Raw genomic sequence first — 72,089 nt, 5'->3', positions numbered from 1 at the left:
TGGCTCTTCTGCCACAAATGTTTTGTGCTTAGTATCTACAACATTTACTCTTTTTATTCCAGCACCCACACCATTTTACTTTTGAAAACCTGCAAAGGATGTCCTGCTGTTAATTTTGGTGGGATATTGAGTTTCTTGCCTTAAAGTTCTGCGTATAACAACTTCTCAACCTACTGTGGCACTTTTCACACCTCTGAGCAAATACAAGAGCAAAAAACCTTTCAAAATGTTCCAAGATTTTTACTGCAAACTGCGAACTTTTTGGTTAAATTAATCTTAACGTGTTTCCACAGTAATGTACATATTTTATCAATGAGGTTTCTAGAATTGAAACATGCAATTCTGCATGTTTTTTAATGTAGCCGCATTAAGCTTTTAGTTACAGCTACAGTATAAACAATCATAACAGATAATTATGCAATCATTTATAAGAAGCCAAAGATAATAAGAAATCCACACGATCTCAGCAGCAAATGCTCATCTACTCCAGAAATGTATGCTCAGAAGATTTTAAGAAAGGATTAACCTGCTAATGCATCCTAGATATAATTAGCGCTGCCGAGATAATGCTCTATGTTCAGGTCTGAGATGATAGACCACCTTTATACCAGCGATGTCTCAGAACACCTGAAGAAGGGTCTCGACCAGAAACGTCACCTATTTCCTTCGCTCCATAGATGCTGCCTCACCCGCTGAGTTTCTCCAGCATTTTTGTCTACTCTCAGTATATTTAATTTGAAATTTGAAATAATTTAATTGCCACACAACCAAGGTCGGTGGTATTTGGGTTGCCAGCAGCGGTACAATAATAAAGAACACAACCACAATTTTACACAAACATCCACCACAGCATTCATCACTGTGGTGGAAGGCACAGAGCTTGGCCAGTCCTCCTCCATTTCCCCCGTGGTCGGGACCACCACCCTCCACAGCCGTTGCTGCGGGTGTCCAGATGGTAAGGGACAAAGTCAAAGTCAAGGTGAGTCCAGGATCGGCTCTTCCCAACCAGAGACCGCGGCTTCAGGCTGGTGTAGGCCGCAGGCCGGCGGTCAAAGTTTTAAAGTACCTGCCGTGCCGCAGCCGGAAGCACCGCAGTCTGCAGGGCCGGCGGTCGAAGCTCCCCTCCAGGGGAGATGGTAAGTCCATGCCGCACCCGCGGTAGAAAATGGCCGCGGGCCGGCGGTGGAAGCTTCTTCCCCCGGGTCCTCCACGAGGGATCCCGGGCTGTAGACGCCGCACCAGCTGGAGTTCTGCAGACCGCTGCTTCAGGCTGCCGGCTGCCGCGGGCCAGCGTAACAGAGCGCTCCCCTCCAGCGAGGTCTCACCCGCTCCGCGCCGAGAGTCCACGCTGCGCCCGCCGCTGAAGCTCCGGGCGCGTCTCCGGGAAAGTCGGCGCCGATCCTTGCTGTTAGGCCACGGGGGAGGCGACCTGAAAAAGTCGCCTCTCCATGGAAGAGGCGGCCGAAACGGTTTCCCCCTTACCCCCCCACACCACCCCCCACACATAACACACAAAGAAACATTAAAAACAGACTTTTAAACATACTAAAAAAATTAAAAAAGTTGAAAAAAGACGGACACGCTGCCGACAGGCTGCTGCCAGTGCAGCGCCCCCTACCGAACTCGTCAAGGCACTCGGTATTTGATTGTCTTTAGTAAAATAGGCCCAGTAGTTGAAAGAAGAAAATCTTTTCTCAAAGCATAAAAGCAGGTATGGAAAAGGCTCTGCCATGGGGATTAGGACAGCAAGGAATGATTTATTGTCGAATGCCCAGCAATGACCATCCCACTGTCAATGGTTGGAGCCAGACTTTGCCTTAGGCATGGGCTGGAAATAATTACCAACACAAACGCTTGTGTCATTTTAAACTCTCCATATCCATCTCCGATTGGCCTGTCATGTATTATCTTTTCCAGACTGAATGGGCTTTGGCACCAACTCTCCCAGTTGCAGCAGCAGGTGGGATTTTTATATAGTTGTGCTTGAAAACACACATGTGGTGGAGGGATTCTGCAATGGAAACACATGGCAAAATATTTCCAACAAATGGCAAAGTATTCATATCTATCTTGGAAAAAGCATTTAAAAATACTCACTTTCTCAGTAAACTAAATGAAATGTCATTAACAATGTTTGAAAAAAAATAGCATCGGATTTCATCAGCTTCACAGATTGGGAATACTCTCAGTAACACAATTAATTTTCAGCTTTCTTGTCTCAAATAGCGATAAAATTCACCGTAGCTTTGCACCAGATGCTGTACACTCAATGTTTCAACTTTGCAGCAATACTGCTGTCATTTATCTCATTTGTTGTTTACATAATCCATGATGTGCACAAATTGGCTGTAAAATAACAGCAAGTACACTTTAAAAATAATTAGTTGGATGTGAAATACCATGAAACATCCCAAGAACATGAAACATACTACATGAGTCTTCCCTAAGTTCTTTATTAATAGTTTTACTCCACTAACCACATAATCCGTAGTATTTTTGCAGTATTAATCCAAATGAATGACATCTAATTTAATTTACATGGGAAATTGGTGGTTCGTGAGAAGTTCATGTTCACTAGGAGCAGAATTAGGCCATTTGGCTCATCAACTCTACTCCGACATGGCTGATCTATCTTTCCCTCTCAATCCCATTCTCCTGCCATTGCCCCATAACACCTGACACCCTTTACTTATCGAGAATTAGTCAATCTTGCCTTATAAATATCCATTGACATTGTTTCCACAGACTTCTGTGGCAATGAATTCCACAAAATCACCACCATGAGTTCAAGTCAAGAGTGCAAGAGTAGGCCAAGGGTTCATGTCCCAAACTCTATACATGTAGTAGCTTAAATATCGACTGAGATGGAAAGTAATAGACAATAGATGCAGGAGTAGGCCATTCAGCCCTTCGAGCCAGCACCGCCATTCAAAGTGATCATGGCTGATCATCCACAATCAGTACCCCGTTCCTGCCTTCTCCCCATATCCCTTGACTTGGATAAAGAAACTGCAGATGCTGGTTTATACCAAATTAGACACAAAATACTGGAGTAACTTTGTTTAAGAAAGAACTGCAGATGCTGGAAAAATCTAATGTTGACAAAAATGCTGGAGAAACTCAGCGGGTGAGGCAGCATCTATGGAGCGAAGAAATAGGCAACGTTTCGGGTTGAGACCCTTCTTCAGAACTCACTCTGGAGAAACTGGATAGGTGCCAGGGTAGATTTGGGTCGGGACCCTTCGTTAGATCTTCTTCAGTCTGAAGAAGGGTCCTGACACAAAATGTCTGCTATCCATTTTCTCCAGAGACGCAGTCATACCTGCTGAGTTACTCCAGCATTTTGTGTCTATCTTTGACTGAATCAAAAAGGTGCATTGTCCATTTAATGTACATACACTAAGCAAGAAAATGCTATTGTGTAAAATACTAATAGGGTTGGCTAAAGATTGTCAACCTGCTCTTTGGATCAGGGGTTGGACTATTATGTAACGGGGGAAAGGGCAAATATAGGATGAATCAGTTAAATGCAGAATGTTTACAGCACAGAAGAAGACTATCTGGTCCATTATGAATGTATTGGTTCATTACCAATGCAATTCTCTAATTCCACCCACCCCTACACCTTTCTCTTGCATATTTTTCCTCCCTATATATTTCTCCAGTTCCCTCTCGATTCCACAGTGGAATCTATGTTCACCACATCTGCCGGCAGCGCGGTGCAGGTTCCAACCACATGCTGATTAAAAAAGAAGAAAAATAGCTGCTAAATATAGGGCAGCAGAAGTAGTTGCAGGAGTTTACAGCATGTGCCCAGTAATGTCTTTGGAACCTTGTCTGTTCCACTCCGACACACAGTACTAACAATAAATATATTACATCTGTGATTTTCACAACAGATATTTTTTCCCCAAGTAATTAGTAACATAAACATTATTTTTATCATTCTTGAATTTAGCTTGGAGCCTGAAAGATTGATTTTCATTCAGAATAAATGAAATAATTATATGTAATCTAATATCTGTTTAGCAGCCACACTCTGCACTTTTACTGACGGTTTAATAATCAGTCCCAGTAGCTTTAGTTATCGTGTAACTCTCTGGCTTGCTCTGTCCCCATTAGGTCTCTATTTCTGCAATTCACTCCCCCTTATCATCTTTCCGCTGAGAGGGCACCAGGGTATTGGTTACATAATTATAGGCAACTACTTCAGAGTCGGTTAACAAGGTACACTCTAGCGGTCTCCAAAGTTGCTGCCTGTGTCAGTCATGAAGTACTCTTAAAGCTAACACAGTGGAATGATGTAGGAACAAAGAACTGCAGATACTGGTTTGCACAAAAGGAGACAAAGTGCTGGAGTAACTCAGCAGGTCAAACAGGATCTCTGGAGAACATGGATAGGTGGCATTTTAAGTTGAGACCCTTTTTCAGACTGATGTGATTCATCAGTCTGACCTGAAATATCACCTATCTACAGTATGTTCTCTAGAGATGTTGTCTAATCCGCTGCTTTTCAAAGAGTAAGATGTTGATTACCAATGAAAGCACACCAAGGCCTCTACTTCCTCAGATGACTAAAGAATTTGGTTGACACCGTGGCACAGCAGTAGAGTTGCTGCCTTACCGCGCCTGAGGCCCAGATTCGATCATGACTACGGGAGCTGTCTGTATCGAGTTTGTATGTTCCCCCTGTGACTGTGTGGGTTTTCTCCAGGTACTCCGGCTTCCTCCCACATTCCAAAGGGTGCAGGTTTGTAGGTTAATTGCCTTCTGTAAATTGTCCCTCGTGTGTAGGATAAAGCTAGTGTATGGGTGATGGTGGGCGACGCGGACTCGGTGGGCTGAAGGGCCTGTTTTCATGCTGTATATCTAAACGAAACTAAATTCAACTTCAGCAGGTCTCTAACGACACTTGTAAACTTCTACAAATGTACTGTAGAAATCAAAGCTTAGTTTGGCCACGGCTCTGCCCAAAACACCAAGAAATTGTGGAGACTTGTGGATGTAGCCTCGTCCAGTACATAAACCAGCCTTCCCTCATCGGCTTTATCTACATGTCACGCTGTCTTGGGAAAGCAACAAACATAATCTGGTGGCGGCGCGACTCGTTGCAGCGGCTCCTACAGCCTGTCTGTCTTTTTTTTAATTTTTGTCTAGTTAAATGTAGTGTTTGTGTTTTTTTAAGCTTGGTTTTAAATGTGTATATGTGGGGGGCGGGGGGGGAGGGGGAAACCGTTTTAAATCTCTTCCCTGTTCGGGAGACCCGACCTTTTCCCTGTCGGGTCTCCGTTGTCGTTGGGGCCTAGCACCGTGGAGCGGCCTCCAACCTGAACGACCCGGGGGCTCGGGAGACTTCGGAGCTGCGGACTACTCACCATCGTGGGGCTGGCCGGCCTCGGTGCGTGGGGAGCGGTGGTGGCTCGCTGCTGCGACTCGACTCCTGGGGCTCGGAGGCTCCAGCAACGCAGCCGCAGGTCCGGTGGACTGGGACATCGGGAGCTCGCGGGTCCGGGGGGAGAGAGAGACCGCTTCCCGGAGCTCCCGCAACGCGACTTCTCCAGCCCGTGTCGCGGGGTTGGAACGACCCGGAGCGGGGACGTACATCACCTGGCACGGCTTCATGGCCGTGGGACATTCCAGCGCCCGCCGGGGGCTCCAACTTCGAGACTTCTAGACCGGGAGCGGGGCCGTAAATCGCCCCGCGCGGCCTAAAATGGCCGTGGGACTTAGCATCACCCGCCTGGGGCTTGGACATCGGGAGAGAAATTGAGAGCAGGGGAGAGAAAAGACTTTGCCTTCCAACACAGTGGGTTCACTGTGATGGATGTTTGTGTGAACTTAATTGTGTGTATGTCTGTAGGACATTGTTTTTGTTTGTATGGCTGTGGAAACAAAATTTCGTTTGAGTCTCACTGGGGCTCAAATGACAATAAATTTGTATTGTATTGTAATCGAAGACCATTTACACCCTCCACATTCCCCATTCTCCCCTCTCCTGTTGGGTGGAAAATACAAAAGCTTGATTGGATTGGATTGGATTCAATTTTATTGTCATTGCACTTTTCAGTGCAACGAAATGGTTTAGCCTGCAGTCATAACATAGAATAATAACAAAACAAACACTCAACACAGTTGAAAGTCCCAAAGTCATTGTCTCTTCCCTCCTTGCTCTCCCTCTGCGCCAAGGCAATCCAAGCCTCCGATATTGTGACCCCGCCGGATGATGGTGTGCAAGTCCCGCGGCTGAATCCGAGCTCCACAAACGGGCCGGTTGAAGCTGCCGAAGATGCCGCCCTCCAATCCAGCGGACGCAGCTGTAGTTGCGGGAGCTCCGGAAAAACAGGTCACCAACCTGTGAGCTCCCGACGATGTCATCCACTGGCCCGCGGCCGAGCCTCCGAGGCTCCAAAGTCGGGTCGGAAGTTGGGTCGCACCGCAACCACAGCCCCGAAGTCGGCCAGCCTCGCGTTGGTAAGTCCTGGCTCTGCCTCCGCAGCCTCGAGGTCGGTCGCAGTTGGAGGCCGCCAGCTCCGCGATAGGCCTCAGCGCAGACGGAGACGGAGACGGGGGATACGGCAAGAAAGATCGCATCCCCCCCCGAAGGAAGAGTCAAAAAATGTTACACCCACCCCCCCACACATACACAACTAAATAAACCGAAATAAACTGTAAAAACGGGACAAAAGAAAACAAAAAAAGAAAAGACAAACGGACTGCAGGCGAGCCGCAGCTGCAAGGCAGCGCCGCCACTTCCGGAAAGGAGGCATCACTAGATTCAGGAACAGTTTGTTATCAGATTACTGAATGATCCTCTCATAAGCTAAGAGTGTAGTCCCGATCTTCCAACCTTCCTCACTGCGGCCTTATTTCTCTGTGCTTTCCCTGTAGCTGTAACGTTATGATACTGTATAGTCTGCACTTCAGTATTTTTCTCTACGAAAGAAACCTGTTGTACCTTTGTATGGCTTGATGGTATCGTATGATGACTGTCTAGCATGCAAATAAAGCTTTTCACTGTAACTCGGTATACATGACAGAAATAAACTAATACCAAAACCAATCGAAAAAACATGCTCCAGTGCAAAACTCCACATTCTGCACAGCTGAATTAGCATTGCAGTTGAAGACTTGAAATAAAAATAGAAAATGCTGGAAATACACAGTGGGTCCAGTTTCATTAGCAGAGAGAGAAGGAGAGGCACCATTTCAGGTTTATGACCTGTCATGACATTTGAGAAAACATGTATCAAATTAGATACTATGATGTTATTTAAATTACTTTTGGATAGGCACATGGATATGGAGGGATAGGGATTATTTATGTGCAGATAGGTAAGAATTGGTCGTGGGAGCATGTTCAGCAGAGACATTGTGGGCCGAAGGGCCTGTTCTTGTGCTGTATTGTTCTATGTTCTAATTTCTGAACGTCTACACTGGCGAATCCTGCAACTATTTTATTTTTACCTGTCTAGTTAACGAGGCAACCATACCATGTAATTTATTTTACTTATTGTCGTTAAAATAAAATTTAAATCATAGGAAATTCCAGTCTCCAATTCTATTTAGATTCTAGTTTAGATTCAAATTCCTACCATATGAAATTCCTGGCATTTTTCTCATGCTTTATTAAAGACTGCAGATTAAGGACAAAAATCTATCTGCTGATTCCCTTGGCAAACATATATTTGCGTTTGGGTTTTATTCCACTTTTCTTCCTTGCCATTTCCTTTCTGGAATCAGAGGCAATACTAATATATAATGTAGGAAGATACTGCAGATGCTGGTTTATACTGAGGATAAATACAAAATGCTGGAGTAACTCAGGCAGTATCTCTGGAGAAAAGGAATAGGTGATGTTTCGGGTCAAGACCTTTCTTCAGACCGAGAGTCGGGAGAGGGAGTCTAGAGATAAGAAAAGGTACAAAGAACAAATGAATGAAAGGTACAACAATAATATGCCTACTGTGAGTGGGACTGGAGTACATCTAAGACACAGCCACATAGTTTCATCAAGAGTGGGTAATGTACTGTACATTAGGCTTGAATAGTCTTCTTTACAGGTTTAATTTGAAAGAAACATTACTGTGGCCCTGTCTTGAATTAAGAAAGCTTCCCCATGCATCTTGTTCAAATCCTGTCTAGAAATATTTGTATTTTATTTTAAATATTTTAAATATTTACCTTAAAGCAGTAGAGATTAAAGTCTGTGTAGTTACGTGTACGTACAGCTGATTTCAGGCAAAAACTGATTGAAGTACAGAATTCTGATTCACCAGAGCTGTTCATCATATAAAATTCCTGATGCAGGCATAACATTTTAATGTATAATCCTGATCCAAGCATAAAATGTTCCCCAATTATTCATGTTTTCATAGCTCAGCATAGTGAATATTGTCAGTCTAACATATGTCAGTCATCTTCTGTACGCTTAACAACTTCCTGTGATAGATCATACTTTGTAAAATAATATGTTTAATAATTTGGAACCAGTTTCGATATACATTGGCCAAAATACACTGATGGCATTACAAACGGGACATTCTATTTTCTAAGCAGTTGATAGAACTTCTGATCCATGTAAAACACTGCACACTGGAGGAACTCCAGGCAGCATCTGTGGAAGGAATGGATGGATTCCTTCAACAAGATGTAGAAGTAGTCCAAGTGTGGAGATAATTTCACATGGAATGAATGGTCATCATCCTTTGTAAGTGTGTCGTGATCTCAGTCAGTATAGGCATCTGGTTAAATGTGCATTTTTTTGTTCAATTGCCATATGTTTTGAATCGTGGACACATGCTCCATGTTTCTCCGCATTCTTCCAATTTTCCACTCCTCCTGGCCCATTAGGAACAGAGTAAATCTCCACTTAAAACAAAATGGTGGCAAGAGCTGTGAATACAGTAACAGGATAATAATCAGATGGGCGTATTTGCAAAATGCATATCTTAAATAAAAGTTTTGTAGGGTTTTCCCCGGGTGCTCCGGATTCCTTCCACACTCAAAAGACGTACAGGTTTGATGGTTAATTGGCTTTGGTAAAATTATAAATTGTCTCGAGTGTGTGTAAGATAGTGCCAGAGTATGGGGTGATTGCTATTCGGTGCAGACTCGGTGGCCCGAAGGGCTTGTTTCCATACTGTATCTCTAAAGTCTAAAACAAAGTAACATATATGCCACAGTTTTGCTGCAACTGATTCCTTGACAGCATTCTTGCTGAATGTACGAATATATGGTGCAACCTCGATGCACTATTAGTGGCAGAACGATGGCACAGCGGAAGAGTTGCTGCCTTGCTGTGCCAGAAACCTGGGTTCGATCCTGACGATGGATGGTGTCTGTATGGAGTTTGTACGTTCTACCCGTGACCGGGTGGGTCTACTCCGGGTGCTCCGGTTTCCTCTTACACTCAAAAGACGTGCAGGTTTGTAGGTTAATTGGCTTAGGAAAAAATTGTGAAGATAGAATTGTGCTAGTGTAAGGGGCTGACTGGTGAACGGTGAACAGAAGGGCCTGTTTCCATGCTGTATCCCTAAACTAAACTAAAACTAAAACTAAAAGGCAATATACCCTAAGGAATAAAAATGCATAACCATGTGCCCCAAGATGGTGTGCATTTTACTTCAGGGTCACTGGGAGGCTTATTCCCAACATCTTTGTTTGTGAAAGTCCACTTAACAATGACTATACTGAGGAGAGAGCAGTGAATTCTGAGAGAGAATTGGCAAGTTAGCACTGGGTATGTGTTCTATTTATTATAGCCATGATACATAGGAATAATAAAACATGAATGTGCAATGTGCTCTAATAAAAAGAGTGGGCTTCCAAAATTATCATGTAGAAAGGAACTGCAGATGCTAGTTTATATTGATGATAGACACAAAGTGCTGGAGTAACTCAGTGGGTCAGGCAGCATCTCTGGAGAAAAAGGATCGATGACGTTTCTGGTTGGGAAAATTAGTTTTGTTTATTTATTATTGTCACATGTACAGAGGTACAGTGTAAAGCTTTTACTTGTGTGCTATCCAGTCAAAGAAAAGACTATACATGAATAAAAGCAAGTTGTCCACAGTGTACAGATAATGGATAAAGGGTACAACATTTAGTGCAAAGATATAACGTTGAAGTTCAATACAGTCCGATTAAAGCAAATTCAAAGGTCTTCAATGTGAAGATAAATGTTAATTTTATTTCTAATGTGGGCAGCTTATAATGCAGGTATTAATGTTGTTCTGCAACACCAGTGTTTCTACGGTTCTTGTTAGCCAAAAATATATTAGAAATATGATATAATTCAATGGAAAGTATATGAGGAGAAGAGAGAAGCACTCATCACAAACTCCAGCAAAATTGGCTTTGAGCCTTTACTAATCAGTAAACTGATGCTCATTGATTTTTGTCTCAAGCTTCATCAAAACAAACCCTTGAAATGAAATCGCTGTTTATTGCCAAAGGTGCGGTATTGGTAAATTAATAAATTCTGACATAAACTCTTCAGCCCACAGCACACAGAATACAGATCTTGTGTTGCTGACAAAGGAAGAAGTTTAGTTTGTGGTGGTGGAGGGATGGAATTTTAAATTCACGATGAAAGAAGCAGCCCAGAGATTGGCAGACGTAGGTCCAGCATACCATTTGTACATTCTACCCGTGACCGCATGGGTTTTCTCCGGGTGTTCCGGTTTCCTCCCACTCTCCAAAGAGGTCCAGTTTTGTGGGTTAATTTGCTTCTTCTTCGTGTTGCTGATAAAATCTGTATCTTCACACCACTTTTCCAACATCAACTATATATCAGGTATTTGGGTGGAAATAAAACGTACTCGTTGAGTATATTTAATTTGTTTTCTCACCATAATTCATTTTTATTGTAACTTTCTGCATATAATTTCTGCTTCCAATAATCTTGGAATAATTCTAACTGACAGAGCGTGGAAGAGGTGTGGTTGTGTTAGGAAAGATTCAAATTTTAAATATCTTTAATTCACAAATTGTGTCTTAAATCCAATCCCCTTCCACTGGATGAGAGACTCACACTGTGATTTAACAGAGCGGAGAAGAGGGTGAAGACAAGCCAACTCTCAGGAGATGGATGGGCAGTTTTACAGTGGATACAAGACTCCAAATTTGCAACCTTTTTTTTGTTTAACTGACAGTGTTCAGAAAGTATAAACAGTGTGGTGTTCAGTCTTCAGAAAGCTGAGAGGGACTGAATCCAATAGACAAATTTCAGCCCAGCAGGGGCAGGTGTCCTCTTTTCACTCAGCGAGCTTGCCTCCAATCCCAAGCAATAGTCGATAACCTCCCCTGGACTTCTCTCCCCTCTGTGCCTAGCGCTGCACCTTTCCCATCTCACTACCCCTTCAGATAGAATGCAAACTACTAGAGTAGCTCAGCAGGTCAGGCAGTTTCTCTGGAGGACATGGATAGGTGATGTTTCAGATCATGACCCTTCTTCAGACCAGAAACGCCATCTCATCCATCTCCTCCGGTGATGCTGCCTGATCCACTGATGTGATCCACAGCACTTTGTGTTCTATGTCAGATTCCAGCATCTGCAGTTCCTTGTGTCTTCACTACCCTTCAAATCCCAGGAGCACATACTATCAAGAGAATTGGCCTCCACTGTCTACTGGGGCAGATAATTCCACAGATTCACAACTCTCTGGGTGAAAAGGTTTTTCCTCATCTCCATTCTAAATGGCCTACTCCTTATTCTTAAACTGTGGCCCCTGGTTCTGGACTCCCCTAGCATCGGGAACTTGTTTCCAGCCTCTAGCATGTCCAATCCCTTAATAATCTTATATGTTTCAATAAGATCCCCTGTAATCCTTCTAAATTCCAGCGTATGCAAGCCCAGTCGCTCCATTCTTTCAACATATGACAGTCCCGCTATCCTGGGAATTAACCTCGTGAACCTACTGCTCACTCCCTCAATAGCATGAATGTCCTTCCTCAAATTTGGAGACCAAAACTGCACTCAATATTCCAGGTGTGGTGTCACCAGGGCCCTGTACAACTGCAGAGTGACCTATTTGCTTCTATGCTCAACTCCTCTTGTTATGAAGGCCATCATGTCATTAGTGTTCTTCACTGCCTGCTGTACTTGCATGCTTACTTTCAGTATGAGACTAAGTCAATGGATTTTTTGAGACAGGGACTGGCGGATTCTTGATTAGTAAGGATGTCAGGGGTTATGGGAAGAAAGGAGGAGAATAGGATTGCGAGGGAAAGATAGATTAGCCATGATTGGGCTAAATGGGCTAATTCTGTTCCTAGAACTTAAGAACTTATTTCCTGTATCCACAATATTTTGCTCTTCATTACTTTATTTGTCATCATCTTTGTGCAATCCAAATGCTTGTGTATTTCCCGTTCCCACATAGACAAATATCAAAATGGCAAGGAATATTCCATCACATAAATATCTGGAATCAACCTATGATGCACCTCCTACAGGAGACAGCAGGGGAGTGGACACCTCCCCATCTACATCGGTGATGCTGAGGTTGAAAGGGTCAGCAGCTTCAAGTTCCTCGGTGTGCACATCACTGAGGACCTCTCTTGGACACTGCACACGGACACAATAACTAAGAAAGCCCGCCAGAAATCTTTTTCCTGAGAACACTGAGGAAGTTTGGCATGAACGCCAGCATCCTCACAAACTTCTACAGTTGGACCATCGAGAGTCTGCTGACGGGCTGCATCACAGTCTGGTACAGGAACTGTTCTGCCCACAACCGCAAATCACTACAGAGTGTGGTGAAGGCAGCACAGCACATCATTGGCAACTGTCTCCCGGCCATTCAGGGCATTTTCCACAGGCGGTGCCTGCGGAAGGCACACAGCATCATCAAGGACCACACCCACCCAGCACGCAGACTGTTCTCCTTGTTACCGTCAGGCAGACGATACAGGAGCATGGCTGCACGTACCACCAGACTTAAGAACAGTTTTTATCATCATGCCATCAGGCTTCTGAACTCATAAACACATCATATATGTTGATTATTTTATTTATTATTGTCTTTTACCTACCAATGTCACTTTCATCTTATCTTTTTTTACCTTAATTTTATCCTTGTACTATCATTGCTGATGTGACCTGTTGTCTTGTCAAACACATTTCATTGGACCCTGTGTTAACCTACATATGGCAAATAAAATTGAACTGAAAGAATATGTGAACTTCTCCTCTTAACATGTGGAGCATGTTATGCATGGTGCCCTGCATTAGTCATACCAGGAACATGCATGTGTGCCACAGGTACCATTTTGCACTTCCAAGGGCTCTCATGGCACCCCAAAAAACATGAGCTGCTAAATAAATATTTCACCCCCATGTTTAAAATGGACAAGAGAAGGTTGTATTGACTGGCAAATCAGAGTCAGAGCATCACCAGAGAGGTTAAATGATAGGGTATTCATTCAGTTATTAAAGACATAATCACATTAAAAAGTACAATTATTATGTCATGCCTTCATGTGAATGATTTAGATCTTGAATGGGTTGTGTTTCAACAGAATACAATTATCATTTAAGATTGGAGAAATTAATGGGAATGATTTAGTAGTTTGTAATATTCTGACAGTTCACTTGGGAATTGCTGGAGAAGTGGCAGCAGATTCCATTGTATATACAATGCAATGGTCTATTAAAAGTATAGAAAATGATGGAATCTTCTATCAGTCATCCTTTCAATAATTGAAAGTGACTGATAATTTTATTCTGCTTTTAATTCACATTACCTATATGAAATGCCTCTGGCATCGTGTTTTAATTGTTTTGAAGATATTTATTTTGAGACCATTTAAGGGAAAAGTTGAAATTTTCACTTCACCATACACAACGATCGTGAATGAGTGTTTTACAGCATCTCAACATGCCCTGAAACTATGATGCAAAAGAATGTTGTGCATCACTAATCCAATCTTTTATTTTTACCTCTTTGCTTAATTAACCTTACGATTTTTTGCCAAATTAACACATGCTGCATGAGGTAACCAGAATACATTATGAAGGCCTGGGGGATATCATTTATACCTTGCTTTGCGCCACTGTCCATAACTTGCAGAAAACAAAAATTGCTTGTGAATTATCAGGTCAACCCACTGGCGAGATCTAAATCTTATCCCATGGGAGTTTGTAATATATCTTCCTTCCACCATCGCAATGGCCTTCTGTAATTGCTGTGAACTCACTGTCTGCCATTTGCTGCCACAGTCTGTAATATAACAAACAACAATGAGTAGGTTCAAGGTAGTTACACAAATCTCAGAGTTCAAATAACATAAACTACTTGAGCTCTACTCTTGTGGTTTATGATGTCAACTGGCTCTCTTGACTGCGTAAGTGCTTTTTTGACACACAACCAGCCTCCTATTATTGGATATATTGTCTCTCAAGGGGCAGTTTTGTATTCTGCTGTAAGCTGCACAGGTTATTTTAATGGAATGACTATGTCTGGCCTGGCCAAATTCTCCTGTTCAGACAAAAGCAAACAAACCTAATAAGACTGGCCACATTTCATTAGGACAGCATGGTTCACAGTTAGCGACCTAATGATGCCATAAAGATGTTATTTTTCAATTTCCTAAGAACATCTGTCTCAGTTGTTAGAATAACTAAAATATGAGGCTGTCATTTTACATTCCTAAAAGTTAAAGAAAAGTTTATCAAAGTCAGAAATTTATGAATTTCACAGCTAACCTTTTACTTTTATTGATCAGTTTACCAAATGTCATCTGGTAGGTGAGATATAATGGTTGCTCATAATGTTATTTACAGACAGATGCACAAGCAGAGACAGAGTCATTGTAGCTGTGAACCCAAGTGAGCTTCAGTCAAAATGACAAGAATCTATATGAAGCTGGCAGATTATTCATGGTCGTTTGATTAACCAAGGGCAAATTAACAAATCGCTATTCACATCTGAATGTTTAATATACTTGGACTGCGTCTATAGGGGAAGAAAATCACATCCTTTGAATGAAATATTGAGCCCGAATTCCTGCTGTACAAATGCAAAGATTATGGAGGCTTATGCCTAAGTATACATTTGGGGAAAGTCTTTTTCTGTTCTGTATTTGCACTAGATTAAGCATTCAGTTATTGGGCTGGTACAGGTGCACTGATGCATTGGAAAGTGCAGCTGCAATGCTATAGGTTTTGCTATGTACTGTATATAGGGCAGCATAATGGCTGAGCGGTGAAGCTGATGCCTTACAGTACCAGGGACCTGGGTTCAATCCTGGTGTGCAATCTGTATGGAGTTTGCACCATGTGGCCTGTGACCGTGTGGGTTTTCTCCGGGTGATCCGATTTCCTCCCACTTTCCACAGACGTGCGGATTTGTAGGTTAATAGGCCTCTGTAGATTTTACCTAGTGTGTAAGGTGGAACTAGTGTATGGGTGCGCAGGTGATTGCTGGTGGGCTGAATGGTCTGATTCCATGCTGTATTTCTAAACTAAATTAAACTAAACTGAGAACAGATCTTTATACCAGAAGTGCTTTGAGAAAACGTTAGGCTTTGACACAAACTAAAAATAAACAAAGACTGGGAATACTCAGCAGAATGGGTGTCATTTGTGGAACAGTAGACAGAACATACATTTCAAGTCAGAACCCTTCGTCAGAACCACAAAAAGCTTAAATGCTCCTGTATCCAATGATTATGGAGCAGCCCACCATGCAGAACCTTATGAAGGCCTTGTGTAAGTCCATGTAGACTACATCTGTGGCCCTGCCCTCATCAACCTTCCGGCTTACATCATCAAAAGACTCAATCAAATTCGCGAGGCATGATCTCCCATGCACAAAACCAGCTGACTAACCCTAAACACCCCTGTCTTCCCAAATGCATGTATATTTTATCCTTCATAATCCTCTCCAGTAACATTTACCAACACAGATGTTAGGTTTACTGGTCCATAATTCCCAGGGTTTTTTGAGAGACGACAGTCTTCCAGCACCTCACCTGTGTCTAACAATGATCTATATATCTCAGCCAATGGTCTATATATGTCAATAACTCGTAAAATATAACATCAATCCGAACGAAACTTGGCACTGCACATCCCAGGACAATGGTGAGTAAGGTGATCTATATATCCTGCTATTTCTTCTCTTGCCCTTTGATATATCTGATCAGGGCCAGGAGATTTATCTACCTTCATAAGTCTTAGGATGTCCAGCATCTCAATGGCTCAATGGTACTTTATTGTCACATGTACAGAGGGACAGTGATTTTGTTTTGTATACAGTTCAGCAAGAGTATTGCAAAACATAAGCACATCAGTACAAGCGTATAGAAATAGTACACTAAGATGGTATATAAGAGTCGCCAAGTTTTCATGTCAAGTTGTTATGTACAGAGTTGTTAACCCGGCCATGAAGGCTTGTTGTCCTGGCAGCATCACAGGGTCGGCCTGACCAAGCACAGCTGTCGGTGTCCTCTCCACTGCCGCTCCACCGCGCCGCGCCACTGCGCGTCGTACCTGGTCCGTTCGCTCAACCTGTTGGTGCAGTGCCCAGTCCAGCCGAAAACCAGGTTACGGGGAGAAGGCAGGAGAATGGAGAGGGATAGATAGATCAGCCATGATTGGATGGTGTAGACTTGATGGGCCGAATGGCCTAATTCTGCACCTATCTGTCTATGTTATTAAAACTCTCATCTTGTTTGTTTGTATGCGTGCATGGATGTGATATCCCAAAACCCCGCCAAAATTGTACACGATAGTGCTACAATGTTTGGCCCCCATTACTCACCATTGTCCTGGGATGTGCAGTGCCAGGTTTCGTTCGGATTGATGTTATATTTTACGAGTTATTAACATTATAAACTTTCCAAAAACCACTTTCAAATCCACTTTCCACTTGCCCTGCCCGACAGCCACATTACAATGACATCACAATGGGATCCCAAATCTAATTTACATTAAAAAATCGCGATTTTCAAAGAAACTCAATTTTAATCAAATTCTTCCGTTTTCATTAACAGCTAACATTGTGTTTAGGTTATTTTGAAAAAAAATCGCGATTTTCATTGTGGGGGGTTGGGATAGGGGGGAGGTGAGGAGTGGGGGAGCAGGGGGATAGAGGGAAGAGGGGGGTAGGAAGGGGAGAGTAGTTATGACGGGAGGGAGGGAGAGGTGAGGGAGGGAGTGGAGAAGGGGAGGAGGAGAGGGGAAAGAAGAGGGAGGGTGAAGTGGCCTGGTGTGGGCCAAGTCCTGGGGCTGTAGCCGGGCCTGGGGTTTGGGCTCTGGGGAGCGGACAGGGACATGGACTGGGCTCCGAGCCCTGCGCTGGGGTTCGAGCCGGTGCGGGATCAGGGGGCAGGGAGAGGCCGCGCCGGGGAAAGGACTAGGCCGCACCCTCAGCCTCTCCTTGCCCCTCTCCTGGCTCCAGGCCGCTTGGCCCATCCCCCCTGACAGCCCCCGTCTCAAGTACAACTTCATCGCCGACGTGGTGGAGAAAACGGGGCTGGCAGAGGTTTACATCGAGATCCTGGGGAGGTGAGGAGGAAGAGTGGGAGGGATTGAGGGAGAGGAGTGGGTAGGGAAGGAGAGGGAGGGGGAAGTGAGGGAGGTGAGGAGGGATAGTGGGGGAGGAGGGGCGAGTGGGGGAGGTCGGGAAGGACAGTGGGGGTGGGTGGGATAGGGGGAGGTGAGGAGTGGGGGACGAGGTGGATAGAGGGAGAGGAGGGGGTAGGGAGGGGAGAGGGGTTATGGAGTGAGTGAGCCAGGGAAGGAGTGACTCAGGGAAGGAGTGAGCCAGGGAAGGGGACATAGTTGCAGAATAAGGGGGGGCTCTTTTAAAACGGAGATGAGGAAGAACTTCTTCACCCAGAGGGTGGTTAATTTATGGAATTCACTGCCCCAGGGAGCAGTGGAAGCAGAAACTTTAAATATATTTAAGACTAAAATAGATGGTTTTTTAGCTGCCAAGGGGATAAGGGGCTACGGGGAGAGGGCAGGGATATGGACCTAGGTATGGTTAGTATAGTAAGGCCTGAGTGATCTCCTGGACAAGTGTCGATCGCCTGGATTGGGGTCGGAGAGGAATTTCCCGGATTTTTTTCCCGAATTGGACCTGGGTTTTTATCCGGTTTTTTGCCTCTCCCAGGAGATCACGAGGTTTTTGGGGTGGAAAGGGGTGATAGCGGTATAAAGGGGAGGGTAGTGTCTTGTGTTCTGTGTCTTGTGTCTACTGTTTGTGGGTAAGTGTGTCTGTTTAGTGTTCAGCCATGAGCGAATGGCGGTGCGGGCTCGACGGACCTGGTGGTCTACTCTCGAACCTACTTTCTATGTTTCTATGTTTCTATGTGACTGAGGAGAGGGGAAAGGAGAGGGAGGGAGAGGTGAGGGAGGGAGTGGGGAGGGGAGGAGGAGAAGGGAAAGAAGAGGGAGGGTGAAGAGGAGGGGGAGGGAGTACTGGGGGATGAGTGGAAATTGAGGAGAATAGGGGTAGGAAGAGGGATTGTGGGGTAATGGAGGAGGGGGAAGAGGGAGGAGGGGAGGGAGGGGGTGTTGGGAGGAAGCAGGGGAGGGTGGGGAGAGGGAGGATTATGGAGAAGGGGAATAGGGGACTGATGAGGGAGAGTGAGATGCGTTCACATTGATCTTATATTTACAAGTTAGTGCCTGTTTAAACTTTAAATACGTCAGTCGCGCCTGCGCAGTTGGGGGCTATGGGAGAGTGGTGTAATATTGTGTTTGCACTTGGTCCAGTATATTACTAAAACTCTCATCTTGTTTGTTTGCGTGCGTGCGTGCATGTGTGTGTGTGCGTGATATTTCAAAACCTCGCCAGAACGGTACACGGTAGAGCTACAAGGGCGGGGAGTGAGTGACTGAGGGTAGGAGAAAGAAGAGAGGCGAAGTGAGGGAGGGAGTGGGGGAGGGGAGGAGGAGAGGTGAAAGAGGGAGGGTGAAGAGGAGGGGGAGGGTGTGCTGGGGGATGAGCGGGAATGGAGGAGGATAGGGGTAGGAAGAGGGATTACGAGGCGCAGTTGGGGGAGGGTTGCCGTGACTCGCATCACAACGGGATCTCTGGCATCGCAACGGGAAACCCTCAGCCGCGCCTGCACAGTTGGGGGCTATGGATGAGTGGTGGAATATTGCCTTGGGGGACCGAGCCCAATGGATCCGTACTTGGCCCAGTAACATGAACATATGATAGTGAAGCTGTGTGTGGAATAGGAACTACTTGTTTCAGCTTGTAAATGGGAAGAGAATATGGAATGAGGATTTGGGATGTGAGAATGAGGATTTGGGATGAAGCATGGGGATTCCTTACCATTGATGAGCTCAGCCCTGCTGTGGGCAACAGCCAGGACAGTATTTTCCAAGGGGCCCAAGACTTGCTGTTGTACAGGTGTCGCAGCAGTAAAGTTACTGCCTTACAGCGCCAGAGATCCGGGTTCGATCCTGACTCCAGGTGCTGTCTGTGCAGAGTTTGTATGTTCTCCTTGTGACCATATGAGTTTTCTCTGGGCGCTCCGGTTTCGTCCCACACTCCAAAGACGTACAGGCTTGTAGGTTAATTGGCTTTGGTAAAATTGTAAATTGTCCCAGGTGTGTGTAGGATAGTGCTTACGGGGTAATCACTGGTCAGCATGGACTCAGTGAGCTGAATGGCCCGTTTCCGTACAGTATCTCTAAAAAAAAGTCTTACACTATTCTACACCCAAGTGTAGAGGTTGCGAAAGTGGGATAACATAGAATTAGTGTACGGGTGATCGATGGTTGGCATGGAATCGATGGGCTAAAGAGCCTGCTTCCAAATCTGTAAATGACTACCTTGGAGATCAATGCATGGGGATAAGCTCAAGGACTCTGACGCATTGTAGAAGACATTGAGTCCACATCAATGGTCAAAATTGGCAATTGGAGCTGCAAACTTCACACCCGTGCTGCCACTCCCCACTGCAGTGTTGTGTCATCTCTGAAGCTTCCCAGTTCGTTTTCAGCTGTAAACGCCGCAGTCATCGATCCGCTAGAGGTGAGAGTAATGATGATGATGATACTTTGTCACATGTATCTAGGTACTGTGAAACTCTTTGTTTTTTGCATAGAATGCACAAAGTACACAAAGAGTTACCATGTTTCTAGTGTCAACAAAGACACAAACTGGTTGGCCCCTCTTCACTCTCGGTGGCCCCCCACATTCTCAGTACCCATACCCCCCCTCCCCCCAACCAGCTCCCTCTTTGTTCTCAGTGGCCTCCCCCGCCAGGTCAGGTTAGATCCATAGTCAGCACAGACTCATTATAAATGATGCCAGCCACTCAGCCTGTTGAAGTGTTCAACCAATGATCATTGTGGTTGGCAAGGCTGGATCTCCAATCCCAGGAATGTGTACATAACTCCACCCTTCACTGCAAACCACAGTCATGTTTTTAGGGCCATTGAGTTTCGATCTTTTTCTTGTCCATCACTCAGCCTTTTCTAGCCATTGCTTTCTGTTTCTGCTTGGCTTCAGTAATCTTCTATAATTCTGCTAAATGTCACCGCCTATCTAATGTCACATACTTGGTTGGCAAACTGCTTCTGATCAAGAGATGCCATAATAACCCTATATTATGTTAAACAGAATGTGTCCATCCTACTTGTGTACAAAATCATGAGAGGAACAGATCAGGTAAACGTACAGGCTCTTTTGGCCAGAATAGGGGAATTGAGAACCAGAAGACATAGGTTTAAGGTGAAGGAAGAAAGAGTAAATGGGAACCTGAGGGGTAACTTTGTTTACACAAAGGATGGTGGGTGTATGGAACGAGTTGCCGGAGGAGTTAGTTGAGGCAGGTACTATCGCAACATTTAAGAAACATTTGGACAGGTACATGGATAAGGTAGGTTTGGAGGGATATGGGGCAAACGCAGGCAGGTAGGACTAGTGTAGATGGTCAGCATGGGCAAGTTGGGCCGAAGAGCCTGTTTCCACACTGTATGACTATGGCTCCACTCTAAATGGAGGTCCTTTATCAGTTATGAATTGCACACAGTATTTGTAAGCAAGACAGTTTCAAAGAATTGCTGCAAGGTTTTTTAAAAATAAGAATATGTATCAATATGTCTGAATATATCACAATGTTATAATTCAACAGAATAGCACAATTAATGATTTGTGAAAAAGGTATCATTTTTGATGAGTGGAAATACTAATGTTGTCGCATTTTAAAATACTTCTTAAAATTTCTCCAGCTAAACATAACATTTTTGTACATGTGCTTTAAAACCATATTATATTCTTGCCAGAATTGGCTGTCAGCTGGTATGCTGAGCTAAGGGTAATAACATGACGTAACATCCCATGCATTACATTTCTGCACATCAAGCGCTGAATTGTAAGGTGTTATTACCCGCATTATACTGTACGGAACATCACAAATGATAACAATGCTGCTTTTTCATCTGCTTGTATTATTTTCCAGCAGTTCACCTCTGTCACGGTGTCTACAGCTGCAGAGCCATGGAAGCAGAACTGTTGATTCCACCTCAGCACCAATGTTCCACAGTGATTTGGCAATTCAGAGGTTTGCCTCTGCCTGAAGATGGATATAGGTGAACCAGACTCCTGTCAGTTTTTCCCCAAGAGGACCATACAATCCCACCAGAAGCCACAGAAGAACTGATGGAACTCATCACACACATAGTTACAGCGACAGCCTCTGTCAAAACTCAAACCTCCTGTCACATCGATGTCAGATGAGTGCCCTCTTGCTTTATCACCACACCACTGAAGAAATGATTTTGGAATAGTCCCTGAAGTAAAGTCTCCCCTTCATGCTTTTTCACTTTAGTATGCTGTTTATTTTAGCTGTCTTTAGTAGTGATAGACCATTACAAATACTGGATCGGAGACACTTAAGACTGTGCGCTGACTGCTACATTTCCACTGCAGGTCTAAACCAGTTCAAATTCTGCAACATCCCTGGCTTCACGTCTGAGACTTCCACGTTTGCTCAAATTGCCATCAGGGGGATTCGCAACCACATTGACTTCAGCCAAATATTTCACATCATAAAATAGTGAATTGTGGACGCAGTCCAGACCAGCACACAAACCAACTTCCCTTCCATTGACTCCATTTACACTTCACGCTGCAATGGGAAGGGCATCAGCGTAATAAAGGACCAATCTCACCCCAGTCGCTACCTCTTCTCCCCTCTCCCATCAGGCAAGAGGTATAGAGAGGTGTGAAAATGCACTCCTCCAGAATATGGAAACAGCATCTTATACTGAACCCTTTGAAACAGAATATTACGACACTTTTTTTGTGAAACTTAATCATCTCGCATTATTTTCTTCCCTCATCTTATCAATGATGACATGTGGCTAAGCTATGATTCTGCTCTCTGTTGTTTGTGCAAAGGCCGACTGGACATCATACTATGGGTGCAAGAGGACTTGCTGGAGATGTGTATGTAGTTGTTGCTGGTACAGGTGTAATAGTAGATATTCCACTTACATTGCAGCTTACCAGAGACACACAGAATCGCACAATTGCTATACGAAGGACAAGGGGGGACTCTCAACTGGAGGCCATATTTATTCAGGATATTCAAGACCTGATTAGTTTTAGTTTCAGTTTTAGAGATACTGCATGGGAACAAGCCCTTTGGCCCACCGAGTCCACTCCGACCATCGATCACCCGTTCACACTTGTTCTATGATATCCCACTTTCTCATCCAATCCCTACACATTCGAGGCCATTTACAGAGGTCATCTAAGATACAAATCCACTCATCTTTAGGATGTGGGAGGAAACTGGAGCACAGACGGCACCCCAGGTAAGGATCAAACCCGGGCCTCTGGCGTGGTGAGATGGCAGTTCTATTATTGTGCCACCGTACCGTCCTGCTAGTAGACATCATTGTCAAGTGACCGATGAGGATGTAGAGTATTGCGCAGAGTTTAAGACAAATGATGCATTTTATAGGATAGAGCATTGATGATGCTTTCACTAAATATAGGTGAGGTAATTGAACTGAATTTTTCGGGAAATTGCATGTTACTGCGTGATGATTGACTCTTGGCATTAAGCTTCATGCCTAATTACTCTCAGGGCTTTCTGAACATGTGTCTAGAGAGAGTCTTTGCCACCTGTGGAAGCAGACATATCTCCTACTTTCCCCCTTCCAGTGAGACCCCTAATGCAGAATCGGACATCTTTGAAACCAACAGCTTCCCATGTTGTTCCCTTCTTCAATGTTTCTTATACATCAGTCCGGGCTTGACTGCAGACACAACACACTATTCTTCAAGAGGTTTAGGCTTGTTTTAACAGCAGCTAGCCATTTACCCCATTGGCCTTGACTGAAGTATCCAGGCAGACACAGCACGGTTAGAGACATAAAGTACTGGGGTAACTCAGCGGGTCAGGCAGCATCTCTGGAGAAAGGTCCCAACCTGAAACGTTGCGTATACATGTTTTCGTCAGAGATGCTGCCTTGACCTGCTGAATTTCTCCAACACTTTGTGTCTTTTTTTGCAAACCACCATCTGCAGTTCCTCGTGTTTTCAACAGCATAATTGGTGTTGGCCTAAGCATTGTAAATATGCAGGCAAAATGAAGTGGGCTGTTTGCATTGCAAGCAATGGCCAAGGCTTAATTCTACATTAAAATCCATGCACCCATTTTCTTGGGCATTCATTTTAGCCCCTTAGATGTATCCAGTTCAATACCAGTTGAGTTATCTAATTTCAAAATTTCAAGTAATCCTGCAATCCCTCTCCCCCTCCCTCCTCCCCCCCCCCCCCCCCCCCCCCCCCCCCCCCCCCCCCCCCCCCCCCCCGCCCACACAGACTAGTTGTCCAACTAGTTGCACTGTTCACATCCTTGTATCCCTGTGTTATCACCTCTTCCCGAGCCAACATGGGCCATTATGGGCTCTTGGTCATCGGTTGCCGGCCCTGCTTTGTTCTGGCCTTTTATTACCTCCAGTTCCCTCCCCTCTACTTTCATTCTGAAGAAGCGTCTCCTGCCCTTTTTCTCCAGAGATGCTGCCTGACCCCGTTGAGTTACTCCATGCACTTTGTGTCTATCTTCAATACGGGTTCACTTCCCCTGCAGAGAGCCGTTCTTCGCCATGGTTGCCAAAGTTCTGGATGCTTTCCTAATTTTAATGAGGTCAGTGTGCAGCTCACAAATGTAACAATGCTATTTTAATTTTATATGGTAACAAAACAGTCTCAGAAGCTGCCCCCTTCTGAGTTGGCAGACAGCACTGGCTAGTTATGTCTGGTTAATGCCTGGAACACATCTAAACTCGTAAACGGACTCCCGAACATAATACTGCTACATATCTTACTATTAAGACTAATTTATTGTCAACACACAGAATGAGCAGGGGTGATATTTGCAGGTCCCACCAGGAGGAATCGGCAATATTCTTTCCGTGGGACATTGGATAGCAAAGTAATTGTCATGCAAATGGTGCTGCGAGTAATAATCTGCCCTTTAATGATGAAATGATGGACCTGCCAAACACTAGATCTGCCACGAACTGCCGGCATTTCCCTCCTGCCAGGCAAAAAAAAATAGATGCCCATCTGGGAGTTATTAACATATCCTCCTGAACTCAATACTGACTTTAGCATAATCCATATTTGTTGGAGGAAGTCCAGAAGCAGCAGCTCGAGAGGGGCTCTTATATGTTGCTGTGACACATTTCACCCAGCACAGATAAAAGCATGCTTGGACAGCTGAACAATTCAGAAATGCAAATATCAAAAACGCTCCTCAGACTAGATAAAAAGGACAAATCCCTCTTGGCAAGACATCCCAGTTACTTGTTTTCTAGTTTGAATTCTCCAAATGATGTCTTCGAGCTATAAATAGAAGATCAAAGCTGGTGTCATCCCCATTATGTCTGTAAATGGGTTATGTGGGAAAAAAATCTTCACCATTGAATACGTGTCTCTTAAAGAGCTGACACTAAATTTCCAATCTGACAAGGAGTGAGCTTGACTGAAATAAAATGAAAATCAAGATAACACTCACAGGTTTATTTAAATCTTCGATCTAAAGGCCAGATCCATTCTTTCGGACTGAAGCCGCAGTTTTTAACGATAGAGGCCAGGTTTCTGAAACAGAACCTGGCTTCCACTGTAGATTAAGCATGAGGTTAAACCTCAATTAATATTAATAGACTGCATTCAGATATTCAGAACCAAGCACAGATATGAACATTTGAACTAATTGCTTCAATAATCCATATTTGTCGAAGGAACAAACTTACAACTGGTTTGAAAGCTTTTCCCAGTTTGTTGTTTGTGGGCTATGATTCGTTTAGCCTGAGATAATGCGAACAATTAAACACCCAGCATTTTATTTGGCATCGCTCCAGGAAGATGTGGGAGCCACTGGTAATGCAGATTTCCCAGAACACACTGACAAGATAGATAACTGTTCCCTGTTCCCAGTCTTTGGCACTGGTACTGTCACAGCAACACAGCTATTATGGGCTCATTTAAAGCCAACATTTCAATCGAGTTGCCCTTGTGGCTGAATGTTATTAAATGAATAGTTAAAAAAAAATAAAAAAATTCTGGCTATGAAGATTATTGTTAGTTTAGTTTAGTTTAGAGATACAGCACGGGCACAGGTCTTTCTGCCCACTGAGTCAGTGCCGACCAGCGACCCCCGCACATTTGCTACATGAGGACAATTTATAACTTTTACCAAAGCCAATTAATCTACATATCTGTTCGTCTTTTGGGTGTGGGAGAAAACCGGATCACCTGAAGAAAACCCACGTGGTCACGGGGAGAACATGCAAACTCCCTACAGACAGCACCTGTGGTCAGGATCGAACCTGGGTCTCTGGCGCTGTAAGGCAGCAACTCTACTGATGCGCCACCGTGCCGCCCATGTGGTTGTCCCATAGTTCCATATCCATCTCTAATTTAGAGATATATTTTTAATTTCAAAATACATACCTATTTGTTTGGAAGATGTGGGTGGCCCTTGCTTAGTTAGCATTATTGATTGCCATTGCCATGTAGTCTCTGGGGAATATACATGGGTCGTGGAACATGGGGGGGGGGGGGGGGCTGCAGCCCCTCCACTTTTTTGGCGAGACATGCTTCATAACCGGAAATTATCCAGCCCGCAGGCGTATTTTTCTCTTCTTCTGAGGACCTCCGACATCCAGAATCTCAGAACAAGCGCTTAGTGAGCGCGGCAAAACCATGACCAGCCGTGGCAGAAACTGGCTGCCCCCCCCCCCCAAAACCCTCCCTCCCCCCTGCTCAACGGCCAATCACAGCGCTGTTCACAGTCGAGATATGGGGCAGCGTGAGATATGGGGGAAGCACTGTGATTGGCCGCCGAGCGGAAGGTAGTGAGGGTCCCGAGAGGGAGGGAGAGAGAGAGAGGGAGAGGGGGGGGAGATATATCCCCCCTCTTTGAGTTGGGGAATGGCCTGTTACATCCCCCAGTTTTTGGAGGTCGAGCAACAACAAAAAATAATAATTGTGCCACCCTCCCTCCACTCGATCGCTTTGCTCCCTCACCGGGTACCCCCGAGGCCGGTGATCAGTGATCACTCAGCCCCCCCACTTTCAAAAACGTTTCGCGGCCACTGATTTACACCCACCATATACATGCAGACAGTCATTTTCCACCAGTAACGATGAAAGAACAGAGATAGAACTTGCATGCAACTTGCATGCAGGATAATCAATGACTTGGAGGGGAACTTAGAGATGGTAACATAGAAAATAGGTGCAGGAGTAGGACCTTCGAGCCAGCGCCGCCGTTCATTATGATCATGGCTGATCATCCAAAATCAATACTCCGTTCCTGCCTTTTCCCCCTTATCCCTTGATTCCGTTAGCCTGAAGAACTAAATCTATCTCCTTCTTGAAAACATCCAGTCAATTGGCCTCCACTGCCTTCTGTGGCAGAGTTTTCCACAGATTCACAACTCTCTGGGGAAAAAGATTTTCCTCGTCTCAGTCCTAAATCGCCTCCCCCTTATTCTTAAACTGTGACCCCTGGTTCTGGACTCCACCAACATCGGGAACATTTTTCCTGCACCTAACCTGTCCAATCCCTTAAGAATTTTATAACCATATAACCATATAACAATTACAGCACGGAAACAGGCCATCTCGGCCCTACAAGTCCATGCCGAACAACTTTTTTCCCTTAGTCCCACCTGCCTGCACTCATACCATAACCCTCCATTCCCTTCTCATCCATATGCCTATCCAATTTATTTTTAAATTATACCAACGAACCTGCCGCCACCACTTCCACTGGAAGCTCATTCCACACCGCTACCACTCTCTGAGTAAAGAAGTTCCCCCTCATGTTACCCCTAAACTATGGTTATATGATTATATGTACAAGGACACCCAGGTCTTGTTGCACCTTCCCTTTTCCTAATCTGACACCATTCAGATAATAATCTGCTGCCTTGTTCTGCCACCAAAGTGGATAACCTCACATTTATCCACATTATACCATATTTATCCACATGTTTTACCATGTGCGACCAAAGCACCGTCAAATTCCTTGGATAGATAGATAGATAGATAGATAGATAGATAGATAGATAGATAGATAGATAGATAGATAGATAGATAGATAGATAGATAGATAGATAGATAGATAGATAGATAGATAGATAGATAGATCCTTTATTGTCATTCAGACCTTTCGGTCTGAACGAAATTATGTTGCCTGCAGTCATACACAGAATCAATAATAACAAAACATACAATAAACACAAATTAAACATCCACCACAGTGAGTTCACCAAGCACATCCTCACTGTGATGGAGGCAAAGTCTTAGTCTCCGTCTCTTCCCTCCTTGTTCTCCCTCTGCGCTGAGGCGATCGATCCAGGCCGAAGACGCCGCTCTCCAGTCGAGCGGACCTCCGTGGTGATGTCGCCGCCGCCGAAAGCCGGAACGCCGTCTCCGCTCCGAGACGGCCCGCCACAGCATCAGTTCCGGGCCGCCGCCCCAACTCCAGGTCCCGCAGTCTCCGCTCCCGGCCGCCGCCCCAGCTCCGGGTCCCGCAGTCTCCGTTCCGGGCCGCTGCCCCAGCTCCAGGTCCCGCAGTCTCCGCTCCGGGCCGCCGCCCCAGCTCCGGGTCCCGCAGTCTCCGCTCCAGGCCGCTGCCCCAGCTCCGGGCCGCCGCCCCAGCTCCGGGTCCCGCAGTCGCTGTTCCAGGTCCCGCAGTCTCCGCTCCGGGCAGCCGCCCCAGCTCCAGGCCGCCGCCCCAGCTCCGGGTCCCGCAGTCTCAGCTCCGAGCCCCGCTGCATCAGCTTCAGGCCGCCGCCGAAAGCCAGAACGCCGCACCAGCAAGTCGGCCACCGCTGCCTTAGCCCCGAAAATGGCCAGCCTCTCGTTGGTAAGTCCTGGCTGGCTCTGCCTCCGGAGCCTCGGGGTCGGTCGCAGGTTGGAGGCCGCCAGCTCCACCATTAGGCCTCAGCGCAGACGGAGGCAGAGAAGGGGGATACGACACGAAAAAGTCGCATTCCCCCGAAGGAAGAGACAGAGAACAAGTTTCACCCCCTCTAACACAACCCAACAAACTAAAACTTAACCAAAACAAGACAAAAAAAACAACTGAAAAAAGTAAAGACAGACGGACTGCAGGCGAGCCGCAGCTGTTAACAGCGCCGCCAGTTCCGGATACGCACTTGGCTAATAAATGTATTCTGACTTGTGACTGCATCTGCCATGTCCATGGTAACGTCGCATTGAACTGTTAGACATCCTTCTGAGGGATATACAATTCAATGATTCAATGATATTTAGATTTGGGAGATGTTACAGGATGCTGTGTTATGAGGCTGGGGGCGTTTCCACAGTACATTTAGTGAAAGGTCCTGCAATCAAGATGGTGAAAATGCTTATTATGAAAGATAGAACATTTTGCTCTGCATTATGTTGTGTCTTTTGAGCAAAGTTTGAGCTACAGTAATCCAGACAAGTGGAAAATATTGGCTCCTGTAAATTGTAAACTCACCCTAGTGTGTAGAATTGTGCTAGTGTATGGGGTGATCAGCATGGACTCGGTGGGCCGAAGGGCCTGTTTCCACGCAGTATGTTTAAAATCTACAGTAAAGTACAGTCTAAAGTCTAACTTTCTCAGGTTTCTTCAAGAGCACCTCGGAAGGACTGAGGCACAAAGGGAACATCATTACCTGAAATAATTTACTTTTCTGGAGTCAAGATGCTGGATGCCTCTGCACAACCACACTCCTGGAGTCCTTCCTCAGATGGACTACAGCAGGTCAAGAAGCTAGATCATTACAACTATCTCAGAGGCAGTGGGGCTGGCCTTACATCTACATTCCGTAAATTAAAAAAGATACAGCTTGGAAACTGTAAGCCCACTGAGTCCATGCTGACCATTGATCACCCGTACAATATTCAATGTCAGTCTGAAGAAGGATCTCGACCTGAAACGTCACCCATTCCTTCTCTCCAGAGATGCTGCCTGTCCCGCTGACTTACTCCAGCTTTTTGTGAGTATCAGAATCAGAATCACACTTTATTCGCCTAGCATGTTTTGCTACATACGAGGAATTTCATTGGCCCTGAAGATGCTGCTTGTATCTTTGGCTTCAAGAACCAAACACCTCTAATGGACTGACATGTGTGCAGTGTGGAGTGAGTGCCACTCCATAACAGATGTTATCTTTCACGTGAAACGGTAACCTCAAGGTTGCATTCTCGTTCTCGGTTGATCTCAGGGGATATCAAAACGGAGCAGGGAAATTTAATTTGGCCAATAGTTTATTCCTCAATCAACATTAGTACAAGAGTTTAAGATTAGTTCTTATCCCTTGTGGGACTTTGTTGTTCCCTGACTGCTTGCTACACTCCTCTCCACAACAAGAATGGCAAAAGAACTCCAAGCTCATCGGCATATCATGACATTGCAAATGTTGCTCTACAAAAGCAAGTATTTTTCTCTAATCTAAAAGAGCTTGTTTAGTAATGACCTAAGAAAATGAGTATATGAAAAGAATGATCTTTGAAGATTACACTATCCATGACCAAATATTGCAGCATGGTTGCTTAATAACACACAGAATTGGCCAATGATACAGTAGATTTAAGAACCACCATCATTGGAAGGTCTAATACAACACGTTACACTAACTTCTTCCAGCAGTTTGCTCTTTACGCCAGATCTTGAATGATTTTCCAATATAATAAAGTGCTCCCAAAGTAATTAATTTAGCCTTTCTATTAATGTGGACACAAATTGGATAACAATGAAGGCCTTATTTATACCGTGACTGGTGCTGATGGCTTGGACTGATAGATGAAAACATCTGCTATATAATGTAACCTTTTCTGGAAGTTTGACCTTTTAAAAACTGTACTTGGCTTGCTTTTATGCTCATGCTTGGGCTGAATACCATCGTAATGAAAGACATTTGGACGGGTACATGGATTTAAATGATTTAGATGAGAATGCACAATGCCTGGTGAGTACGTTTGCAGGTGACGCTAAAATTGGTGATGTCGTAGACAGTGAAGAAGGTTATCTATAGTTACAGTGGGATCTTGTTCAACTAGGTAAGTGGGCTGAGCAATGGCAAATTGCATTCAATTCAGATAAGTGTGAGTTGTCGCGTTTTTGGAAGTAAAATCAAGGTTGGACTTCCATAATGAATAGTAGGGCCCTGGGAAGTGTTGTACAACAGAGGGAACTAAGAGTACATGGTTTCCTGAAAGTGGAGTCACAGGTAGACAGAGTAGTGAAGGAGGCGTACATCATAAAGGGTATTGAGTACAAGAGTTGGGATGTTATGTTGCAGTTGCGCAAGACATTGATTCAATAGACAATAGACGATAGGTGCAGGAGTAGGCCATTCGGCCCTTCGAGCCAGCACCGCCATTCAATGTGATCATGGCTGATCGTCCCCAATCAGTACCCCGTTCCTGCCTTCTCCCCATATCCCCTGACTCTGCTATCATCAAGAGCCCTACCTAGCTCTCTCTTGAAAGTATCCAGAGAACCGGCCTCCACCGCCCTCTGAGGCAGAGAATTCCACAGACTCACAATGCTCTGTGTGAAAAAGTGTTTCCTCATCTCCGTTCTAAATGGCTTACCCCTTATTCTTAAACTGTGGCCCCTGGTTCTGGACTCCCCCAATTCGATAATTCAATAATACTTTATTGAGGCCGCACTTGGATATTAAGTACAATTTTGGTCACCTTGCTCGAGGAAAGACACCACTAGCCACTGTGATGATTACCTAGAATGTTGTCAGGCCTCAAGGGTCTGAGCTATAGGGAGACTGGGCAGGTTAATTGGCCTCTGGACTATATTCCTTGGAGGGTAGGAGATTGAGGGGTGACCTTATAGAGGTGTATAAAATCATGAAGGGCACAGGATGAATGCACATTATCTTTTTCCCAGGGTAGGGAATCAAGAACTCAAGAGGTGTAGGAAAGAACTGCAGATGCTGGTTTAAATCAAAGGTAAATCTAAAATGCTGCACTAACTCAGCGGGACAGGCAGCCTCTCAGGAGAGAAGGAATGGGTGATGTTTCGGGTTGAGTGATGTAAGGGGAGTGGGCGGGACAGATAGAATGCAGTCGGAGACAGTAAGACTTGTGGTAGAACTGGGAAGGGGGAGGGGATGGAGAGAGAGGGAAAGCAAGGGCTATCTGAAGTTAGAAGTCAAAGTTCATACCGCTGGGGTGTAAGCTGCCCAAGCGAAATATGAGGTGCTGTTCCTCCAATTTGCGCTGGGCCTCACTCTGACAATGGAGGAGCTCCTGGGCAGAAAGGTCGGATTGGGAATGGGAGGGGGAGTTGAAGTGCTGAGCAACCGGGAGATCAAGTAGGTTAAGACAGGAACAGTGATTGTTCGACGTACCCTACAAAGACGCAGGCATAGTTAGGGCCCATGCGAGTGCCCATAGCTACGCCTTGGATTTGGAGGAAGTGGGAGGAGTCGAAGGAGAAGTTGTTGAGGGTAAGGACCAGCTTTGCTCGTGGAGAGTATAAATAGACGGAAATTGGCTGGTACTGGGGTAAAAAAAAGGAGGGCTTTTAGACCTTCCTGGTGGGGAATGGAGGTGTAGAGTAACTGGACATTCCATAGTAAAGATGAGGGAGTGGGGGCCTGGAAAAAGGAAGTCATTGAAGATTCCATTGTAAAGATGAGGGAGTAAACTCAAGAGCATAGGTTTAAGGTGAGAGGAGAAAATATGTAAAAAGTACCCAAGTGACCACTTCTTCACATAGAGGATGGTGCGTATATGAACTAGCTGCCAGTGAAAGTGGTTGAGGCAGGTGCAATAACAATGTTTAAATGTCATTTGGACAGGTACATGGTTATAGGAAAGGTTTAGAGGAATTTGGGCCCAACACAGGCAAATGGCACCTGCTTAGATGGGCTATATTAAACTGAACTGTTCTGTATTTTTGTTTACAATACTCTGTTGTGCTGCAGCAAGCTAGAATTTGATTGTCCTATCTGGGACACATGACAATAAACTCTCTTGACTTGACTTGACTTGACTTGATCTTGTTTGGCAAGGATGAGTTAGGCCCAAGGGCCTGTTTCCTTGCTGTTATTCTACGACTATGAATAATCGATTCACAGGCTTCCACATCCTGAAACCAGCTTACAACAAGCAGCCTGTTGCAAATCTCTCTCACGTAGTCCTTCTCTACCGCTGGTTACAACTGACCTCCAAATATTGACTTCTGACGATGCAAGACCAAGACAGATGCTCCGAATCAAGAATAAAAGCCACAATACCAACGCTGGATAACATAATCACTGTATGTTCCATTTATACTACTGGAAATACTTGCTAGAATTAGCGGATGATATAGGCTTTTACTTTACAACATTATATTTGCTTAATTGAATGGAAGCATGAAAGACATTTCAGTACTCCCCAGAGTCGTAGAAAGCTACTTGGAAATAATATATGGAGCTTATGAGATATGCACTTGCTTGCACACGCTGATTATGAACAGACAGGTGCAGAACAAATATACATATGAGACAAAATTTTATACTGACAATATTCTATTAGTGAACCGACTTGAGAACTACTGAGTAACAGTAATTGTAATTGGAAAATACATAGATTCTACTAATGAAAGGGAATGGGAGGAATGACACCAAAATTTACAATTTGTGAAAATATTGGCCTTCTTCTGCTAGGAACAGTGTGCTATGTCGTTGAGGCAGAACAGGGCATTGCACGTTTAGTGTGACTTTTCCTTGTGTTTCAATGGTATTGTGCATGAGACCAAAGGCATAATCCAAGTGGCAGTGAGCTGTTGGAATCCACAGCATACACAGAGGATCCGGAACAATCTGCAGTCAGTCCTCTTGTACACCGACTGCCTCTCTGTACTTGATAGACTCACCTCTTTTCTTATTTAGTATAGTTGAGAGGGGGAAGGTTTAACGGAGATGTGCGGGGGAAGTTTTTTACACAGAGTGTGATGGGGGCCTGGTACACATTGCCAGGGGTGGTGGATGCAGATGCAATAGTGGCGTTTAAGAAGCTTTTAGATAGATACTTAGAAATACAGGGAATAGAAGGATATGGATCATGTACAGACATAAGATCAGTTTAACTTGGCATCATATTCAGCGCAAAACATTGTGGGTTGAAAGGGAGAATATGCAAACTCCACATAGACAGCACCTGGTGTCAAGATCGAATCCGGGCCACTGGCTCTGTGAGGCAGCAATTAGACTTTAGACTTTCGAGATATGGCACAGAAACATGCCCTTTGGCCAACCAAGTACACACTAACCTGTGGTCACCCCATACACTAGCACTTTCCTAAACACTAGGGATAATTTACAATTTGATTTACCGAAACCAATTAACCTACAAACCTGGAGACTTTGTAGTGTGGGAGAAAACCAGAGCACCTGGAGAAAACCCACGCATTCCCAGAGAGAATGTACAAACTACGTACAGATAGCACCTGTAGTCAGGATAGAGCCCGGGTCTCTGGCGCTGTAAGACAGCACCTCCACCACTACATCACTGTGCCGACCCAAATGTCAGCATTCGTAGCATCGGGACCCTAATTCCTCTCAGATGGATGGGCCATATTGCTCGTATGCCCAATTCCAGGTCACATATCAGGTGTTTCATTCTGAGCTCTTTCATGCGGATAGAGAAAAAAAATCAAGGATGAGTTCAAAGCCCCCTCATGAAAGAGTAACGTTTTCACCAAGTCCAGGGAAACACTGTCGCATCATCACTCAAAGTGTGAAAGAAACATTTAAAGTGGCATAGAGAGCCTCATGTCAGTTACTAACTTATCACATTGAATGGCGGTGCTGGCACGAAGGGCCGAATGGCCTACTCCTGCACCTATTGTCTATTGTCTATTACATAACATTTAAAATACAATTGGACAGGTACATGGATAGGACAAGTTTGGAGGGATATGGACCCAGCGGAGGCAGGTGGGACTAATGTAGCTGGGACATGTTGGCCGGTGTGGGCAAGTTGGACCAAAGGGCCTGTTTCCACACTGTATCACTTTATGACTCTATGACTCTAAGTAGCATAACGTTTTCAGCATTTGGCCCAAAACGTCACCTATCCATGTTCTCCAAGGATGCTGCCTGATGCACTGAGTTACTCCTTCCCTTGGTATACCAGCATCTGCAGTTCTGTTTCCACATATAGCTTTCAGCATTTGGTTTTCCGAATAGTTCCATTGCACAGCAATCGTGTCCTTTGTTTCCAACATGTTTGGTGCAAGATTTCCTGCATAACAGAAGCAGCCAGCTTTGTATAAACATATCAAAACAACATCCAAATAAACCAGCCCCTCTGATAGAGATCTTTGAAGAAAATTCAACACTACTTCCATAATTAGTCAAGGAATCATACAAAGTGGAACAGGCCCTTCAGCCCAAAAGTTGGGAAAAGGGGAAGTACAATGGGATCTGGGGGGGTTCCTGTTCATCAGTCAATGAAATTAAGCATGCAGATACAGCAGGTAATGAAGAAATGCTAATGGCATGTTGGCCTTCATAGAGAGAAGTATAAGAGCAAAGAGGTCCTTCTGCAGTTGTACAGAGCCCTAGTGAGACCACACCTGGAGTATTGTGTGCAGTTTTGGTCCCCTAATTTGAGGAAGGACATTCTTGCTATTGAGGGAGTGCAGCGTAGGTTTACAAGGTTAATTCCCGGGTTGGCGGGACTGCCATATGCTGAGAGAATGGAGCGGCTGGGCTTGTACCCTCTGGAGTTTAGAAGGATAGGGGATCTTATTTAAACATATAAGATTATAAAGGGTTTGGAAACGCTAGAGGCAGGAAACATGTTCCCGATGTTGGGGGAGTCCAGAACCAAGGGCCACAGTTTAAGATTAAGGGGTAAGCCATTTAGAACGGAGATGAGGAAACACTTTTTCACACAGAGAGTTGGTGGAGGCCGGTTCTCTGGATAATTTCAAGAGAGAGCTAGATAGGGCTCTTAAAGATAGTGCAGTCAAAACGCTAATATAACACATTCATTTGTAGGATGTACAAAGTTGAATAAATTTTGGAGTGATATATTTTATATATTTACAAAGCTCTTCAAGTCAAGAATAGAACCCAAAATGGAATGGATTATATTTGGAATAATAGGAGAAGATACCAATTTAAATAAAGACCAAAATGTTTTTTTTAATTATGGGTTAATAATTGGAAAGAAATTGATACTTAAATTTTGGAAAAATACAACCATACCAACTGTTAAAATGTGGATTAGGAATATGATGGACATAGCACGCCTTGAAGAAATGAGACTCCGACTAATAGATGAATATGACCAATTCTTAAGGAGTTGCTCTCCTTTCATCGACTTTTTGGAATCATGTGATGCAGCGGTACCATAAGGATTGCTGATTTCAGTTCATGACGTGGATAGATCTACATCTCCGAATATAGATTTGAAAAATTCTCTTTTAAGGGGCCTTCTCTTCTATTTCTACTTTCCACTTTTTATTTTTTATTTTATTTTTTTATTTTTTATATACACACTTCACGTTTTTCTACTCTCTACCATCTATTTTTCCACTTTTTCCCCTTTCTATTGTTTTCTTTTTCTTGTCTTGCTTACTTCCTTCTCATAACATAAAACTAGAGGTTGTACATAGAATGGATTACGGTATGACATAGTTGGCACCTAAAATTAGGTGCCACTGTATTGTTTTGTACTGTATTAACTTCTAATAAAATAAACAAATTTAAAAAAATTTTAAAAATTTAAAATTAAAAAAAAAAAAAAAGATAGTGCAGTCAGGGTATATGGTGAGAAGGCAGGAACGGGGTACTGATTGTGGATGATCAGCCATGATCACATTGAAGCTGGCTCGAAGGGCTGAATGGCCTACTCCTGCACCAATTGTCTATGTCTATTATCCATGCTGACCTAGATGCCCCACCTGCACTAGTTCCATCGACCTGCTTTCGCCCATATCCATCTGAACTCATTATTGGTGTCATTATGCACAGCAAACCAATCACCTACAAATCAAAACTATTTTAATATCTTGACTTAATATTTAGTTTCATTTAGAGATACAGCGTGGAAACAGGCTCTTCGGCGCACCGAGTCCACACAGACCAGCGATCCCCGCACAATAACACGACCCTACACACATTAGGGACAATTTATTTTTATACTATACCAAGCCAATTAACCTACAAACCTATACATCTTTGGAGTGTGGGAGGAAACCGAATATCTCAGAGAAACCCCACGCGGTCACGGGGAGAGCGCGCAAACTCCATAAAGACAGCGCCCGTAGTCGGGATCGAACCCGGCACAACTCTACCGCTGCGCCACCGTGCCACCCCATAAGCAAGGGGCAAGAGAGAGGAAAGTGTTAACAGATACATCCGATTCGCCAATTTTATAGCAAAACAAGTCTACTGTTATAAGCATTTCTCAGCAGAGTAGAAGTTTTGATTACCTGCATCCCAATAAAACAACTCCAGTGGAAGCATACTGCAATCAATACAATGTAATGGGCCTCATCATGCTGGCCACAGCAGTGGTTCTGAATGGAAATGCTGCTATTCTGCCATTCAAAGTGTACACTGTTATTCAGGACTGACTGGCAAATATTGGGGGGAGGCGAGTTAGCCATGTTATTGAACATGATGTGGGGAGTCTAGTGGGGATTTTCCACACATCCCCGGAAACAGGCAAGGCTTGACGCTGGATCTCGCTACCAAGTTTGAAGATAAGGTGGGCCTTTGAGTGCATTGTCTGTATCAGACAGGCACAGAAAATAATGGACCTGTTTAATAAAAATGTAAACTATAAACAATGCAATGTCTCAAGACAGTGTATGTTATTTTGACACAAAATGCTGGAGCAACTCAGTGGGTCAGTCAGCATCCCTGGAGAAAAGGAATAGGTGATGTTTCGAGTCAAGTCCTTTATTCAGACTCAATGTTACTGTAGTCCTGATAACCTACTTTATAGTCATATTCACAACTGTGAATTAGCACTGTGGCTAACTTTAAAAGTAAATGATAAGCTATCTTCTAAGTTGCACTAAAATCAAGAAATAACTTTGCATTAATTCAGTCAAGTCTGCGTTATTTGTTCTACTTCAGAATTTAGCTTACAGTGATATATTAAATAGCTCAAAGTATACTTTTATTACACTAAGTAATTATAAGTAAGAATTAGTTTTCATTGTTCGCATTTTTTCTTACTGTTTTTTTCAAAATTACAAAAATGACAATATGTTCAAAATAATCTAATTACTAGTAAAGCATTTAGTAATGTGGGGATTGTGCTACTAAATGTAACTTAATACATTTGTAGCAGCAAAATACCAGACTATCTTGCTATCCATGTGTTGTTCTTGCAAGAATGATCTGGTTTCAACAATATTGCTCACCACAGCAACCGTTCAGAGACATTTGATGTTTATCAGGAATTAATTGGGCTGAATCTTTCTTCCACTTAGCAATGAAGGCACCAGTTTATCTTTCCTATTATCAATGTTTAGTTTTTAGTTTAGTTTATAGATACATCATAGAAACAGGCCCTCCAGCCCTCCACGCTAACCATCGATCTCCCGTTCATACATGTTCTATGTTATTCCACTTTCTCATCCACTCTCTACGCAATTTTATAGATGGCAATTAATCTACAAACCCGCATGTGTTTGGGATGTGGGAGGATACTGGAGCATCCATACGAAACCCACAGAGAGAACATGCAAACTCCACACAGACAGCATCCGAGGTCAGGGTCGAACCCAGTTCTTTGGTGCTTTGTGAGGCAGCAACTTTATCAGCTGCGCCGTTGTGTTTTCACAATTTTGATTCCTTCTCATAACATTTTGCAAGGGAACTAATATATTCATGATGATAATTTTCAAAATAAATAATCCACTACAAATAATTATGGAATTCTGCAATAATGAAAGTCAAAATGAAAGCTTATCAATGATTACAATGGGTTCATTAATCTGTGTTTTGACCTTATCTTTGAAACACGTTGCTGATAACAATGTGTAGGAAGGAACTGCAGATGCTGGTTTACCATATAACCATATATAACCATATAACAAATACAGCACAGAAACAGGCCATCTCGGCCCTTCTAGTCCGTGCCGAACACTGATTCTCCCCTAGTCCCATCTACCTGCACTCAGACTATAACCCTCCATGCCTTTCCCGTCCATATACCTATCCAATTTATTTTTAAATTATAAAATCGAACCTGCCTCCACCACTTCCACTGGAAGCTCATTCCACACAGCTACCACTCTCTGTACACCGAAGATAGACAGAAAATGCTGGAGTAACTCAGCGGGACAGGCAGCATTTCTGAAGAAAAAGAATGTGACGTTTCACACCAAAGACTTAAGTCTGAAGAAGGGTCTCTGAAATGTCACCTGTTTCTTTTCTCCAGAGATGCTGCCTGACCCGCTGAGTTACTCCAGCATTTTCTGTCTATCTTTGCAGATAACAATCATCTAGTTTGCATAATATTATATTTGGTTGGCTCAGTCATTTTGACAGGAACCCTTTCCATCAGACCTAGGTCAAAAGAAGTGCATCTTACAATCTCAAAGAGTCATAACTTCAGCGGATTGAAACCACTATTTATTTAACCACCACTTTACGATCAGGCATTACTAATCTTTACCTGACACTGAAATATGGTAATATACGACCACACAGATTCAAAGGCAGCCATACAGAACTTTATCTGATTAAGTAACTCGGCCCATCAATTCCTGTCTTTGTTAACATTAAATAAAGAGAAGTCACTGTTGAGTCAGGCTGCCTAAAGTCTTACTTAAACATTAGCAATGCACACGTAAACAATAGAACTACTGTAATCTGCAGGAGAGCAAGTTCAAAGCGACCAGAGAGAATTCTCATCCCTGCCCACAATATAAATATTTCACATTAATCAAAGAAAGGTGGAGCGCATTGAGCACAATGGATAGAATGTAAGATTGTAAAAGATAAAAGTCAATCGTCACATCTCAAAGAGATCAAGACTAATGGAGAGCAGAAACCTGTTCAGGCCGCAATGAGAGCATTGTCTTGTCGTGCTGTACTGCTGGAAGGCAAACAGCAGGGGGCTCATCGGCACTGGTATGGTGCTGGAGCAGCTTTACCCATTTTAAAATGATCTGACCTGACTTTCACATACAGACAAAGCTACCTTGCTGAAATGGAGACCACTGCCTCAGTAAACAACATAAGCCATCCTAATAATCAATAGGTAAACAAATACAATGCCAAAGATACCTTTATTAAAGATGATACTACCTGTAGCCCGATTCAGTGCCTTGTGAAAACAGTTACATGCATGCTTCCTAAAGTCAAAATCTACTGATGATTGATCAAAAGCTTAAAGGCAGTTAAAATGCAGAACTTCTGCATTGCCTATACTTCAATGACTTGGAAGAAACATCTTTAAATGCTAACAAGAAATGCTTTCATTTCGATATTGCTGTTGAGAGAGAAATAAGAAATTCATTTGATAAATGATTCTGGCATTGCTAATCAGACCAAAGGAGGCTACAAAATGAAAGCGCCAAACACAATTTCTATTTAATGTATAGAACTTGGATCTATTATTTAAAAGAGAAATTATAGTTCAGTTGTCATTATAAATATCACAACAGATAAACAGTTTGGGGTTGTTGAAGGAAGATACTGCTTTACTGATACACATAGATGCAAGTTTCAACTATGAACACTATCAGAATAAATTATTTATCGTATAGAACAATGGGAGTAGCTATGTTAGATGCTAACGTATTTGTCTTGATTCATTTTATGAAGTGTTGAAGTGTTTAATAATGACATTTGCTGTGCAATGATTTGAAATAACAGTGATTGGTTAGTCTATTAACACGGATAATTATTGTCCTGCATTCTTGCTGATTTGACCAGCAGCTTCTATGAGTTGGTTATTTTTATAATTTTTTTAAACTCTGGTAATGCACTTTATCTGTAGCTATTATTCCAATCTCCATGCGTTTATAAAACTTCTCTATGATACGACTCTGATGTGTAGCAACATATCCTTGTTTCTAATCTTGGAACATACCTACGAAAGCCAAAGGGAAGTACTTTTATAGACCCTATTGTGTTTGAAAGAAATAACTAAAATAAAAGTAAAATTGTACTCAGAGGCATTCTTACCTTTTACTCCTGCTTTTGTAATAAAAGAAAACAACATGTACAATTTCTTAGGTACACAAAAATGCTGGAGAAACTCAGCGGGTGCAGCAGCATCTATGGAGCGAAGGAGATAGGTAACGTTTCGGGCCGAAACCCTTCTTCATGTACAATTTCTTGTCTGGCAGTGGGGATGGTTGTCTTTTACATCCATAACCTTTTCAGTGATGGTGTTTTAGTGGCCAGTTACGTTAGTGTGTTCACTTCCAAAGCGAGCAGCATCAAGACAGCAGAGATTTATGGGACTGGATCTGAACTGCACCACGGAGTTTACCCCCCACCTCCACCCCATCTCTCCACACAGCAAGTTTTGATTCTGTGCCATGGCCAGTCAACTTGATACGCATAATTCAGAGAATTAAATATTTATATTACTCATTTCACACATTGCATGATGCTTGCATGTCTGATTATTAAATACATTGAGATGCAGTTGCTGGACTTTCAAAATAAGCGGCCTGATAATTCCCTTTGGGTTTCCCCAGTGTATGGGTTTTGCAAGTTTTTGCAAGGGTCATCTGTGGGAACGAGGAATGAAGCTTTCCAGAGACTGGAGAATTGCTATATCTCTTTAGCAGATAGCCTGTCTGTCCTCAGGAGCCAAATTAAGCAAATCAATGTCAGAACACTGGAATATCCTCTCTTCCAAGGAAGGATGTACGGGTATACACAGTTTGCAGGCTGGTGGATAGATTAAGGTAGAAATGACAATGTGGAGTACTGCTTAAAATGAACTGTATTCATTATAACAGTACATGGAGCTCACAAGCCTTTCATATCCTGTCCATCGGATTCAAAAGGTTTGATGACATTATTGTTACAAAATAATAAATTAACAGTAATACCTGAAATGTTGTGAAATATTGAAATGTTCATCATTTCTTTGCAGTTTGTAGTGGAATAAGTTCCCAGTAAAGTAAATGGAAGACTCTTTAGGGTCTCGTACATCCGAGACAATTAATGGGTGATAGAGAGAGCTGAGCTCGTGCAGTTTATGAATGTCAGATGAACCCCAAGATTGAAGTTATGCGACAGTGTAAGCGGGGTAGAGGCAGCGTGAGGTAGATGGAAAAGTCATAAACATGGTAGTGATCTAGGAGCTGCCAGTGTATGGTATCACATGACTAATATCACGCAGAAGCAATGTTTGGTTGTTATGCAGATTACTGTGAAATGTACCCCACACTGTGTATCATGTCAAATTACTGTACTTCCACACGGCACAGCGGTAGAGTTGCTGCCTTACAGCATCAGAGATCCGGGTTTGATCCTGACTATGGGTGTTGTCTTTTCGGAGTTTGTACATTCTCCCCGTAACCGCGTGGGGTTTCCCCGGGTGCTCCGGATTGCTCCTACACTCCAAAGACATACAGGATTGTAGGTTAATTGGCTTCGGTAAAAGATTGTCAATGTCCCTAATGTGTAGGATAGTGCTAGTGTACAGGGATTGCGGACTCCGTGGGCCAAAGGGCCTGTTTCTACGCTGCATTTCTACACTAAACAAAGCCTCAACAAGAATGATTCTTACTTTTCCAAACTCTAACACAGTCATGCTTTCTTGTACACATTGATAATTACAATTTATTTTTGTATATGCACACCATACACTGAAGTTGGACCAGTCTCTGAACCAGTCTCTGGAACATCTGGTGGTGCTAATTGTTCTGATTGCTACCTGATGCATTTGGAACTGCTTCCTTCCCCTTGGCTTGTGACCTGTACTGGAGCAGGCCTGTCACAACTTGTATAACCATAATCAACCAGTAACACTCGCTTCAGCTTTACATACTATTTACCTACTGCCGTTGCCAGCTTCTTTAATTGGTTACTTGCTTGGAACTCTTTCTTGATGGTCATTTGTACAGTGATTGCTTTTCATGACTCATGGTAGTCTATTACTGGTATCACCAGCAAGTATATAACTCAGCTGTAAATATGTATAAAGAAATTACAGAGTTTATAATGTTTAATTGAAAGTACATAGAATTTCACAAAATTTTACAATACAGAAACGGGCCATTGACCCCAGATGGTCTATACAGGCAGACATATGTTACATTAAATTTTAGTTTATTGTATTCCATTTATTTTTGTAAAGTTTATAATACTATACAATACACTATTGCTATAGTTGTTATTGTATGACGATGAATCACATTATTTTGTATAAGATTTAGGTTAGTCAGTCTCGCCTCAGTCAGTCTGATCAAGGGTCTCGATCTGAAACATCACCAGTCTGATGAAGGGTTTCGACCTGAAACGTCACCCATTCCTTCTCTCCAGAGATGCTGCCTGACCCGTTGAGTTACGCCAGCATTTTGTGTCTATCTTCACCTGACTTTAATTTTGATTCCTACTGGCAATTGTTGTATTGGGGACTTATTTTGTGTAGCACAGGAAGTTCCCTGGAGGATATGTAGAGACTGCACGCACGTTGCTTTACCTGCTACTGTGATTACCTGTGAAAAAAGAAAAGTAAAGAACCCACTGTAGCCCGATTATTACCCGCGGCCCAGAGTGACTGGAGTAATTCAACACCAAAAACTCAGGGTTACATTATACACAAGCCTGCTGTTCATCAAACATCACCTTACCTGACCAATATACGCCTTCAGTCCTTCCTCCCTCATGTGCCTGGGTAAAATTAATCGCACTGTTCAATACATTATTTAGTATGACAGTATTAATAACAATAATGCAACAATTAATAACAATACTATTAATGTAGGCAAAATTCATACCAGCAAAAAGTATATTATTTATCTTTAGGTCTATATAATGTCTGTTCTCAAGGACAAATCGGTCCTGACTTCAGATGCTGTCTGCGTGGAGTTTGCATGTTCTCCCTGTCACCATGTGGGCTTCTTCCAAGTTTCCTCTCACATCCCAAAGACATGCAGATTTGCAGGTTAATTGGCCTCAGTAAATTGCCCCCAGTGTGTAGGGAGTGGATGCAAAAGTGGAATAACATAGAACTAACGTGAACGGGTGATGGTCGGCGTGGACATGGTGGGTTGTATCTCTAAACTAAACTAAACTAAACAAATGAATAAATGATGTTCCCAGAAATAGGGATTAGTTTTCATATTTGTCATGTCACCACAGCAATCTTCCAAAGTGCAATCAAAATACATGTATCTTGTAACTGATATGTGCATTGCCACACTTCAGTGTACACTGTGAGTCAATTTGAATGAACAAAAATCTACTGTATGTCCTGTCTCAGCTGGTTACATGGGGTCCAGGATCTCCCGCCCCACCTTTGCAGTGTTGATTCACAGACATACACAGTGGCATCCAAGAGCGTGCAGGCCCTGCCTCAGCACCACTACTGGGATTGCCATCCTCTGACGCTCTTTGGTCTGCTCGAAACCTGTTGGCCTCCCAGCAGAGCGAGATGTCCGTCAGATGTCCGTCAGGGAATGTTGCAGACTGGCCCATTCCAGACTGCAAGAGTATGTGCCGAGGGAACCGCTGGAGCTTGGTGCAGACAACGCCAAGGCTCTGTGTGGAGAGGACCACAGTCTATGGTCCTTCCGCGGTGGGACATTGGGCAGGGTTTGGTGGAGACACCCATCAAACAAGGGAATGGATAGGACAGCACAGTGGCACAGCAGAAGAGTTGCTACCTTACAGCGCCACCGACCTGTGTTCGATCCTGATGACCGTTGCATTCTGCATGGAGTTTATACATTCTCGCTGTGACTACGGTTTTTCTCCAGGTGCCCCGGTTTCCCCCCACATTCCAAAAATGTACAGGTTTGTAGATTAATTACCTTTGATACAATTGTAAATTGTCCCCAGTGTGTAGGATAGTGTTAGTATACGGGGTGATCACTTATGACTTCATAAGTTCATGTCAGAGGAGCAGAATTAGGCCATTCGGTCCATCGAGTCTACACTGCCATTCAATCATGGCTGATCTATCTTTCCCTCTCAACCCCATTCTCCTGCCTTCTCCTTATAACCTTTGACACCCATTACTAATCAACAACCTGTCAGCCTCCATTTAGAAGCACCCAATGGCCTGACCGCAACAGCCGTCTGTAACAATGAATTCCGTAGATTTACCACCAAGCTTTTCACTGTACATTGGTACAGGTGACAATAATAAACCTAAATTACAAGCACACAAAATCTTTGAGGGAAAATTGAGATGTATTTTGCATCAACATCTACTTTCAGACAATGTTACGTTTTACCATTTGTTTACCTGCCAGTGGTTTCATTGGAGTTATTCAAAGTATTGCATAAAGCAGTCGTACACGGTCTGCCATCCCACACCAACACAAAAGTTTTTCCCCATTGTACTCAATTGCCAAGACTATGCAATACGCCACATCTCGATTTATCCACCCCCTTCCCATTTGGCACCTGCCAGAGTCATAATCTTGTCTGTCTGGCAGTGGCTTTATCATAGCAGCGCCTGGTGTTCCTCTCTGCTTGCACTGCATGGGGCTTCATAAATATCCAAGCCTCTTCCTCATTATTCTTTATTTTTTGAACTCTGAATAACTTAAATGGAACAGCCCCTTTGTCACGAGTGCCGCTTACTTATCTGGTAATATATTCTACGTTAAACTGCAATCTCTTATCCAATCATCATAATTTAATTAATTTATAAATAAACATGCAGATTGATTTCATTTTAAAATGTCTCCTGCTGTTCTGCACAATGTAAAACCCTGAGATGAACTACATTGTGAATGCCCACCTTGTGCTGTTCTTTATTTTTAATAACACCTTTCGAAAGACATTATGGTAACCTACTTATATATTATATAGGCCCGAATATACAGCTGGGTAATCTAGAATCAAACACAAAACATGAAGCTGCTAAACCTATTGATCAATATCTGAGAGGGGAGCAATAATCAATCTGCTGGATTAACTCACTAGGACAGGCAGCATCTGAGGAGGTAGATTTCTGAGGAGGCAACATTTCGGTTCGCGACCTTGTATCGGGAGCTTGATTTTCGTTTAGGTTCTGATAAAAAGTCCAAAGTGTAAACATAGTTTTCTTGTAGAAACAAGGAACTGCAGATGCTGGTTTACCAAGGAAAGACACAAAATGCTGGAGTAACTCAGCGGGTCCGGCAGCATCCATGGAGAACATGGATAGGTGACGATTCATGTCGGGGCCCTTCTTCACATTGACTGATCTGATCTGAAACGTCACCTATCCATGTTTTCCAGCTGTCTGACCCTCTCAGTTACTCCAGCATTATGTGTCTTTCCAACATAATTTTCTATATGCTTGCCAATACTTTCTATATGCTTGCCATTTCTCTTTTCTTTTCACAAAAACTTAGGGTTAGTTTAATAGGGGCAGCACAGTGGCACGGCAGTTGAGTTGCCACCTTACAATGCCAGAGACCCAGGTTCAATCTTGACTATGGGTGTAATTTCTCCCGATGACTCCTCGGGTGCTCCGGTTTCCTTCCACACTCCAAAGACGTACAGGTTTCTAGGTTAATTGGCTTCAGTAAAATTGTGAATTTCCCCAAGAGTGTAGGATAGTGCTAGTGTATGGGGAGATCACTGGTTGCTGTGGAACCGGTGGGCCAAAGGGCCTATTTGCTCGCTGTAATTCCAAACATCTAAAAAGTTGAAGGAGAGTTTGGATTTCGATTGGGACTTTTTAAGTATCAGTAGCGCAAGACCACAGCAGATCCTGAAGTGAAAGGAAAACTATCCCTCATCTTAGCCTCATGCTAAGTGACTTTATCTTCTAACATACAATTTCTACCACTGGTGTAGTTATGTATTTCATGCCTGACAGACCAAAAAGGTCCAAGAAATCTGTACAGAAAATCCCTTTCCACTCAAAACGTATTGCAGTATCATAAATGAAAGCATATGATGTATCTTTATAGTATCCTTTATATATTACTCTCCAGATTGCTCCTGTCCGCTGTGTGTGGCCTTGACTACAGCTATTAACTGAAAGTTAAGGTAACCAGATTAAAGGCTTTTCAATTTAAGTGCCTTTGTTTAAAGGACATTACCATCCGTTAATGTGATGTTGTGGTGATCTTTTGTGACCTGCAGTAATTAAATTGTGAACACACGCCTTTTAGCTGCAAAAAGCTGGCATTTTCAGTCATTGCATTTTTTGTCTCTGTCTATTCAGCTCTATCCCAACATAAATGCACTTGGAGCAGGAACCAGGAAGAAGGAAGCAAGAGGGGACAGTAGTTGAAGTAACAAGTTCCTCCAGCACTTTGTTCTTCTAAATAAGGTAGTTTGTCACAGAGCTATAGAGTCTTACAGCGAGGAAACAGGCCCTTCGGCCCAACTTGCCCACACCGGCCAACATGTCCGATCTACACAAGTCCCACCTGCCAGCATTTGGCCCATATCCTAAATGTTTCTTAAACATTTCGATAGTACCTGCCTCTACTACCTCCTCTGGCAGCTCGTTCCATACACCCACCACGTTTTGCCTGAAAAAGTCACCCCTCAGGTTTCTATTAAATCTTTCCCCCCTCACCTTAAACCTATGCCCTCTGTGACATGGTTTGAATATCAAAAGATAGCCAAGTGCACAAGAAGGCTGTTTTTAAAAAAACCTCCCGGAAATAAGATTAAAATCAAATAACTCAACACTAGCCAAAAAAAAGATCAGGATTACAGTAATTTTCAAACGTTTATGATTCTTTGTCATGTCTCTTGAGTTTTTAACTTCCCTTTTCGCATTCACTCCTGGTGGGGAGGAAGAGTCTGGTTTAATTCCGAAGAAACATAACTTAAAACACTGCCCTTCTGCTGAGTGGGGAGTGCAGCTGATAAGTGATTCATGTTAGATTTGCTCTCCTAAAATGTAAACAAGAGCAGAGGAGTTCCTTTCAAGCAGCTGTAAAAGAGCTTGAACTTTTATGACAACTTTTATGGTGTCAGATCAATCCTGCTGCTTTTGGATGAAAAGCCAGTGCAGAAGTGGAGCTATCTACTTAACAGAAATTGTAAGATAAATAGACTGCAGCAGGCAATGTACTTTCGGGAAAAGATGTTTGTTTCCATAAATGTACAACACCATGCTCTGTGATCAGTCTGTTTATGCTTAGGGTGTAAAGTCCCATTTCGTCCACTACAACCAAAGTGGGTGCTGCCTGTCTGTGTGACATTCCAACCTTATCAACCTGCTTTACCAGACACTGGTCAGTCACACCAGCCATTGTGACTTTGCACTTAAGACTTGAAAGAATAAACATGATTATCTTCCTGGAGTACACAGACGAAGGTTGCTTTCTAAACACACAGCAAGTGTAATTGAAATTGTTCTGTGACTTGTCGGCTGGTTATGTATACACTTGACACAGGGGTGAAAGTTGATACTTTAATTATATGCCGTCTAGTGCATGGCACCATTTATCATGTAAAAGTGATCCTATTAGAATACTATTGAGCTGGTGACATTTCTTTACACACAAACTAATGTCCTGTTCACATGGAAGATTGAATTCTCTTCACATCTATTAGCCCAAACTCAATTCTATCACCTGGATTGCTTACATTGCACCTTCCTCTCACACAAACTAGCGCTGAGCAGTAAAACCAGTTACTACCCGACATACGTACTGTGCTGTAGAAGGTGACATTAAATTAACTGGGGGTGCTGGTTTTTTGCCTCTGCCGGTATGAATTTTGATTCATGTTTCCTTTAGAAATGAAAGCGGCTAATAAGATGTGGGCATTTTCTCACTGCAATAAAAAGCAAAATGGCCCTGCCCCATTTGCATGAAGTATTTTAATTTTAAACAGCTGAAAATGCACTACACAAAACAAATTAGCAGGTGCCCTATAAACAGAGGGCTAATAGCTAATGCATTCATAATAATACAGAAAAAAAAGCCGCAAAATGGAGGAAGGTGCAATGAATATGTCATGCGGTAATGAATTCTTCCTTAGTTTAATCCCAGCAATGAAATCACAGTAGAACTGCCTAGATCTGGATGAATGCTTACAGACATAACAATAAAAATGGCGCCAGGCAAGCCACACCGTGTAGGAATGTCAAAGCCAGCTGTTAAAGATTGTGCCACTTCAGTAAGCAGACACCATTTCTCCACTGACAATCAGTAACACCCCATCTTGTATGAGGAGTTATGAAGAAAAGAACAATATCGAAAAATCATGGCTAGAAAAGTTGCCTTCACACATCCATGAATTGGCTGTCTGTGATGCCTCTCAGAGCTTGCAATATCAACAAATAAAAAGCTTCTCAGCATTCTCTCACACCAATTAGAGCCACTCATCCTTGCTGGAATTGATGTGTGCGCGCCTGTGGTCACATAGCTAATAGTAAGCTGTCAATTGGAAATAAATAAGAGGGTTATTTCATACTATTTTTGATCTAATCATGATATCTTTGAATTATTGGCAGTGCCGTGGAAAAGCCTTGCTGTCAGAATTCCTCACGCTGGCTCGAGACAACAGGCTTACTTTGGGGAATGCAGGAATTCAGTGGTTTGGCTAATTTGTACAAGAAAATGAATGGAGGTAAACCGAGATTTCATATGCACCTCGCCAGCGTATCTGGTATCTGTATTGGGAGGCCACCAAATGCGGTTCAGTGGTTAATGGTAGCTGAAATGTGGTCCATTAGCAGCACCAATGTGTCCCCTTTACTGGAGATTTTAACTAAGGTAATTCAAGAAACCACTATTTAAATTTATTAGTTTCTCCAAAAGGCAAGGAGTGGTAAATATGAAAAGAATTATTATTCTCAGTCCGCACCTTCCTTCCTAACCCTCTCTTAGACTTGTTATTAAACCGGTATATACCCAACATTAGGCACAAAATATGTCTCCATCATTAGATTGAGCTGCTTTTAATTAAAAATTCTAGTGATGTCTGTTGCACAGGTCAAATTGCTTCTGTTGATAAATGTAATAATTCTGGTACGTGTTGCTTTAATTTGCTGTCTATTTACTCATGCAGTAGCAATTAACTTTCATTACATTATTTTGTGTGATTACATTCTTAATTGCTTGTATTAAGCATCCATTTGATATTTATTAATAACCATACTCTAAAACCAGGCACTGTGAAAATACAAATTGTTCAGAATTTCCATACCAGTCATTATAAGCAGAAGCTTAAATGCAAGTTCTTTCAAATCTGAACTATGTAGCGATTGCTTAGACATAAAAGGATAGCACTCATGTGGTAAGATCGTACCGTTCACTAACTGCTTTGTGCATTTAAATGGCAGCAGATCCAGTTTATACAATGCAATTAATTCCCCCCACCTTTTCCAATTGCAGGATAAATTATTTGGACTGCGTTCTGCACTACACTGTCCAAACCTTTTGCAAAGGGAATATATCATTCGTCTATTTTGCATATGCTTTCTATCCGCACTTATGCATAGTCACTCAATAAAATATTTCAGTTGTATCATCTTAATGGTCCTATTACGTATTATAAAAGGCGTGCAATGTTGCCTTGTGAAGTGAAACCAAGAAAATTCGCAGAGATTGAATCCGTTAAGTTTCCTGGAAGCTTACAATATATTTGAAAATAATGCTAGGCTGGCATGTCAAAAGTCAATGATGGCTCAAAAGCTCAGCGTCTAAACCCAGCTAAATTGATGCCAATCCAGATGATTGCTGTTACAGTGGGCAGCATCATTAGGCTTTGCTTTCAAATTATCTATCAGTCTGTAGAGCTGAGAGATGCTTGCAATGCAAGGTTAGAAGTAAAATGATGGCAGCATATTGATGCTTCACAGACCTCATGATAGTTTCCGTCTGTCATTATTTACGTCTGACTAGACGTGTCATGTCAACTACCTAGAAGGTACTTTTAATATGAAACCCTCTGTTTCTCTTGCTTTTTGCACAACCCGAGCAAGATACCATTATTTCTCTGCTTCACTACACTTATGCAAAATCCACTTCAGCCTCACAGCTATAACTGTATCAAGCCAAACAATGTTTTGTGTGCAATATCGTATTCTGTTGAAGTTCTTTGACTTCACCGGAGTGCTTTAAGGCCAGAAATATGTTAAAATGATGAGTGAAGATTAAATCCAGACTTTTTTTTATGAACAGTCAATGGCTTTCCAGATAGTGATGACAGGTTGAAAATCCAATTATTACAATAGTCATTTTTGTCTACAGGTCTCCAAGATTTATAAAGACAATGAGGCAAAGCATTTCATGCAAATTTGTTGTTCTGTGAGTTTAAAAGGTTCCACAAATTCAACCATTGTTTTGGACACAACAAAGGTAGAAATGCAGGAAACATAACTTTGTGGCGAATTACACATCCCAGTCGCCACCTGAAAGAAAAACAAGCCCGTCTGGAAGAAAACCCTTTTGAGAAATTGGTGCACCAAGGTCCTTGAAACTCACTCACCAAACATACTCAGTGAATAATGTGGGGAATCTTCCTACAGATTTTTTTAATAATCCTCAGGTCTATTAAGATAAATCTCTTTTTATTAGGTTGTCCAGTGTCTTGTGTTTGATTTGGATAGAGATTGGTAGTGTAGGCATCTTTTCATATGTGCTAAATTCTCGCACGACTTGCTTCTTTACAATTGGCAAACGTGCAAAAGTTTTACAGCTGAGACTTCACTGAGTAGCAATGAAGCAGCAGAGACCTGCTTCAAGGGGGTGTCGGAGTGGAAGGGCACAGGTGGCTTTTCAGGGTGAATGTCTTCAGAAACAGAACATCTCAAGTGAACGTTACCATGGAGGCTATGTTTCACCAAGGGTATCGTCACATTCCTGCCTCAGGTATACATTACGTTTCAATATGCAGGTCCACCACCGATTTTCCAGCACCCTTGGTTCCAGAGCTTTTCTGGATTATCTGTTTTGCTGGACCAATAGAGGTGTCGAATGGTAGTGGGATGGTCCGCCTATGCTGCTGGGAGCCAAGATACCGGCCCACAAAGTCAGCCTCAGAAGTCAGCTATGGGAACGGATCTGCCGGCTCTGGCTGGGCAAGGGGGCAAAGTCGACACGTCGATTGGCGTGGAAGTCCAGATGAGGTAGATATCGGCTGCTTCACCCAGCCTCGGTGCCACGTTTTCGGCGGGACTTCTAGGGGGTGATTTCAAGTGCACTCTCGTAATTCTGTCTGGATTGAAGGAGGTGCTGGACCACAATTTGTTGGAACATCGGTGGTGGATCTGTACAAAAATAGTGATTTTCTTCAAGCTTTTTGCATGCATTTATCTGCCAAAACATTCCTTACAGAGATCACCAAAGTGGCCTCTTTCAAAGATTAAAACTATGACACAAGATAAACCGCAAAAAACACATTGGCTTGATAGAGATTAACTTCCAACTATATATAGCAATGTTACAAAATTTTGAGATTTTAAAAATCAAGTCTGTAATTTATCCCATCAGATAAAGCATAAAAATAAGTTTAATTTGACACCTAATTCACTTTCATATCTCAAGTATTTAAAAAGTTATGGCCATTTTCATACTGGGAAATGAGCATCTTGTTCCCTATTGATTTTCTATGGACATAACAAAAAAGCTGTGATCGTGAACAGTCAAAAGCCCATAACTTTCTTAAAAATTAAGAGAACTGAATGAAATTTTCAGTTATCATAGATTGAAGCATTCTGAAACAAATATAAAATAATCTTACTTGGATGACCTGAAATTAAAGCATATAATTAGTTAGTTACCTAATTGTAGCTAATTTCAGACTTCAATTACTAGATCTAAACATCTATCCATTTCTTAATAAATGATTAACATTTTTAAATAGCCTAAATGTCCAAATAATATTCACAAATAATTCACAATAAAACATGATTTTTAAATCTCATTTACATTAATTTATAGGCCAAATGGAAGGAATTTAGTGTTCAATTGCTGTAAATAAATGTCCATTTAAATCAGCTTTCCAGTGGGTCCCTGTGGAACGCGCTGGTTTAGAACGTTCACATTGCGGTAGATTTGTGCCCCAAATGCCGAGAAAAATACTGCGGGATATAATGGGCCCAAAATGAGCTACTCGCAATATTAAACTTTGTATAAAGGGATCTTTAGAAGCCCTTTTTAATGTAAAAATATACAGCCAACCTTCTGTGGTTTGCTTTATGAGACCCTGCGGTTGCTGGCGGTCGCGGGTTTAGAGATTGATTTTTAAACTACTATAACTATTATTCAAGGCCTTTAAACCTAATAATAGCTTTTGCGACGGGGTCTTTCAGCGATTTTTCGTTAATAATTAACTAGGCTGAACATTTTCGATTGGAACAGTTTAGAGAAAATCGCGTTTTAAACCCGCCCCCTCCAAACGGCGCCAAAATCGCGCACACCCGCAACGGCAGATTTTCACCGACGCTTCAGGTAGGCTTTGCAACATACCTACTATATACATTCAATATCCACTTACATTATATACATTACTGCATTCCCTTCATCCACACCCTCAACAATTTAATTCATCATTATTTAACAAAATCTTTCAAATATGCCGAACCTCTGTTGACTACCACTTGAGGTAGAACCAAATATTTTCCTTTCCACTGCCTGAGTTGCACAATAGCCATATACAGAGTGTTCAGATGATCCATTACCAGCCCTTGGCCCTGTACTCCTTAATTAGCATTTGTCACTAAGAGCGCATGTGTTCCTCTGGTATTGCCCTACTTTGAATACAATGATATATTCGTGTGCTCTCCAGGTCAAACCCATGTTGCGGTGAAACCATTTGAAGCATTGGCTTCATTTCATGAAACAAGGAGATCAGGGCTCAGTGATCTGTGTCAATTCTGAGGCATTGGTTAGAAATGTACTGTGGAGCCAATACGCTGCAGGCATAGAGTCATACACCGTGGAAACAGGCCCTTCGGCCCAACTTGCCCACATCAACCAACATGTCCCATCTACACGTAACACCTACCTGCGGTTGGTCCATACCCCTTTAAACCTGCCCTACCCATGTACCTGTCTAAATGCTTCTTAAACGTTGCTATAGTTTCTGCCTTAACTACCTCCTCTGACAGCTCGTTTCATACACCCACCACCCTTTGTGTAAAAAAGTTACCCCTCAGTTTCATGTCAAATCTTTCCCCCCTCACCTTGACACCTATGTCCCCTGGTTCTCTATTCCCCTACTTTGGGCAAGAGACTCTTTGCCTCTACCCGAACTATTTATCTCATGATTTTCATGTTGAGTAAACTTTCTTCCAGCTGAGAGTACTTTTTCTCTGCTGCTGATAATGTTCTGGGTATGAAGCCTTTTGGCTTTTCAGAACCATCTTCTGTCCAATGGGACAATCCAGCAACATCACCATGTGTCAACATAAGGGTAACTCTCTGTCTGTTGAGATGTGGACAAGCACATCGACAGAGTGGGTTAATTAATTGGACTGCACTAAAGTATTTTCTTCAGCTTCAGTCCACTGTCACATCCTTCTGCAGAAATTGGCGCAATGGCACTTAGAGCATTGGTAGATTGGGCAAGATCATTGAGTCATAGAGACTTACTGCATGGAAACAGGCCCTTCAGCCCAACTTGTCCACACCGGCCAACATTTACCATGATGATGTACAAGCTCATGCGAGGAATAGATCGGGTGAACATGTAGTCTCTTACCCAGATTAGGGGGATTGAGAACCAGAGGACATTGGTTAAAGGTGAGGGGAGAAAGATTTAATAGGAACCAGAGGGGTTACTTTTTTACGCAAAGGATGATGGGTGTATGGAACGAGCTGCCAGAGGAGGTAGTTGAGGCAGGTACTATCACAATGTTTGAGAAGAATTTAGGTAGGTACATAGGTAGGATAGGTTTAGAGGGCTATGGGCCAAATGCAGGCAGATGACTAACATTAGACAATGGACAATAGGTGCAGGAGTAGGCCATTCGGCCCTTCGAGCCATCACCGCCATTCACTGTGATCATGGCTGGTCATCCACAATCAGTACCCCGTTCCTGCCTTCTCCCCATATCCCCTGACTCCACTATCTTTAAGAGCTCTATCTAACTCTCTCTTGAAAGCATCCAGAGAATTGGCCTCCACCGCCTTCTGAGGCAGAGAATTTCACAGATTCACAACCCTCTGTGTGAAAACATTTTTCCTCATCTCCGTTCTAAATGGCTTACCCCTTATTCTTAAACAGTGGCCCTTGGTCCTGGACTCCCCCAACATCGGGAACATGTTTCCTGCCTCTAGCATGTCCAAACCCTTAATAATCTTATATGTATCAATAGTAGTGCAATAATAATAATATTGCACTACTTCTAAATTCCAGAGTATACAAGCCCAGCCGTTCCATTCTATCAACATATGACAGTCCCGCCATCCCGGGAATTAACCTTGTAAACCTACGCTGCACCCCCTCAATAGCAAGAATGTCCTTCCTCAAATTTGGACACCAAAATTTCACACAATACTCCAGGTGTGGTTTCACTAGGGCCCTGTACAACTGCAGAATGACCTCTTTGCTCCTATACTCAACTGCTCTTGTTATGAACGCCAACATGCCATTCGCTTTCTTCACTGCCTGCTGTACCTGCATGCTTACTTTCAGTGACTGGTGAACAAGGACCCCCAGATCTCATTGTACTTCCCCTTTTCCCAACTTGACACTATTCAGATAATAATCTGTCTTCCTGTTTTTGCCACCAAAGTGGATAACCTCACATTTATCCACATTAAACTGCATCTGTCATGCATCTGCCCGCTCATTCAACCTGTCCAAGTCACCCTGCATCCTCATAGCATCCTCCTCACAGTTCACACTGCCACCCAGCTTTGTGTCATCTGCAAATTTGCTAATGTTACTTTTAATCCCTTCATCTAAATCATTAATGTAAATTGTAACTTGGCTCTCAATATCAGTAAAACCAATTAACTGATTGTGGACGTTGGAAGAGGATGCATGAGGACCAACAATCCGGTTTATATCAACGAGACGTTGATAGAGTCAAAAGCTTCAAATTCCTGAGCGTGCATATTTCCAAAGATCTTTCCTGGACCCAGCTCACTGATGCAATTATAAATAACGCCTCTACTTCCTGAGAAGTTTAAGGAGATTCGGTATGTCAAATAGGATTCTCTTGAACTTCTACAGGTGCACAGTAGAGAGCATATTGACTGGTTGCATCATGGCCTGGTTCGGCAACTTGAACACCCAGGAGCAAAAAGACTGCAAAAAGATGTGACCACTGCCCAGTCCATCACCGGCTCTGACCTCCCCACCATCAAAGAGATTTATCTGAGTCGCTGCCTCAAAAAGGCAGCCAGCATCATCAAGGACCCACACCACCCTGGCCACACAGTCATTTCACCCCTGCCATCGGGAGGAAGGTACAGGAGCCTGAAAACTGTAACGTCCAGGTTCAGAAACAGCTTTTTCCCTACAGCCATTAGGGCTGTAGTCTACAACAATAGACTATTATTATTATTATTATTATTATTCTTATTAGTATTCTTATTATTATGATGATTATTATTATTATTATGATTATTGCACTACTATTGTTTGTTTTTTGAGAATGTGTGAATGTTTATCTGTATATGTATATATATATATATATGTGTGTGTGTGCGTGCGCGCGCGTGTGTGTGTGTGTGTGTGTATTTGTGTGTATATATACACACTGAACTTTTTTTTTCTCTCGTATATCATATTATTTACAGTGTACTATGTTTACATATTCTGGTTTACTGCAGCAAGTAAGAATTTAATTGTTCTATCTGGGATATATGACAATAAAACTCTCTTGGATCCAAATGCGGGCAGGTGGGTCTAGCGTAGATGGGACGTTTTGTTCGGCATTGACAAGTTGAGCTAAAGGGCCTGTTTCCGTGCTGTGTGACTCTATAACTCCAGATATAATCTGATCGTTACATTAACTGCGGCAAGAGTATTGCTAACGCCTTTTACCCTCTCTTGAGCAGAGTGCTGTTTGTTGCATCTACACTGTATCCTAAGTATTGTACTTGCATTTGCCAAGAAAGTACTGCTACTTCCCTTTAAATGTAGGTCTGCCTTTCAATCTGGTCGACACTTCTTCCAGCTTTCCCAGGTGTTTGTTTCTCAAGGCTCCTATAATCAGGATATTATCCAGGTATATGTGAGATTGCCCTGCAGCAAGCCCTCCATGATTTTCTGAATGCAAACTGGTGCAGATACAGATCTGCGTCGAAAATCTACTATGACATTCCACTTCTCCCCTGTTAAACTGAAGGGGATTCTTCCCGTCCAGGGGAATTACTTACGGCTGGGTTCTTCCCAACACATTTGGTCCGAAGCCTGTAGCAACTGCACGCGTTAACATTTTAATTGGGCTTTAGTATTTCACTCCAACATCAATGCACTCACCGGTATGGATTTTCAGATTTTGCTGCGCCATTTTAAGTTGAGGTATAGTATTCTCTGGTTATCCAGCTGCATATTCAGTCAGGCTTGTCAGTGCTACATTGCACTCTGTGTCAAGTCCAAATGTCATGTCTTTGTCATTTAGTTTTATGGCAACAATCAGTGATTCTGCAACAGTTGTCCTTTTTCGTTAAACTGAATATTTCTCCTATATTACAGTCCTCACTTACATCCTTTACATGTTGGGAATCAGGCCCGTACGAAGCTTCTCAAAAAGGGATTACAAAAAATTTATGTGAAATAGTGACGAGCGCGAAGTGCAAAGTCCCTTGCGGCTGGGGTCCAGGGCCTGGGGTTTAAGCTCTGTGGTTTTAGATGCTCTCTGGTGCATTCTGAGCCTTATTTTGGAGCATTTTTGCACCAAATTTAGGACCAATATTTCAAAAATAATTTTGGTTAACTCAAGAGTAATGAGTAGATGGAATGGGATGATTGGGTTCATTGTTGTATACATTTAAAAAAAAATCAAGAATTGAAGTTGTCCTTGTTTTAATAATCAAGTTGTACTGTTGTAAAATGTTATGTAAAACTGCAAATAAAATACTCTAAGTTTTTGCAGTAAAGAAAACCTTTTTTGAGAAAATGTTTTGTGTGTTGATTTGATTGCCTGTTACTGTTAGATTGTGTTAGTGTGTGCAGTGCACCTTTAATGGTCCTCCTGACCTAACAACTTCACATCACATCATTTTCAACATGGAATAGTGATATGAATACAACATTTAGTTCGACTTCAATTTCCATCATGAAAATTGAACTCAAACTAAATAGTGCATTTACGCTTTCATCGCTATGATCGCTTTCAAACTAACCTATTTTACTGTCATTCTATTATAACAAATTCTAGTTCCATGATGACTCATAAACAAGATCACAAATCACATTTTGAATTCTCAAACACAATGTGATTGTGAATAATTGCAGAGCTGCCATGTTTCACCGAGCATTTCCGTATTTTGATGGCCGAAAATTAGTATTTTGTTGGCAAAATCGGTATTTCTCATATAAATGCAATAGAAGGTACTACACAGAAACTCGATTTTTGAAAATCAATATTTTGCATGCAACCTCATGTATTCTCAATTATCAGTATGGAATAGTGAAAATCAGTACCTGTACTACTGATTTTGTAAAACCATTTTTGAAATGTGAATTTATAATCTTGATTTTGATTCAATCTATCTATATACTATTAAAACTGTGTGTGTGTGTGTGTGTTTATTTGTGGGTGTCAGATTTGGCCTTTGATTCCTTGGTCCGCCAAAACCACACGCAAAAATTCCGCCATTTTTTCCATTTCGCTAGCGAATTCACTTTTACATTCACTCATGCACTCCTCAAAACATTTGGACATTTTTATGTACACATTTTAAAATAAAATCCTTCCACCCACTCATTCATTTTGTCACCGCCTGCTGGCCAGCCACCATAACTCAGTACTCGGGGTCTGAAGCATTTTGTCGCCTCCTGCTAGCCAGCGACCATAACGGCTGCTGACGCCCGGCTCTGCTCGAAAAACGCCGACATTTTTCCCAAACGGTGTCTGAAGCACGTTTGGGGACCAGACCCAACGGGTCTGCACTTGGTCTAGTATACTTATAAAACTCTGATCTAGGATGTGTGTGTGTGTGTGTGTGTGTGTGTGTGTGTGTGTGTGTGTGTGTGTGTGTGTGTGTGTGTGTGTGTGTGTGTGTGTGTGTGTGTGTGTGTGTGTGTGTGTGTGTGTGTGTAATCATACTGCTCGAAAAAACGATGCTCTAACGGTAAAATTTTAATATATCCCTGTGGAGTTTTATCCCGTGAAGTCAACAGTTGCCTTTTCTGAAAAATTCATGCATTATTTCTTGAATTATTAATCAAAATGTTCAAATATTTGAAGAAATAAATAACTGCTAATTCACTGTGCTTACAGCTGTGACGTCACAATGGGATTGTAGACCTGCTCGCAACATTGTTGCTATCCAAGTACACTGGGCACTGCTAGCCCTAGCAAGTGCAAATCCATTTTTTTTTAAGTCACAGTAATAATGGATGGGATTTTATTTACACAGTACACTGTGTTCTGCTACCTAGCAAGAGCAAATCCATTTTTTAAAAGTCACAGTACACTGAGGGTACATAAGGCGAAATGAGCAGCTCCTGCGCAGTTGTCGGCTATGGTGGAATATTGGTTTGGGGAACGGGTTGCATTGCGGGACCAGGCCTCCCATGGGGGCTATGGGTGAGTGGTGGAATATTGCGTTGTGAATGTGTTACGTTGGGGGACCAGGCCATGGGACAGGGACACAACGGGTCCCACTTGGTCTAGTAACATAAAAAAATATATAATAACATAATATATAAAATTCACAATTCATCATATTGCTTACCAAACAATCAAACATGCTGGCATGATGCTGCATAATCATTCAGGTGCTCCCGGTAAATGTTACAAAGAGGTGAGGAACATGGGAAGTACAATTTTTAAAAGATCACTCCGTGTTACTATTGTTGAGCCATGCTGACTAGCATGACTGGAATGAGTTCTTAGTTCATTGTCACTCAGTATATTGCCATTTACCACTACTTCTACTAATGCAAGGACATTCGTTGGCCTTAGTCTATATGCCATCCCTGGTTCCATGAATATAGCACCTCAGACCAGTTTATCTAGCATGGCATTCCTCAGTTTGTTAACGAGTCGCTGCCTCAAAAAGGCTGGCAGTATCATCAAAGACCCACACCATCCTGGCCACACACTGATCTCCCTGCTACCTTCAGGTAGAAGGTAAAGGAGCCTGAAGACTGCAACAACCAGGTTCAGGAATAGCTACTTCCCCTCAGCCATCAGGTTATTAAACCTGGCTCGGACAAAACTCTGATTATTAGCAACCACTTTCTGTTATTTGCACTACCAGTTTATTTATTCATGTGTGTATATATTTATATCATGGTATATGGACACATTTATCTGTTTTGTAGTAAATGCCTACTATTTTCTGTGTGCTTAAGCAAAGCAAGAATTTCATTGTCCTATACAGGGCTCCCAAAGTGTGAGGGGATTAGCAGACAGTTCAAGGGTCCTCTCACAGACTTTGACAACACTCGGCAGGCCGGCATATATTGCCATTTAGCCATAAATCATGTTTTCCAGTTCCATTTTCCGAGAATGTAACTGCACAAACCTAGTCATCACTTTGTCCAGGTCACGGGCAAAGTCATAGTGAATGTGGATTAAGGCGAGTGCAGACAGCCTGCCATTGCTCATGGAAGTCGTGGTGTAGTGATGAAGGTGACGGATACTCGTGGCAGGCCTGCCCACTGCTAGCATGCCGCCAGAAGCGAGTGTCTCTCTGCCGCTCAGGCTCCTGACCAAAAGTTCCGGCTACCTCTGCAGTCAAATGGAGGGGGACAGGCGGAGTCGGCAGAGTGCCGTGGAGAGACTGGCTGCCGACAAGGCCAAATACATGAAGAGCCAGACGGCGAGGGGGTGCAAAGTGGAGCCCAATGGTTTGGGCAGCTCTGCCTCTGAGGAAGGCAACAGCAGCGGCAACGGGGCCAGCAGCAACACGAAGACTTACCTGGCCTCCGGCAGCCCCCGCCTGACATCGTGCATCGCTCCAGCTCCAAGAGGCAGCTCAGGCCCCACTCGCTGGTCATGTTCCGGCAGAAGTGCGAGTTTGTGCGGGGAGCGGCGGCCACGAGCAGCGGCCGCAGTCTCAAGGGCGGTGGCAGCCGGGTCCGTTGGCTGCTGCCCGGCTCTAGTGGCCGGGGCGACAAGCAACAGGGGCCGGCAATGGGAGCAGCAACGTCGGAAGGGGGAGAATCAGTAGAGGGTACAGAGGCTGCAGCACCCCAGGGTGCACAAGTAACCACACCAGCACCATTCCAGGGTGCACAAGTAACCACACCAGCAGCACCCCAGGGTGCACAAGTAACCACACCAGCAGCACCCCAGGGTGCACAAGTAACCACTCCAGCAGCACCCCAGGAAGCACCAATCGTCATGCCAGCAGCACCCAAGGGTGCACAAGTAACCACACCAGCAGCGCCCCAGGAAGCACCAATCGTCATGCCAGCAGCACCCAAGGGTGCACGTGACCACACCAGCAGCGCCCCGAGAAGCAGCAGCAGGTCGTGACGGCGGATTGCGGCGTTCGTACTCCAAACTCAGCTGCTGCTTCTCCCAAGCTTGCTCAGGCTTGGACAGTTTCTTCGAACACTGCGGACTCGAGCCTGAGGTGATCGAGAACCTGGCCTGGGAGAAGTTTGCCACATACGCCGCCTTCGAAAGCCTTGCCCTCTTGTTTCGCAGCGTGAAGGGCTTGTCCGACGTGGGCGACATTTTCGGTGACAGCCTGAAAAGAGGTTGTCGTGTCGTGGTCGGGTCATGACGCTGCGTGGTGACGCATGTAGTGACGCGCAGGTGACGTGCGGTGTCTCCCTGTCGCCCCTGGATTTTGGAATGTTTAAAATCCAGGGGCGACATCTGGATGTCTCATCATGTTGGGCGCCTGGTCACACGCTGACGTATGCTGTCCTGCGGGTGATGCCCGGTTAGGGTTGGTGTTGGGGTTAGGGACCACAGATGGGCTGTAAAATATTCTACCTTACATGCATGGATTTTAAACATTAATATATTAAAATTATTACAATAAAATCAATTGTACAAATGAAAAGATGTCTGAGTCGTTCAGTTTTATTTACAGATGTATTGGTCCGCTTCAAGATCCATTCAGTGAATGTAGACTAAACTCCCCTCTCCCCTCCACCCCCCTCTTCCCCCTCCCGTCCCCATCCCTCCTTCTCCATCCCCCCCACACTTCTCCCCTCCCATCTCCCCCCCTTCTTCCCTTCCCCCGCTTCCTCCCTTCTCCCCGCTCCACTCGTCTCCCCCTTCTCCACTTCCCCCCTTCACATCCCCTTCTCCCCCTCTCCCTCCCTTCTCCCATTTTCTAACCCCCCCACTTTCCCCGACGCCCCCCATTTGTGGACCCAGCTTGCGACCAGCGATCCCCCGCACACTATCCCACACATGCTAGGGACAATTTATACAAACCTGTGTGCCTTTGGAGTGCGGGAGGAAACCCAAGCCCTAGCGCTAACCTTAATCTTAACGCTAACTCTAACTCTAGTTTGATAGGCTTGGTATGTATAAATTGTCCCTAGCGTGTGTGGGAAAGTGTGCGGGGGGTCGCTGGTCGGTGCGGATTCGTTGGGCCGAAGGGCACTGTATCTCTGAACTAAATGTGACACAGGGCCCCAGGGGTTGGACTCGAACCCCCTATGTTCTGCCTGCTCCTCATGGGAACTAAAATGTTGGCCGTGAGTTGTCCCAGAGGCAGATCTCTCTTCCAATGGTCTCTCCAAACCCCCAGAGGCAGCGGGCTTTTCAACTGGGTACAGGCAATGTTATCAATGTACCAGTGCCACCCACCTGCTCCGGCCACTGAGTCTAAATACCCACCACCCACCACCCACCACCCATTTTGAAGCAAGGCGAGGGGGCAGAGGGGAGGGGGGGGGGGGTAAGAGGTGGGGGAGTGTTGTCCTCAAAGTCTGAATTTATCCCATAGTCAATGTTACTAAAACAGTTATGTAGCCTTTGTGCGGTACTATTAGTGAGATCTAGCTGTCACAGGCTGGGTCCACAAATGGGGAAAGTGGGAGGGAGGGGGGGCGTGGGGGGGTTGGAGAAAAGGGGGAGGGAGGGAGAGGGGGAGAAGGGGATGTGATAGGAGGGGGTGAGTGGGGAAGGGGGGAAGAGTGGAGCAGGGAGAAGGGAGGAAGAGGGGGGATGGGAAGAAGGGGGGAGAGGGGAGGGGAGAAGCGTAGGGCGGAGAGTGGAGGGGAGAAGGGTGGTGGGGGAGAAGGAGGGATGGGCGAGAGGGTGGTGGAGTGGAGAGGGGATTTCAGTCTACACTCACTGAATCCATTTCTGTGAAAAGTTAGACGGTGATTGGATCTAAATTCAATGAGTAGATTCAAGAATTTTACTTTCATATATATATGTTGCGTGTGAGTGTGTGTGTGAGAGATGGTGTGTGTGTGTCTGTGTGTGTGTGTGAGATGGAGGGTGTGTGTGTGTGTTTGTGTGAGATGGAGTGTGTGTGTCTGTGTGTGTGTGTTTGTGTGAGATGGAGTGTGTGTGTCTGAGATGGAGGGTGTGTGTGTGATGGAGGGTGTGTGTGTGTGTGAGCTCACCAGCCATGAGTGTCAACTGCCAACCCACCAGCCGTGAGTGAGTCAACTGCCAGCCCAGCAGCCATGAGTGTCATCTGCCAGCCCACCAGCCGTGAGTGCCTGAGCTGCCCGCCCACCAGGCCTGAGCTGCCAGCCCACCAGGCCCGAGTGACTGAGCTGCCAGCCCACCAGGCCCGTGTAACTGAGCTGCCAGCCCAAGAATCCATTCGGCCCACAATGTTCATACTAGCCCTCTGGAAACCAGTCCCTTCAGCCCACAACACCCATACTAGTACTCCAGAAAGCCCCCTCCACTGGTCACCAATATTGGAATTGATGGAGAGATAGAATATTATGTTGGGAGACCAGCCCTCCCGTGTTAACATGGGATCCAACGGGTTCCACTTAGCCTAGTTATTCATATGGAGGAGAAAATATAATAGCTCTAAAACCTCTTAATTTTGCAATCCCACTAAAGATAATCCCTCTTTCCCTCTCCCCCCCCTCCCCTCCCTCACCGTCTCTCCCTCCCCCATCTCTCCCTCCCCTCCCCTCTCCTCCCCTTCCCCTCTCTCCCTCCCCTTCCCCTCCCTCTCCCCCCTCTCACATTCCCCCCTCTCTCTCCTCCCACGCAGTGTTGGAGGGCTCGCAGCCAGGAGGGAGGTGATGACCTGCGGCGGGGGGGAAGTCACAACACAATATTCTATAGCCCCACTCACCCAGACTAGGCACGAGGCGTCGAGGCGATGTTGATTGTGTGTAGTGAAAATGGTGGGGAACTGATCCCGCCCGGGCCCACTGCGCACGCGTGGGGAGATGGCGTCAATTTGCATCCCTACCGTGTCACCGGCTTCTCCCAACTGCGCAGGCGCGGATGGTCGCAAACATGTTTTTTCCCCCCAAATCATCCCGTGGGCCGGAAGCAGAATTTCCCGAATTTCGGGTAATTTCCTTCAAAGTGGAAACACTGATTGCGCTCCAATTTTTTTTTTTCTCGGGATTTTTGTTTTACTCTGGAAAAAAAGTGGGGTGACACCGCACCCATCGCACCCCCCCTTCGTACGGCCATGCGAATGGTGGAAACTTTGGACTTTATCTTGCACTAAACGTTATTCCCTTTATCATGTATCTGCACATTGTGGAGGGCTCGATTGTAACCATGTGTTCGATTGTCTTCCCACTGACTGGTTAGCACGTAACAAAAAGCTTTTCATTGTACCTTGGTACACGTGAGAAAAAATTGAACTGAACTAAACTAAATTAAAATAAAATAAACTAAACTAAACTAAAGAAGGTTCCTGACCCAAAATGTTAGCTATCCATGTTCTCCAGAGATGCTACCTGACCCGTTGAGTTACTACAGCAGTTGTTGGCCTTTTTTAGCATCCAGAGTTCCTTATTTCCACTTCTTCTTCTTCAATATTCTGAGTACCTTCCTTTAATTTCATACCTTTGCTTTATTTTCTGAACTGCACTTTATGCAAACTTGTACAAGGTTTGGAGCTATGTCCTTTCGAACTAAATCAGTGGCACGTTACAACCCGAAACCAGCATTCGGACGTTCCCAGCAGTAACGGCCTTTCTTCATCTTATTAAAATGACGTCCATTTAGCTTTGGTGATTTGCTGCTTGTCCATCATGCCTGCTGCAAGATGAAACAGTCAGCATCACTTGCAAACCCTGCATGTTTTTATTTGCTGATTCCAGAGCTCAGGCAATTTTCAGGGCATTCTCAAAGGTCGGATTCACCTGTAACAAGCACTGCCTCTGAATCCTGTCATCTCTGTTTCTGCTCACTAACCTCTCCCTTAGCATCTGAGAGATTGTGTTGCCATAAATACACTCTTGTGAAAAAAAACTCTCAATTCAGCTACATACTGTTTTATTAGCTTTTTGTAACCATGAAACAAACTTAAACCTTTGCATGATCTTTGCTAGGTTTTGGGTTAAAGTAATACTTCAACAAATCCACCCAATTCCTTAAATCATTACAACTGAGTTTCTCCAGGTTCCATGGATTTTTCACTAAACTATACTGCAGTACAGTGGTGCAGCTGGTAGAGCTGCTGCCTTACAGCGCCGGAGACCCAGGTTCGATCAGACCTCAGATGCTGTCTGCACCTTCCCCCTGTGACTGCTTGGGGTTCCTCCGGGTGCTCCGGTTCCCTCCCAGATCCCAAAGACGTGCAAGTTTGTAGGTTAATCGGTCTCCGTAAAATTGCCCTAATGTGAAGGGAGTGGGATGGGAGAGTGAGATAACATAGAACTAGTTTGATAGGGTGATCAATAGTCGGCATGGACTTGGTGGGCCGAAGGGCCTGTTCCCATGTTGTATCTCTAAACTATAGTAGGCTCTCCTGCCACTCAAATTAGGATAGGATAGACCCCTGTTAATATTTAGAGGTTGTTCTAGATGAGCAATAAATGTTGGTTTTGCCAGTTACACACAGATCCTGATAATGAATAAAAAGGGCAGTTGACTAATTACGAAGGAAAATCGAAGCCTCGTGGATAATCTCTTAACTCATCAAATGAAACGAGTAATAATGTGGAGATCATCGCAGTAGACTAGGATCTACAATACCTACACACAGGGTTAGTGCACTATCCACCACTTCTTTATCCAAATGACTGGATCTTCTAAGTCTTTCTGCAGTCTAAACCTTTCCTCATTACTATCAACACACATCCAATTTTGTAACACCTGCAGAATTTTTTTATCATTACACTTGTATTTACTGTATGTCTTAATTACACCACGTAAAAACCAAGGGAACAAGTATTGTGAAACTCCATTGGTAACAGCATTCCAGTCACAATAATGTATATCAACTGTTACCCCGCGATAGACACAAAAAGCTGGAGTAACTCAGCGGGTCAGGCAGCATCCCTGAAGAGAAGGAATGGGTGACGATTCAGTCTGAAGAATGGTACTGACCCAAAACGTCACCCATTCCTTTTCTCCAGAGATGCTGCCTGTCCCGCTGAGTTACTCCAGCTTTTTGTGTCTATCTTCGGTTTAAACAAGCATCTGCAGTTCCTTCCTACACAACTGTTACCCCTCACTTCCTGCCACTGAGATAATATTGGATCCAATTTGCCACTTTCGTTGGGATCCCCGGGGCTTTTATATTTTGACCAGCCTACCATATGGGGCCTTTTTAAAAGTGGTCATTAATTTCATGAAAACAATACCAAAAGCACTGGCCTCAAAGGGGCTTTTTATTATCACTTCAAATAATACAACCATTGACCCAGTAATAACCTTCTCATTGTATATCCATGCTGACTGTGCCTAATTAATCTGTGTCTATTCAAATGAAACATATACTATCCCGCTGAATGGACTCCGATAATTTGCCCATGACTGTAATTAAACTAATTAGTTGGTTATGTGTAGGAAGGAACTGCAGATGCTGGTTTATACCAAAAATAGACACAGTAACTCAATGAACCAGGCAGCATCTCTGGAGAAAAAGTACAGGTGACTTTTCGGGTTCACCTGTTCAGACTCCAGTCCAGACCTGAAACGTCACCTGTCTTTTTTCTCCAGAGATGCTGACTGACCCACCGAGTTACTCCAGCACTTGTGTCTATAATTAGTTGGTTACCTTGATTTATCCCTTTCATGCTTTTTAGTTTAGTTGAGTTTAGTTTAGTTTATTGCCATGTGTACCGAGGTACAATGAAAAGCTTTTGTTGCGTGCTAACCAGCCAGCGGTAAGACTATATATACATGATTACAATCGAGCCATTCACAGAGTACAGATACATGATAGGGAATAACATTTACTGTAAGTTAAAGTCAGTCCTTAATCAAGGAATGGCAAATTATAGAGTGTGCCCCCACTCTCCAACCTCCACGATTTGCTCCCTTGTCTTTTTACAGATGCAATTTCTTTCATTGGCATTTGGCCTCTTTTCCACTTTCAACAATGATAAACCCTTTAATACTGTAAGATATACAACATAGAAACATGCTATTGCGCCATCCATCTCCATGCTGACCAGTGGGCATCCATCCATATTCATCTCATCTTCCAGCTCTTGGCCCATAGCCTTCAATGCCTAGGTGATTCAAATGCTCATTTAGACACTTCTTAAATGCTATCAGTGATTCTGCTTCCACTGCTCTCACCTACAGTTCATTCCAAGTACACCATTCTCTGGATAAAAAAGACTCCTCTCAGATCCCCGCTAAATCTCCTACCCCTTACCCTAAATCTTTGTCCTCTAGTTTTAATAATCTCTGATAAGGGAAACGTTTCCTGCAACCACTTATAATTTTACATATGAAAGGAAGCAAAGTGTTGGAGTAACTCAACCGGGTCAGGTAGGATCTCTGAAGAAGAAGTCGGAAGAAGGGTCTCGACCTGAAACGTCATTTATTCTTTTCTCCAGAGATGCTGCGTTACTCCAGCATTGTGTGCCTATCTTTGGAGAACATGGATAGGCGATGTATCGGTTCAAGGTCCTTTTTCAGACCCTTCTTACCCATGTTCTCCAGAGATGCTGGCTGACCCGCTGAGTTATGTCATATTCCTTTTCTGCCTTCCATTTTCAGTTCAGCTTTTTCTCCTTTCTGAATCTTGGCTCATCTCATCCTCGCATAGCAAAGTTAGTTTAGTTTACTTCAGTTTACCTAAGAGATACAGTGTGGAAACAGGCTCTTCGGCCCACTGAGCCTGTGCCGACCAGCGACCTTATACCAGCACCATCCTACACACTAGGAACAATACTACAATTACCAAACCCAATTAACCTATACCTTTGAAGTATGGGAGCAAACCAGAGCACCTGGAGAAATCCCACATGGTCCCGGGACGAATGTACAAACTCTGTACAGACAGCACCCGTAGTCACGATCAGGCACTGTAAGGCAGTATCACTGCCTTGTATCACTGCGCCACCATGCCACCCCCGTGTTAAATTTGCTGCAACAGCACCAGCAAACCTCCCCTTCAGAATATGGTCGCAGGTTTTTTTAATATAATATTTTTATTTGAAGCAAACACATATTATGGTAAAACATTTCATGTATATCAGTCGTACATTATTAATATTATCAGTTGTGGATTGATTCTGCTTCTAGTTTTTTTTTTATAGATAGGGAATAAGAAAGAAAGAGAAAAAACCCACAAATGTCAAGATAAAAAAAGAATGGAATGATTTACTAATAATACATCATTGGAGATAGGTTCGTAGATTATAAAGTATAACTTTTCATCTAATCCTGAGTTCAAGCTTCAGTTAGGTTCCCGTGCTGAACCGATCTACCCCTTCAAATAGTCAATGAATGGAGACCATATTCTAACAAAAAGTTCATGTTTGTCCATTAAGACAAGTCAGATTATTTCCAGATGTAGGGTCTCTGACATTTCCATAATCCACATTTTAATTGTGGGGGTTATAGGGCCTTTCTAAAATTTTAATATTAATTTTTTCCCAGTTATACTGTAGTCGAGAAAGTTTATTTGGCTTGTTGTGAGTGTTAGACTTTGTTCTGATATTCCAAGTATTATTAGTTTATATGGTCACAGTTTGAGGAGCTGCAAACCTTCCGGACTGTAGATGCTCCTCCTTCCCCTGAGCTGGTCTGAAATCTCCAAGAAGCTAAAATCCTCCCCTCACCAGCTGTTGAAGTATCTGCTGATGAGGTAATTTAGGGCTCTAATCACATCCAAGTGATCAGGCACAAATTTCTCAATACATAAGCCCACTTCCGATGAAGGGTTATCAATGTGTAACATTAACCTGTTCTTCTTTCTCCACAGGGGACGCTTGACCTTTTGAGTATTTCCAGGATTCTCTGTTATATTCAAGGTTTGCAGCAGTCGGAGTATGTTGCCTTTCAATTCCTGCTTTGTTTTTTTCCCCTTCCCCTCCTGCAATCCCTGCTTACTTCTCTCCCACACTGGTTAGCTGAGAATAGTAAGTTTCCACTGTGTCGTACAGCACGGAAACAGGTCATTTGGTCCATACTGATGACAATGCCCCATCTAAGATATCATTTGTTCACATTTGGTCCATATCCCGCTAAACCTTTCCTCTCCATATACCAGTCCAAGTGCCTTTTAAATGCTGTTACAGTACCTACCTCAACTACCTCCTCTGGCTGCTCAAACCATGTACCTACCACACTCTTGAGTGAGAAAGTTTCCCTTGGGTACCTAATATATCTTTCAGCTCTCACCTTAAACCCATATCCTCTGGTTCATGATTCCCCTACCCTGGGTAAAAGACTATGCATTCTCCCTATCACTGCTTATTATTTCAGATTTTGATCATCTACAATTTTTGGCTATTCCAGTTCCTATAACATGCTTGCTTGCTTGCTTCTTGCTTGATGATATCATCTGAGATTCAATTAACGTCCAAAATCGCATTTTGTTATCAGTCATTGTACTAGACGGTCTTTTAATTTTTGCTGGGCTACGAAAGATAATTATCAGTATTTTTGATATAAAATAGGATTTGTATCACCCCATTAATATGTGATATTGTTGCAAATAAAAATCTTTGTATAATTCCAAAGCCAATATACACTGCATTTTATTTCAGATATATTGCATTTTATTTAAAATAAATATTAGTGAATCTGGAATTGTTCTCCTTGCAACACTGCAAGTTGAAAGGAGATTTGATTAAGTCATATGTAATGTGTGGGAACACTAGTTGGTATAATTTTTTATGCAACCAACAGCTCTGTGTTGATATTCTAATATTTAATATTGATGCCTGAATATTTAATATCGAAAATGCTGTCCTGGCTCCATACAACTTATTTTATTATTTATTTTGTTCATTTAATTTACGAGCTATCCTCTGGTATTTTAAAGAGGGAATGAGTGAGATATTGAGGTATGTATGGGATGTGTGGTGTGGAATCTAGACAACGTGCCTGGTGTGATCCTTTCCAGTGAGGTCACATGTAAACAACCCCAGTCACCACAAGCACTGGACTTCCAGGCAAGTTACCTTGGTAAAGAATGGACTCAGTGGAAAAAAGAGTTTGCTGTGGATATGGGCACATAAACACGAGCAAAAGAAAGTAAAGATGCTATTTTAGATCTAAACGGTGGCACAGTGCAGGTATGTTACGAAACTTACCTTCAGCGGCGCTGCAATTCTGCCACTGGCCTTGTGCGCGATTTTGGCGCATTTGAGGGGGGGGGGGGGTTAAAACGGGGTTTTTTCCCGACCTGGTCCTGAATTATATTTGTTGGAGTGCAAGATGTTGCTAAAGAATCGTTCCTACGGCCGTTCTGTGTGTTTTTTTTTTTAATTCACCCGACAAGTTAATCGCTGGAATGATTTTAAAATCAGCTTCTGAAGCCGATAAAGCCTACAACGGGGACGGATTTTATGGAGGACCAGGTAAAATAAAGTATTTTATTTTTATGTATAAAAGTGTTTCTTAAGATGTATTTAATTCACATTTTAAGTTGCGAAACGGTGATTTTTTCTCCCAAAGCTCCGGCAGTGTATTTGCTGCCGATATGGGGGACTAAATTCACCGCAGCCTGAACGTTCCAAATGGTCCCGTTCCAGAAAATCCCACTCGCAAGCTGATTTAAATGGCCATTAATTTACAGGTATTAAACATATTCCATTTGGCCTATAAACCCATGACAATGAGATTTTAAAATTATGTTATATTCTGAATTCTTGTGTGAATGTTATTTGGACACTTAGGCTATTTAAATATGTTAATCTATTCTTAAGAAATGGATAGATGTTTAGATCTAGTAATTGAATTTTGTAATTAGCTACAATTAGGTAACTAACTAATTATATGCTTTAATTTCAAGTAATCTAAGTAAGATTGTTTTATAGTTTCAGAATGCTTCAATCTATAATAACTGAACATTTCTTTCAGTTCTCTTAAATTTTAAGAAAGTTATCGGCTTTTAAATGTTCTCGATCACAGCTTTTGTGTTAAGTCAATGAAAAAGCAATAGGGAACAAGATGCCAATTTCCGAGTATGAAAATGGCCATAACTTTTTTAATACTGAAGATATGAAAGGGAATTAGGTGTCAAATTAAACTTCTTTTTATGCTTTATCTGATGGGATAAATTAAAGACTTGATTTTTAAAATCTCAAAATTTTGTAACATTGCTACACAGTGGCGCAAGCGTAGAGCTGCTGCCTACCGCGCCAGAGACCTGGGTTTGTTCCTGACTACAGGTGCTGTCTGCATGAGATTGTACGTTCTCCCTGTGACCGTGTGGTAAGAATTTGGTAAGAATTGTAAATTGTTCCTAGTGTTGGATAGTGTTATCCTACGGGGTGATCACTGGTCGGTATGAACTTGATGGTTCGAAGGGCCTGTTTCTGCACTGTATCTCTAAAGTCTAAACACAAAGTGCTGGAGTAACTCAGCGGGTCAGGTAGCATCAATGGAGGAAAAGGATAGGTGACGTTTCAGGTGGGAGAAAGTAGGGGCAGGTATGATCTCAAGAGGGATCTCATTATCACAGGAGGAGAGAACCATACCATAAAATATTCAAATGAAACCTTTTAGAAAGTATTAGATACATTACATGCAACATTGCAAACTACCTGGCAATTAAACAATACATGCAAACAGGTGGAAGGAGAATCCTTTTGATGATTTCTTTACCGATTATTGCAATCTTGTAGACTTGAAGGTTTCACGTACAAAAAATTAGAATATTTACGGAATCTAGGCAACCAGATGAAGGAAATGTCACCTGCATGACTGTGATAGTTCTAGTGCAGTGCAATCAGTGATATGAAGCCGTACAACTTTCCAAATCCAGGCTGGAAATTTTGGGTGGTGAAACCCAAGGAAGAACAAAGGAATTATCGCTAAGGTAGATAGACAGATTTT

The 72,089-nt window shown here is 43.3% G+C and overlaps 2 long non-coding RNA genes across 2 annotated transcripts; both read right to left on the bottom strand.

The window, feature by feature from the left end:
* Positions 1 to 13,912: 13,912 nt before the first annotated feature.
* LOC116974834 lies at positions 13,913 to 40,715 on the bottom strand. The gene is made up of 2 exons (XR_004412450.1): positions 40,667 to 40,715; positions 13,913 to 14,222 (listed from the first exon to the last, which is right to left on the bottom strand). It is a non-coding gene; the product is annotated as an uncharacterized LOC116974834 (long non-coding RNA).
* Positions 40,716 to 42,712: 1,997 nt separating this feature from the next.
* LOC116974833 lies at positions 42,713 to 45,691 on the bottom strand. The gene is made up of 3 exons (XR_004412449.1): positions 45,599 to 45,691; positions 43,297 to 43,336; positions 42,713 to 43,161 (listed from the first exon to the last, which is right to left on the bottom strand). It is a non-coding gene; the product is annotated as an uncharacterized LOC116974833 (long non-coding RNA).
* Positions 45,692 to 72,089: the final 26,398 nt, after the last annotated feature.

The sequence above is a fragment of the Amblyraja radiata genome, chromosome 7 (genome assembly GCF_010909765.2).
Source record: "Amblyraja radiata isolate CabotCenter1 chromosome 7, sAmbRad1.1.pri, whole genome shotgun sequence".
NCBI lineage: Eukaryota > Metazoa > Chordata > Chondrichthyes > Rajiformes > Rajidae > Amblyraja > Amblyraja radiata.
Note: the sequence above shows the minus strand (reverse complement) of the source record. Positions and strands in the feature narration are given on the sequence as shown.